Here is a 72089-nt window from a genome sequence, read left to right as displayed (position 1 = left end):
CCACAAAAATTATATTGAAATATAAAATTGATATGAAAAATTGCAAATAAAAGTCCTTGCCTTTAACCCTGTGAAATACAGAGAACCATGTCCCTTTGAAAACAAGACTTTGATATGCAATCATTCTATGAAACTAACTGTGGCTCAAGAGATCTAAGACACTTGATAAGAATGTGAGACTTCACTTGGCTTATGGTTCTGACCAAATATCTGGTGGAAATTTTTCTTGAGGACCTGATTCAGTCCCTGGAAACACATACAGACACATACACACACACACACACACACACACACACACAATCTCACTGTAAAGTAACTGTTACCGGTACTTGTACTGTGTGAAAGAAATTTCCTTTCATCCACCACAGTAGTAAGTAAGTAAGTATCAAAGCATATTCCTGAAATTAACCATTTTAATCACCTATAATGTCCATTAGCAATGCAAATTTCCATCTTAATCTCTGGAATATGAACTAGGAATTATCATTTTTTGATTCATCTTATTTTGCTTTACTTTGTTGTGATCCTAACGTATACTACAATTTGAAATAGCCATACTAAATTTTGTAAGTTCTAGGAGAGAATAGTCCAAAGATTTATTAATAATCTACGATGTTGCCTGGCCCAGGAAGGTATCCATTTTTTCCATGTATTTTACATGAATAAATAAACAATTCATAAATCTAGGCAGGGATTCAAAAAGACCAAGGCAAGACCACTCTGCTCTTCTGATCTCAGCACCCCTTCTCAAAACTAGGAAAGTCACATAGAGTTGTGAGACTGAACTAAAATAACAAACCAATAAATAAGTAACAGAAGACTGACTCAAATTAGAATGTCAAATAACAGCAGACAAAGTTTGATATAAGGACATTCTGCACAATATTTGACAAGTTCACCCCAGATGATACAATCCTACACTGAAGTAGTGTTCTTTCTTGGCTGTTGGCCTTTCTTAGAACCTACGAAACACAGGTAACTCTGAGTTCAGGGAATCTTGACAGAGAAGACAGAATGCCTACAAGCAAGTCTACAGTAGAACTTTCAGTTTTGGCCTTGAGGAGTAAGATGATATTTTCTTCTTTAGTCTGACTTACTGCTTCCTAGAGAGGAAAAGTTGGGCTATATATATTTTTGACTTGCTGACAGTGCATCTATTACAAAAGGAAGTAAAATTATTCTCTACTTAGGGTCGTTATCCTAATTAAGTGAAGTAACATGTCGACTATATTTATTTCTCACCTAAATACTTTTTAGACCTATGTAACTTTTATCTTTCACCTTCACATAGTCATAGGTTCACCATCAACTCACCTACATAAATGTGCATATCTCATCTGCAAATATAAACACAATTATTTAGTTCTAAGCTTTAGATAAGCTCATGCAACAGGTTAAAGGAAATCTGCATATATCACAGATTAAAGGGCCTCTGAAAACTAAGCATTCAAATTACTGTTACTCCCTTGTAATTTCTGTTTCTACATGACTCTGGCCATATATTCAGGTTCTTATTATCTATTTCCTCATTTGTAAAATTCTAAACTTCAAAGCCTACTTTATAAGATAGTTGTAATGATTAAATTCATTAAATTTTGCTATTTTAGTTATTATAATCATGATAGTCTCCAACTCTTCTTGATGCTGCATAACATCATAACCTAAATAATTCCTCTCACTAAAAACTATAAAGATTGCCAAATCTGCTTGAGTAGTAGTATTCAGGAAAATTAGAATGAAAATGAGATAGGGAACAATAGAAATAATACAGGGTTTACAGAACCTGACTGAAATGTAACTGACCCTAGTTCAGTCCCCATCCCTTCGAGCATCATTGGTGTGACAAAAGTCTCTACAGGCAATACCATTAATTAATGGACACATCCATGCAATAAAATTTAATTTAATTATTCATAAATAAGAAATTTTACATTGTTATCATGTGCAGAATGCTCTCTAATCTTCGAAAGGGACAGACTCTATGAACTTGACTGGAAAGGAAATCACTGATAATCAATAAAAATACTTGAGCTTATTTTCAAAAGTGAAAGAAAACTGGGTAAAGACAGATATTAAAGCTCTCAAACCATTTAAAAATACTGACTTATCCAGAACCCATAAAATATATTGAAGAAAATATCAGAAGAACTCTACAATAAATTGATAACAAAGGAGTTTTTCCATGAGATAAACACAGTGGCAAAAATAACAAAAATTAAAATTTTTTAAATGGAACTACATCAAATTAAAAAGTTTGATAGGCCCTAATAAGAACACTCCATACTGAGATAAAATATTTACACACAAAAAATAAGCACAATTTACTTACACAATAAAGTGTTGATATCTAAGATCAATTAAACATTCTCAAAATTCAGCAACAAAAATTTAATAAGCCCTAGCCAAAATGGGGGAAGGAAGTGAACAGACACTTTCCCAAAGAAGGTATATGGCTGTTAGTGGTAGGAAGGATCGTACAGTGAGTAAGGCACTAGCCTTGCACTTGTCTAGCAGAGAATCAATTCCCAGCACCCTATATGGTCCCCTGAGAGATGCTAGGAGTGGTCCCTGAGCACAGAGCCAGGAATAAACCCTGAGCACTGCCAGGTATGCCCCCCCCCCAAAAAAAAACATATGGATGGTCAATATGAAAAAGTGTTCATCAAATCTTATGACTAGAGAAACGCAAATCAAAACAACAATGTGATATTATCTCATGCCTGTGAGAATGGCACATATCAAAAAGTCTGTAAACAGCCAGTATTGGTGGAGTTGTAGTGAGAAAGGAACCCTCATCCATTTTTGGTGGAAATAACATCTGGTTCAACTTCTATGGAAAGCAATGTGGAGATCTCAGAAAAAGTAAGAATAGAATTCGCGTATGACTCAGCAATACTGTTTCTTGGCATCTACACAGCATTGATTCAAGAAGATTTATGCACACCTATGTTCTTCTCCACACTTACAAGACCCAATACGATACCCAGTACAGTACCCAAGATATGAAAACGTTCAATTAGAATTGAATGGATCAAGTATCTCTGGTATATATACACTATGGAGTACTATGTAGCCCTAAGAAAAATAAAATTGAGCAATATGAAGAAACATGAATAGAACTAGAGGATATCATACTAAGCAAAGTCATTCAGAAGAAATAAAATTTGCATCTCTACTGTGTGAGACTTAAAGATAAAAAGGAAGGTAACAATAAAGGACCAAAGGCAACATAATCGGAGAGCTAATAAACACAATTGAGTTTGTGGGGGGTGGAGGGGAAATGGGTTTAAGAGGGAGGAGCATTTGGGTTCTTGGGTGAGGGAGTTCAGTACACTGGTGATAGGTGTGAAATTCACATTATGCACATGAGGAATCTTACTAACAGTATTGTAAACCACAGAATCTCAATTAAAACTTTTAAATACTGATTTAGATTAAATATATATATATATATGCCTCTTGGAGAGCCCAGCAAGATACTGAGAGTATCCCGCCCACACAGTAGAGCCTGGCAAGCTCCCCGTGGCATATTTGATATGCCAAATACAGTAACAAATAACAGGTCTCATTCCCCTGACCATCTCCAATCATTGGGAAAAACGAGTAAGGAGAGTCTGCTAAAATCTCAGGGCTGGGACAAATGGAGATATTACTGGTGCCCACTCGAGTAAATTGATGATCAATTTATGACAGTGATACAGTGATCTCAAAATGAATTAAAAGATAACCTACAGAGAAAGCCACTCCTGCTTGGAATCTCCATTAGAAATAGATTATGCAATTTCTAAAATTTTACTTGTCACAAACCAGCAATATTTCTTTAAAATGTGTGCAATTATTTATGTTTTGCCTTCTCTCAATTTCTACTAAGTACATTCCTATCTAGCTGTTTGGAAATGAAAAACATCATAGTTCAGACTTACATTTTAACACGATTAGTATGCTTATATGCCCTTATTCTTTGCAGTAATAAATCTTCATTTCACTGACATGTTTCTATTCCTTGTACAGTTATAAATATATTTATGGGCAAAGATGTATAAATGTAATTGAGATACCTAACAAGGTTAATTAATATAATTTCAGTCACAAGGTAAAAATCTGAATTGAAAGTATCAAAAATTACTGTAATAGTAGTGATTATATTTATTTAGTTCCTAGATGTGTCAGACATTTTACATATATTACTCTTAACCTCACAAAATACATGCTGATGCATATCATTAATCTTATTTTTTTGAGTACAGGATACAAGAAATCCTATTCACGTAAATGTAATTTCTGAATGGAAACATAACAAGAAAGCGATAAAGCTGATATTTAAAAACACATACATTTTCCTTTTTTTCAGTTGTAAGTAAATTTATTAATTAAAATTAAAATATTCTTGATATTAGACAAGTCAACTCTGAAGTGGATTTGAAACAACAAATGTCAGCAAAGTCAGGAGAATTCTTTTTGCCTCTCCGGGATATATTCCCAGGAGTGGTATTGCTGGGTAAAATGGAAGCTCAATTTCTAATTTTTTGAGAATCGTCCATATTGTTTTCCAAAAGGGCTGAACCAGTCGGCATTCCCTCCAGCAGTGAAGGAGAGTCCCTTTTTCCCCACATCCACGCCAACACCGGTTGCTTTTGTTTTTTGGGATGTGGGCCGGTCTCTGTGGTATGAGATGATATCTCATTGTTGTTTTGATCTGCATCTCCCTGATGATTAGTGATGTTGAACATTTTCTCATGTGCCTCTCAGTCATTCGGATTTCTTCTTTGGGAAAGTTTCTGTTCATTCCATCACCCCATTTTTTGATCGGGTTGGCAGTTTTCTTCTTGTGGAGTTCAACCAGTGCATTGTATATCCTTGTTATCAACCCTTTATCAGATGGGTACTGCATAAATATCCTTTCCCATTCTGTAGATTGTCTTTGTATCTTGGCCACTGTTTCTTTTGAGTTGCAGAAGCTTCTTAGTTTGAGATAGTCCCATTTATTTATCTCTGTTTTCACTTGCTTGACCAGTGGTGAAAACACATACATTTTTATTCCAAGCTTCTAGATTTTCCACTCTACCAAATCACATTCTTAATAGCATTTATTCAGTTTTCTCATTTAAAATTTTATTTAAAATATTTTTGTGTGGTAAAAATACTTAAGATATTTAGAATTGAAATTTTTGTTTGCTTTAAATGTAATTTTCTCATATTATTTCAAAGTCAAAGTATAAAATAGCATTGTAAAATGTTACTTTAGAACTTGAACTTCAATGGCATTCTATTATGACTATCATTTTTTAAAGTCAGTAATTTTAGTATGAGGGCTGTATCAAGTGTGAATTAAGTATACAAAATAAATTATTATAGAGTACATTTTGCAGTAACACTTAAAGTAATGAAAATTAAGAATATAAGGTCCAAACAATAAAGCTGGTTTAGGGGCTGGAGCGATAGCACAGCGGGTAGGGTGTTTGCCTTGCACGAGGCTGACCCGGGTTCGATTCCCAGCTTCCCATATGGTCCCCTGAGCACCGCCAGGAGTGATTCCTGAGTGCAGAGCCAGGAGGAACCACTGAGCATCGCTGGGTGTGACGCCCCACCCCAAAAAAGCTGGTTTACTCTACTTTGAGGAAGTTTGTTGCCATAGAATGAAAATCACTTCTGCAGGAGAGATCATAAAAAAATGTCTTCCTAGTATTGCAAAGGGCATTTCTCCAGCTAATATAATTCATGCAATATCCGACTTTGTTAAAATCTAAAAAAAAGGCCTATTTCTTGTTTTGGAGAGCAAAGTATCTATCAAACAAAATATTTCTCCCTATGGATTAGGATTCAAATACCCTTACCTCTGAAAGCAAACAAATACAATATAATTCAGAAAAGCTAGATTACTTTCAGGTTATTTAGATTAAATAAAGCCATATAGACTGCCTGTTGATAGAAATTTGTGGTCAAAACTCTAGGGTTATATACGAACTTTCCAATGTATTGACACAGCATTTCTACTACAATGAATAGAATGGAAAATTCTGCAACTGAGCTAAGCTATTCAAGAATCAAAGGGTTTTCCTTGATGTTTCCTACTACCATTTTTCGGAACACTTGTCATATTCTATTAAACTGTTCAGGGACACAAAACTGGGCCAGTAAGAATAGTGACAGTTACACTGAGAAAGAAAAGTCAACTACTGGAGCTTCTTATTTGTTCCAGAGAGCCCCAATTTTAGTGGAAATAAGTATAAGGTTTTTTTTAAAGGATTTTTATCACTTCTTGAAGCATTATATTTATATTCAACTTCTTGCTTCTGAAGTTAATTTAAGCAAAACAAAGTAAAAGAATGCACTCTTAAAAATATATGAATACAGCTATACTGCTCTTCAAAAAGAATTTTTTCATTTCATGGTTGATTCTTTTTCTGTCACAGAGAAGACAATGAAATGCATGACAACGTTTTTGTATTTTCTTATTCTGCAACAAGCACAGAGACATATATATTCAAATGCTTTATAAATCATACTTGTGAATATTCACCAACAACAAAATCAAACCTATAAAGCCAACATCTGATCAGAATATTTTTGTAGCAATTATCTTTTATGATTTACAGAAAACCTGACTGTAACAAGTTCCTGAGAAAAAAGACTGACATTTACAACTGAAGTAATCCTGTGTAATTTTAGTACAGACACAATTTTCCAGGGTTCAAAAGATGTCCTTGGAGCATGCCTTTTCTGAGTTGAAAAGTCTGTGGTATTATAAATTGAGGAGAAATTCTATGCCCAACTTGACCACTTTCTATCTGGTGAGCATCAGTGAACACTTAAGTTTCAAGAATTTCAATTTGCTTATTTGAAAAGTGAGAATGATGATAGTCTTCTGAAGTAAAGCAAATGAGAATGCAGAGAAAAGTGTTTCTAAAACACTGATATATGAGGCAAACATTAAAGATAAAAGCATATGACTTTCCTCCTAATAAAATGTGCTGAAAAATTTCTGCTTTGGGACAGATAGTACAGCTGATAGAGTTTTTTTGCTCTGCATGTGACTGACCTGGGTTAAATTCAGAGCATCCTATACGGTCTCACTAGAACTTCCAGGAGATCCATGAGAGGAAGGAAGGAAGGAAGGAAGGAAGGAAGGAAGGAAGGAAGGAAGGAAGGAAGGAAGGAAGGAAGGAAGGAAGGAAGGAAGGAAGGAAGGAAGGAAGGAAGGAAGGAAGGAAGGAAGGAAGGAGAGGAAGGGAGGGAGGGAGGGAGGGAGGGAGGGAGGGAGGGAGGGAGGGAGGGAGGATGTTGGAAGTTGAGACAGTAGAGGAGATGAACATGAGATGGAAGGGAGAAATGTTTAGTTCAGTAATATATCATCACAAGCTATCTGGTAGACAAAGGAGAGAGAACACGTAAAAGCTTGGAGCAGAGCAGAGCTAGGGAAATATAAGCATGGAAAGGATTACCATGGAAGAGCTTATAATATGCCCTTCAGTGTCGGTGCCATGAACTATCAGGAGGCGGAATAGTTAACATGAATATATATCAGTAGTGGTTGCCAATGTTGCCCTAAATTTCAAAGGCCCTGTGCCATAGACTAGGCATTGGACAATAGCTTTTGTCCATCAATTGAAGTCAAAATACATTTTTATGAAATAGAAATAGAAAATATCCTAGAACTAGTATCTAAAATGCAAGGAAAGAAATAATCTATTTGCAGATGTGTATTTCATTATCTTAACAAATCTGTATTGAAAACCAGCTACTCTGTGTTTGGATTAGTAATAAGCATGCAGAGATAAATAAGTCATTGCTTCTGTTTTCTTGAAAGTATTAGCTAAAGGAAATTTTCATAAATAAATAATACAAATGTAATACAAAAATGTGTTTAAGACACATGTGCATGCAATGAGGATATAAAGAACTTCTGCAGAGTTAAGAAAAATCCCCACAGAGGAGAAAATACCCAAAGTGGTTACAAAGAAATAGAGCTTATGGAAAATGAGGCTGTGGTTATGAAGACAGGAAAAGACGTTCACAAAGTCACATAAATCTATATGACTGAAACTTGGTATCATTGGGAGATACCATTAATAAGAAATATCAAAACCAGTACTTTAAAAAAAGAATTTTTATCACTTCTTAAAGCATTATATTTATATTCAACTTCTTGCTTCTGAAGTTAATTTAAGCAAAACAAAGTAAAAGAATGCACTCTTAAAAGTATATGAATACAGCTATACTGCTCAAGGATATTGCTTGTTTAGGCTTTATACTATAGAGAATAAATGATAAAAATAACATAAGCCTAATTTTTATAACATTAACTCTGCAAGAATTGTAAAAGGTGAACTGGGATATGGCAGAGCTAACACATATAATCAGAGATACAGAGAGCAGAAGAACACAAATTATTTGAAAGATCTTTAAGATAAGTGTTTTACAAGTTTGTTATCTTATTTGTTTTAGAAGATAGTAGGCAACTGCTCAGAATGAATCCCAGGTTTCTAATTGGGCATTAATAACAGTGAAATTAAATAAAGGTTGGATTTGGGGGCCTGAAACAATAGTATAGAGGATAGGGCATCTGCCTTGCATGCAAATAACTGGGGTTTAAGCACAGTCACCCCATATGTTTCCCTGTGCCTGTCATAAGCCCTGAGCACTATCAGTGTGTTCCAAAAACAAACAACTGAAACCAAAAAATAAAAGATTGTTTGGGGGCAAAGAAAAATATTGAGGGATATTTTATGTGTCTCTGTATTTTCCAACTGTCAACGAAAGAAGAATCCTGAGCTAAGACAGTCCTAAACAACAGAGACAGAAACCTGAGTATTCTTTTTTTTTTGTATTGCAATGCCTTTTATTTTATTTTTTTTTTAATTTTATCACCATGTGGAAAGTTACAGAGTTCTCAGGTTTATGTCTCATTTATACCGTATTCAAACACCATCCCTTCACCACTGCCCATATTCCACCACCAAAATCCCCGGTATACCCCCCGCCCTCCACCCCAACTGTATAACTGATGAACCTCACTTTATTTTCTCTTCACCTTGATTACGTTCCATATTTCAACACAAAACTCACTATTGTTGTGGGAGTTATATCCCCAAACAAGATAACCCTAATAAGGAGGCATTTGATAATTAGTTTTCCATTCAAAGATTGTATGTTTAGAAACCTGAGTATTCTTAGCATAGAAGGTTCAGCTAAAGTAGTCTCCCTTGAGAGAGCAAAAGGGAATGCCCTGCCACAGAAGCACAGAAGCGGGGTGGGGTGAAGGGGACAGGGTGGGGGTGGTGGGAGGGATGCTGGGACCATTGGTGGTGGAGGATGGGCACTGGTGGAGGGATGGGTACTCGATCATTGTATGACTGAAACGTAAGCATGAAAATTTGTAAGTGTAACTTTATCTCACAGTGATTCACTTTATATATTCAATTTAATAAAAAAAAAAATTTTAAGTAGCCTCCCTTGAAAGACTGCTTCCAGCAACAGGAAATCTATAGGTCAATAAAATGATTTGGGGAGCAAAGGCAGGTAAAAACTAGAAAGTGTGTAAAGGTAGCTAGTAGTTTCTTCTAGGTGCTCTGAAAGTATCTTTACATCCACAACACTAGAATAAATGACATATTGGAAAACCATCTAGGTTGTGATCGCCTGGAGACAATTGACTATAAATCTTTTATTATTTCAACTTTAAGATAGAGTATCAATGGGGGAGAGCGAGAGAGAACTGGGTTTGGGGGTGTGCTATTGCTATAAGGAAAAAAAGAAGAGCAGAGTGAATATTTTATTTGGTATAGGAAATATTGTATTTGGTATGACACAAAAATTACAAATAAATTGGATAAGACTATAATATGAATAAATGATTTAATAAGCAAATAAAAGAAAGAGAGCCGCCAAATTTTGCTTACCAAAATGTACATATAAATGCGCATCTTCCCTTGAGTATAAATTAGAATTGCTCACATTTTAGATAATAGAGTGAAAGTCATAACTTCACAGCAAAAAAATCTGGCAAGTGCGACCTTGACTAAAAGAAGGGCCGGAGCCCCTTGACCAAAAGAGGGGCCAGGGTACAGTAGGTAGGACAATTGCCTCGCATATAACCTGCCAGGGTTCAATCCCAGGCACCCCACAGGGTCCCCTGTATACTGCCAGGAGTCACTCCTGAGCAAAGAACCAGGAGTAAACCCTAAGTATCACCAGATGTGCCCCACCCAAAGTAAACAAAACATCAATGGTGATGCCATATTGATCTTCTGTACTTCATACTGAAAGAGGCAGACTCCGTTTTCCCATTGCCAGTGAGAAAGCCAGTTTCTTCTTTCTTTCCTTCATCAACCTAATACACATTCCATCCCCAAGGCTTTGTCTCAGCATTCCCCGGACTTCCCAGGAACATAAAACTCTGCCCTGGACTCTAGGCTGACTGGGAAACTAAGACAATGGGCAATCCTGGAGTCTAGGCTGAGGGGGAAACAGAGATAATTGGCACTTAGGTCTAGAACATTTGTTTCCCTTTGCCAGTGAAGAAGGAAGCCAACTTCTTCAAGGCAGCTTCTCCTTGCCACCTTTCCCCCAATGGCCTGACACATTTCATTCCCAAAGTCCTGTCCAGCGGTGACAAAGATTTTCAGTACTTTAAAACTCTGTCCTGGAGCCTAGGCTGACAGGGAGAAGGGGCAAAAAATGCCCAGAAATATTTGGACCAGCTAGACATCATTATAATTTTCTGGCACCTTTTGTAAACATTTGCCAAATGATAAGAGATGCCAGGAGCCCTTCAAACAGTCTTCACCAAACTCCCTTACCTTAACCTAGTCTTAGACTAAGTTCTTCCCCACTTGGCGAGCTCCTTTTCTTTTCTTTTCTACTTTCCAATAAACTTTTCTACTTTCCAACTCTGACTCTGAGCATCTTTATTATTCAATATTTTCATTCTTGAAAATGAATGAGAATATTAAAGAACCTGGGAGTCATGAGTGTAGAGACCCACTGCTCATGCTTTTGCCTCATCTGCATCAATATCATGTAGACAGGAAAGATACTTCATCATGAAAGAGGCAGCCTCAGTTTCTCTCTGCCAGCTTCTGCAAGCAACTTCATTTTAGTTGTCCCCATCCTACCATCCTACGTTTTAAATATTCCAAAAAATTACTGGTCACCCCCACAAGCCAACTCAGGAATGCAAGATGTTAATTTTATTTTAGCAACACAATTGGCCCTAAATTGACAAGACATCTCTGAGAAACAAATGGAAATGCTCTCTCTCTCTCTCTCTCTCTCTCTCTCTCTCTCTCTCTCTCTCTCTCTCTCCTTGTCTCTCTATTTATTTTTTTTTGATAAATAACACAAACACCCAGTTTTCCAATAAGAATCACACAAAGCATGCCATCCTTACCTAGTGCTATGCTACATTCCTACTCTGCTGGGGCGTTTCTTTCTCTTCGCATTACAAACAACCCTTTCTATTACCTAACTTTGAGTCTGAGTATGTTTATTATACAATAAATGCATTTCTAACAGTACTGAAGAACCTGGGAACATTGAAGGAACACAGAGACCCACCTTCAAAGCCTGAGGGCTGGAGCAATAGCACAGCAGGTAGGGCATTTGCCTTGCACTCGGCCAACCCAAGTTTGATTCCCAGCATCCTATGTGGTACCCTGACCGCTGCCGGGGTAATTCCTGAGTGCAAAGCCAGGAGTAACCCCTGAGCATCGCCAGGTGTGGTCCAAAAAGAAAAATAATAATAATAAAATGAAAATAAAGCATGAGGAACTAAGTAAAACTTAGGCATTAACTGTAAAGTACCAGTATTGGTTTCCACAGTTTTGACAAAAGTATTATGGCAATATAAGATGTGAACCTTAGGGAAAAAGTGGGTGATGAATTGTAATGGTTCTGGGCAGAAGAAATTATTACAAACGACAGAAAGTTATTCTCACCATTCTGGAGGCTAAAAAATCTGGATTTAAAGTGATGATCCTGTTGATTTTTCCAGGAGGTTGTGAGAATCCAATGCAGTGTCCGTGATTCTGGTGAATTCTGGATATTTCTGGTGTTTCCATAGCTACCCTAAAATTTAACCTTCTCACTCAACCCTTTTTGTGTCTATTAAAGGCATTTGTAGACTGTGATCCTGAGGTCTCCTAACCCATTTTGGCACCAGAGTGGATGCTTGAGCCATGCATTTTGACTGTGAACTGAGCTACAACCTTGTGCATCCCGGGGAGGGATTTTTTTCCCTCTCCACCCCATTTTTCTGAGCGAAAATGGCAGCAGCGGCAACAGCCACGCTGTGAGAGCCACCCTCTAAGACCCCTCCACCAGGAGGTAGGACTTTCTTTAGTGACGTAGCCTGTAGGTGGTCCTGGGAGGGGGGGGGGTGTTCCCGGCGCGCCTTCCGCCCAGAGATAAACCGAGAGCCGTGGCACGAGAAGCAGAGCCTCCGCGCCTATTGACTGTGATCCTGAGGTCTCCTAACCCATTTTGGCACCAGAGCGGATTCTTGCAGCCATCCATTTTGACTGTGAACTGAGCTAAAATATTAGAAACCCAAAACCGCGCGGCCGCGGACTCAAAGTCTTCACTCTTACCAATGAAGAGAAATTATTAGATGATGCCTATTCGGCAGGCCTGATTGTTGGGGAAAATTTCCAATCAATAATAGTGAGTTCTGTATGGAAATATGAAATGTACTCAATATATATAGAGAATAATGGGAATATCATTAGCTACTTAGATGGGGGGTGGGGTGGGAGGGGGGTGTATTGGGGTTCTTGGTGGTGGAACGGGTGCACTGGTGAAGGGATGGTGGTTAATCAGTATTTGACTGTGACTTAAACCTGAAAGCTTTGTATTTTTTTCTTGTTTTCACGGTGGTTCAATAAAATATTTCTTTAAAAAAAAAGAAAATGGAATAAAGATCTCAATATCAGGCCTGAATCCTTAAGATACATGGAGGAAAATGTATCCCTCCATGACATGAAGCTAAAGAATCTTCAAGGATGAAACACAGCTGACCAAACAAGTGGAAGAAAAAAATAAACAAATAGGACTCCATTAAACTAAGAAGCCTCTGCACCTCAGAAGAAATGATGACCAAGATACAAAGACAGCCCACAGACTGGGAACAATTATTTATGTAATACCCATCTGATAAAAGATTAACATCCAAGATATATAAAGGCACTGGCAGAACTTTGCAAGAAAAATATATCTGATCCAATCAGAAAATGGGGAGAAGAAATGGACAGAAACTTCCTCAAAGAAGAAATACAAATGGCCAAAAGGCACATGAAAAAATGCTCCACATCACTAATCATCGGGGACATGCAAATCAAAGCAACAATGAGATATCATCTCATATCACAAAGACTGGCACACATCCAAAAGAACAAGAGCAACCGATGTTGGTGTAGATGCGGGGAGAAAGGGACTCCTCTTTATTGTTGGTGGGAATGCCAACTGGTCCACCCTTTTTGGAAAACAATATGGTCATTCCTCAAAAAGCTAGAAATTGAGCTTCCGTATAACCTAGCAATACCACTTCAGGGAATATATCCTGGGGGCCCGAAAACATAAAGCAGAAATACTGTCTGCACTTCTATGTTTGTTGCAGCACTATTCAAAATATCCAGAATCTAGAAACAACTTCAGTGCCAAGAGAACAGATCATTGCTTAAAGAAACTATGGTACATCTACACAATGTAGTGCTATGTAACTGTTAGGAAAAATGAAGTTATAAAATTCGCTTATGAAAGGATGGACATGGAGATTATCGTGCTTAGTAAAATGAGTCAGAAGGAGAGGCATAGACATATAATTATTGGACTCATTTGTGGGATACCAAAAAAAATAATATGAGACTTAATACCCATGGACAGTAGAAACAAAGGCTAGGAGTATTGGTCTATGGTTGGAAGCCTGCTTCAAGTGCTGGGACAGAAGGCAGGTGGGACAGAGAAGGGACCACTTGACAAAGATAGTTGGAAATGATCGCTCTGGATAAGGACTGCATGCTAAAAGTGGGTGAGGGAGCAAGCATGATAACCTTTCAGTATCTTCTGTTTTGCAAACCATAATGCCCAAAAGGAAAGAGTGAGAGAGACAGAGAGAGAGAGAGAGAGAGAGAGAGAGAGACAGAGAGAGAGAGAGGAAAGTGCCTGATATAGAGACAGGCTGGGGAGGAGAGTGGAGGAGGAATAAGTGGGGACATTGGTGCTAGGAAACATACACTGGTGGGGAATGAGTGTTGGAACACTGTATGACTGACACCCAACCTTGAACAGCTTTGTAACACTGTATCTCATGGTGACTCAATTTAAAAACAAAAGAAGTGATGCAGATTTTAGCATATAAAATGATTAACAAATGCACACATGCTACAATAAATATGGAAATATTGAAAGAGTCCTGAAGTTGGCTTGTGGAAATGAGCCTCAGAAGGATGCTATCTTGTGAGCTATTGTGAAATGGTAGAGAAGTATCTGAAATGTGACAGAATGTTGAAACACTCTGTATGGGTATGTACAGACTGTGACACTTGTGGTGAAATAACCTACCTGATGGAATTTTGAGGTGTGTGTCTGTATGTATTTTGTATATTCATAAGCAACTTGTTTCATCTGTGTGCAGTTCTCTGCAGTCATAAAGCACTTTTCATGTGAACTCATGTATTAGCAAATGCAAAATTTGTATTCTGTTCAAACTGCTCCCTAATGGAACAAATTCATATTTTCAAACAAGCATAACTGGGCTACCTCTATGTGTTCATATATACTATTATCTCCCTGTCTATAAATTTCATCTATAGCTATTATTCATATATGAAAGCTGATCTTTATATATTTCATAAATAAGTGTCATTGTTTTACATACAGCATTAAGAATAAATATACAAGTAAGTGAAAAAAAAATAAAGGCATTTGTATTTAAATTCAGGATCCACCTACTTCCAGGATGATCTCTTACCTTAATTATAATATCATGCCAGAGACATTAGGGACTGGAGTCAAGAGAGAATGACTATTGTTGGAAGTTTGGTTGGAGTGTTTGAAAGATTTTCCTGTTGACATTTAAATCACATAGGATAACCTCCAGAGGAAAAATCAGTCAAGCAATAAATTTCTTAAAGTTTTTATGGGGGAAGGAGCAAACAGATTACCATCCATATTTTTTAAGAAAGTTTTGAAAAAGATCCTTGTTCCTGAGACTTTAGGAGGTGAATGAATAGTCCCCAGAGAAGGTTTGGAGCAAAGTTTTTCACACTTCACTCACATGCCAAATTTACTCATTAATTCCAGTCAAAATAAGAAGGTAGTAGAGAAATTCAATGCAAAGAATCATGATTTAAAAAAAAAAAAACAGAGAACAGTGTGAAAGTTTAGGGGGAGGACAAAGGGAAAATATGGAGCAAGATGCTGAGAAAGAAAAGCCTTGCCTGAAGCTTCTGCCCTTCTGATATTGTTATGTACTGATTGAAGCTACTTGTTATAATTTACAATATTAAATAGCTTACTTCCTTATAGAAGTAAGAAGTAGAAGTGAGATCCATCCTACAAGGAAATGATCATCAACGTTAAGAGAGGGGTTTGGCAGGGTGATACCATTTCACAGAAGCTCTTCAGTGCCACCCTCAAGAACGTCATACGACAACTGGATGGGAAGGAATGGGAGTGAAGATAGACAGTCGGCAACTACACCACCTCCGCTTTGCTGATGACATCGTTCTAATAACACCAAGCACTAGCCAAGCAGCACAAATGCTGGCCGACTTTGACCATGAGTGCGGAAAGGTCGGACTGTAGCTGAATCTCACGAAGACAACGTTCATGAGAAACAGACTAGTTCTTGACGTTCCATTTGCTCACAGCAGAAGGAACATCTCTGAATGCAGCAGTTATGTTTACCTAGGTAGAGAACTCAACATGACAAACAACTTGGCACCTGAGCTGCGCAGGAGGAAGAGAGCATCATGGAACGCCTTCAAGAGCATCAGAAAAAGTTGTTAAGAGGACGAAGAACCTCAGGCTCCGGACACATCTTTTCAACTCCACCATTCTTCCTGCATTAACATATGCCTCAGAGACCTGGGCCCTATGAAAACAGGATGAGAACAATATTTGGGTCTCCCAAAAAAGAATTTAAAGAGCTATGCTTGGAATATCATGTTTCACTCAAGTGAGAGGAGGAATCCGGAGTTCTGACCTCCATCAACGATCAAGAATCAGGGATACTTTTTGATGAGTCATTGGATTCTATTTGCTAATATTTTGTTGAGGATCTTTGTACCTGTGTTCATCAGGGATATGGGTCTGTAACTCTCTTTTTTTGTGGTATCTTTGTCTGCTTTTGGTATCAGGGTGATATTTGCTTCATAGAAACTTTTGGGAAGTGTTTTTGATACTTCAATTTCCTGGAAAAGCTTAAAGAGGATTGGGAGTAAGTCCTCTTTAAAGGTTTGGAAGAATTCACTAGTGAATCCATCTGGGCCAGGACTTTTGTGCTTGGGGAGAATTTTTATTACCATTTCAATTTCTTTGATGGTGATAGGTCTGTTCAGGTATTCCAGGTCTTCTTGGTTCAGCCTTGGGAGGCTATAGGAGTCTAGGAATTTATCTATTTCCTCGAGGTTTTCGTGTTTTGTGACATAAAGATTCTCAAAGTAATCTCTGAGGATCTTTTGAATTTCTGTAGTTTCTGTTGTATTGTCCCCCTTTTCATTTCTGATTTGGTTTATTAGGGTTTTCTCTCTCCCTTTTTTTGTAAGTCTTGCTAGAGGTTTATCGATCTTGTTTATTTTCTCAAAGAACCAGCTCTTGGTTTCATTGATCTTCCATATTGTTTTTTCGGTTTTCATCTTGTTGATTTCTGCTCTGAGTTTTATTGTTTTCATCCTCCTGTTCGGATTTGGCTCCTCTTGTTGGTCATTCTCCAAGCACTTAAGGTGTGAGGTTAGGTTACTTATGCGTGCTCACTCCGCCTTCCTGAGGAATGCTTGTAAAGAAACTGAGCTTCCATATGACCCTGCAATACCACTTCTGGGATTATATCCCGAGGATGCAAAAAAAGCACAGCAGAAATGACATCTGTACCTATATGTTCATTGAAGCACTGTTCACACTAGTCAAAATCTGGAAACAACCCAAGTGCCCTAGAACAGATGATTGGTTAAAGAAACTTTGGTACATCTACACAATGGAATACTATGCAGCTGTTAGGAGAGATAAAGTCATGAAATTTGCTTATAAACAGATAGACATGGAGAGTATCATGCTAAGTGAAATGAGTCAGAAAGAGAAGGATAGACATAGAAAGACTGCACTCATTTGTGGAGTATAGAATAACATCACATGAGATTTACACCCAAAGACAGTAGATACAAGGGCCAGGAGGATTGCCCTATCGCTGGAAGACTGCTTCATGAGTGTAAAGGAGAAGCAGGTGGAATAGAGAAGGGATCACTAAGAAAATGATGGCTGGAGAAATCAGTCGGGATGGGAGATGCATGCTGAAAGTAGATAATGGACCAAACATGATGGCCTCTCAGTGTTTGTGTTGCAAGCCATAATGCCCAAAAGTAGAGAGAGAGTATGGGAATATTATCTGCCATGGAGGCAGGGGGAGGGTGGGAAAGGGGGGTATACCGGGGATATTGGTGGTGGGGAATGTGCACTGGTGGAGGGATGGGTGTTTGATTATTGTGTGATTGTAACCCAAACATGAAAGCTTGTAGCTATCTCATAGTAATTCAATAAAATTAAAAAAAAATAATCAGGGATGCTGTCTCTTTTGCCATGGCGTCAAAAATGAGATGGGCCGGACACGTAATACGATTTGGAGATGACAGATGGACTAGAGATGTTCCCGATTGGATTCCATGGGACATCAAAAGAACGTATGGCCACCCACCTACAAGATGGTCAGACTTCTTCGTCAAGACCCTGAATGAATGGTTTGAGGCTCTTCATGTTTCTGGAGCGAGCAGACGACATTGGGCTACACTAGCACACGACAGGGATGAATAGAGATGTTACTGGCTCAAGCAAATCGATGAGCAACGAGATGACAAGTGATACAAGTGAAATAGCTTACAAAACATCATCCACATATTGTTGGAGCAAGGTAGGAGACTGAAAGTTAGTAAAAGTGAGGTCCTAAAATTTTAAGACCAAACATCTGTGCTGGCTGTGTAAATCCTTATGAGACCCTCGGGTGAATTCCTAACAAATCTGAGATTTGCAATCACCTCTGCTGATAAGGGGTAGCCAAAAATCATGCCCTGACCCTGACCAGGCAAAAAGATAATTTGTTCCTATGTGAGATATGGCTGTAACTGAAGATAAATTGCATTGATGCATGTCTGTAAACCATATCTTGTTTTAAACATAACTAAAATCTGTAGTTCATATTACCTGATCTTAATTGACACTTTTAAAAAAGTAGTTTTAGAGTATAATCATTGGTTATATTTTTAATCATTGGTTGAATGATTAAATTCAACTCATCGTGATACGCAGATCCATCACCACGAACTAAACTTATGTACTACCTCACTTCTGTATCTCAGCTAAGCTATCTCATTGAGACATGACGTACTCTGGCAAAATAATATACTGGGAAAACCAGGATTAAGAGCTAAGAGGGTCAGAGTGACAATACAGCCGGTAGAATGTTTGTGTTGGACATGCCACACCTTAATTATTACACTGGCATCCTACATGGTGCCCAAACCCTGACAGGAGTGATTCCTGAGTACAAAGCCAGGAGTAATCCCTGAGCACCACCAGGTGTTACTTGCATGAAAATAAAAATCCCTAGGGAGAACAATGAACACAGGCAATATATTCCACCAATAAAACACTTCTTTCCATATCATGCTGAATGAATAGAGTTGTAAGGAGAAGGACAGACATAGAATGTGTGGGATTTAAAAAAAATAGAAAACTAATACCCAAGGACAGCAGAAACAAAGGCCGAAGGATTGGTCCCTTATTGGAAGGCTGCGTCAAGTGCTGGGGAAGAAGGCAGTCTGGGATAAAGAAGGGATCTTATGACAAAGATAGTTGGAAATGATCATTATGAATAAGAAACACATGCTGAAAGTAGATAAAGGAACAAATATGATGACCTCTCAGTATCTGTATTGCAAACCCTAAAAAGAGAGAGTGAGTGAGAGAGAGAGAGAGAGAAAGTGCCTGCCGTAGAGAGAGAGAGACTGGCAGGGGGAGGGAGGCAGCGGAGGGAGGAATGGAGGGAAACCTGGACACTGGTGGTGGAAAATGTGCACTGGGGGAGGGATGGGTGTTGGAATATTGTATGACTGAAACCCGACCAGCTTTGTAACTGTGTATCTCAAGGTCATTCAATAAAAAAAAACACTTCTCTCCAAAATATAGAATTCTGAGTTCTGCACATGATTGTAAACAAGAAACGGCAAGAGTACTTCTCTGATGCACTTTCCTTTCTATCACAATGGATTGAGAACTTTACAGTAGTATGATTATCAGATTAATTTTAAATTCCAATCTTTAAAAAGGTGGCTTTTTAAAACTCCAACTGTTAATTGTTCTGGAAAATAAGCTTATGATGGTTTGGGGGAACATAGCTCAGGGCCCTGCAGTGACTGACAGGAACACTAACAGTGGATGCAATCCAGAATGGTGGATTAAAGATGAGACCTTTAAAGCTATCCTGCATCCTAATTAAATAAGGGTTATGAAATATGTAAGTGTCAGACACTGACATTGTCACTTTAGGCAAGGACAAAAGTCATCTCATTTATATTAATATGAAAGAGTTTAAATCTGTCCATTTAATATGAAAGAATTTAGGCAAACTTTCATTAGCTTCTTGGGCTTATAGCTACTGCTAGACTGTAAAAGAAAAATCATTTATTCTATAAACAGAGATTTTAAATGATCCACATTAAATCACCACTTATCAATAAAAATATCTCTATGTTAGAGTAAACACAGTAGCATTTTATCATATTTAAAATCTTTACTCCTTCAGTCAGAAAATAAAGGAATAGATACAGAATAATCTCTCTCATATGTGGGACATAAAGATCACAGTAAGGTTAAAAAAAAAAAGGCCAAAGGCAACACAACAGGAAAACTGAAAAATTGAGAGTAATAGGGAGGTGAGAGTAATAGGGAGGAGTGTGGGGTTCTTTGGGAAGGAGGTGGATACAATAGTGATGGGTGTGATGTTAGAATTATATGCATAAGAAAGCATTATTAATAATATTTTAACTCATAGAATCTTGATTTTTTTTAATTTAAAAAATAAAATCTTTACTCTTGTTCTTCTAGCTATTTTTATTTTTATTTTTTTTTTAATTTTTTATTGTGGAAAGTTACAAAGTTACAAAGTTTTCAGGTTTAAATCTCAGTTATACAATGCTCGAATACCCATCCCTTCACCAGTGCTCATATTCCACCACCAACTATCCCAGTATAGCTCCACCCCGCCCCCTCACACCCCAAACCCCCCCTCGCCCCTAGCCCCCCCACCCTAAGCCCCCCCCCGCCTGTGTAACTAATAAATTTCACTTTACTTTCACTTTGATTGCATACAATATTTCAACAAAACTCACTATTATTGTTTGGAGAGTCTCTCCCCTAAAGTCAGACCTGCTGAAAAGGAAGCATTAGATAATTTGTTTTCCATTGACTTCTAGCTATTTTTAAAACCGTTTACATATTATCAATTCCAGGAATTAATATTAGAAAAAAATATTTTTAATGAGTTGTGGAATATAGAGATAATAGAAAAGATACTTGTATTCTTAAAAAGTGGACATTTGATTTTAGTTTTTTATCCCCCCTAATTCTTTGGGCTAATGTGATCTGCTTATAACTTAAACTTAAGCTTATGCTTAAACTATTCCATTTATTTCCCTTTAATTTTATATATTCTCAACTACAGTGATTTAAAGACGTAAAAATTAAGACTCAAATTTAATTACTAAATAACTTAAATAATTGTTTACTTAAATATCTATTTCAATCATTATATTGTTTACTTATTGTTATCTTTTACTCCTTTTAAATTCAAGTGCTTTTCCTCTGCTCATGGATTAGAATATAGTGTTACAAAGTTTCTTGAAAATTCAGTACTTACTTACATTGCCTAGAAATTCATTGATGGGTCTCAGTAAAAGGAAATCAACAGTGGTCATAAATTTCCAAGAGGACTAAGTCACAATCTGTTTTCTAAACAATTCATCTTAAATGTGGATGTGTTCATTCAATAAACAGTTGTTAACTGTCATTGTGTCCCAGAAATTGTTTAGCATTTGATTTACAGAGTAATAAAACAGGATTCAGGACCCCCTGGGTAGCTGAGACAGAGCACCTGCCTTGCACGTATGAGACCTTGAGTTCAATCGCAGACACTACACACACCCCACCCTTCTCATACACACACACACACACACTAAATGGGACCCCACAGAACTGCCAACTGAGACTATAAACTCCACAACACTGTATGTGAGCACCACAACAAAGTGTGCAACCATCAAAACACTTAAAGAAAAGACACACACACACACACACACACATACACACACACACACACACCATGATTCCTATTCTTAAAAACATCCAGCATGAAGACAAAATACCATGAGAGACACTAACCTCATTTCATTCAATAAACATTCAAACTAGGTTTTCTTAAAACAGCTTGCCTCTATAATCATTACCCAATACTCTGACCATTAGAAAGTCCCCGATCTTTCCAGAATTTTTTCCCCAGTTCTGAGGAGGAAATTCCAACTCCTTGAACATGCAAGACAAACAACTCTACCATTGAGGGATACCCTACCTCTAGAATATTTCCGGAGGCTTAGTGTTGTTATGCCAATATTTTGTCTTGCGTGTGTGTGTTCATGTGCTTAAGGTTGAACCTAAGGTCTCATATATACAAAATAAGTGCTCTAGCACTGAACTATATTTCTGAAAAACTGAGTCTTTTCTTTTAACATCTAATACATAGTAGAAATTCAAAAATTTTGGAATAAATGGATGAGAAGGTAAATTATAGAATGGTGAAAGAAAATGACTTTTTGTTATCATATAATTATAATATACTAATATGTTAGTAATATATTACATATAATGCATTATATCCTCTTATTATAAAATAATAAATAAGTATTCTACAGCCACTTATTCATCTGAAAATATGACTCTTTAGTTAAATATAGGTCAAATTAAATTTGTTTTCATCACTATTCCTAAAACAAGACCAGCATTTTATTCAACTAAAATATCTTGACATATCCTGATAACATTTCAGTATCTGTATTGCAAACCACAATGCCCAAAAGGAGAGGGAGAGAGGGGGGGTGAAAGAGAGAGAGAGAGAGAGAGAGAGAGAGAGAAAGTGCCTGACATAGAGGCAGGCTGGGGTGGTGGGGTGGGAGGTGATGGGAGGGAAACTGGGAATACTTGTGCTTGGAAATGTACACTGTTGGATTATTCTGGTGGATTTATATTTAAATATTAAAAAATATTTTTAAATAAAATGAAACATCTTGGTAACTTTCCTTTAGAAGCAGTAACAGTCATTACATCTATTTTTAGTTTTTTCCATATAATTATCTACAGAAAGACATTTAAATTATTTTATTACTAGTGTATTAGATGTATCCCTTTTTTACATTTTTAAGTTCTTATCTACATTTTAACAATTTTTTTTTTTTGGCTGTAGAGGGTGGTACTCACACTTTACTCCTGATTCTACTCTCAGGGATCACTCCTGGTGGCCTTGCTTCTGCTCTCAGGAATCTCTCCCAATGACTGTATGGGGATGCAGAAGTCAAATCTGGGTCAACCATGTGTAACCCTACCTACTGTACTATCTCTGACCTCAAGGTGATACTCTTCAAAGAGTGTTAAGACTTTCACTCTTCCTCAGGTGCATTTTTGTTTTGTTTTGGGGCCTCAGGGGTTTTCCTTGGCTCTGTGCTCAGAGATCACTCCTGGATGTGCATGAGGCACCATATGGGATGATGGGGATCAAACCCAGGCTGGCCATATGCAAAGCAAGCGCCCTACTCACTGTACTATCCCTCCAGCCCGCCATACTTATCTCTTTTAGATAGACTCCCACAGAATTTGGTGTTCTTCCTGGCAGTTCCATCATAAATAAATTTTTGTGTTTTAGGATATTTTTCTTTCTAGTGATGAAGAGTAGAAGCTATTGGGCAACCTCCTGGATATGCATAGGAAGCACTCAAGTGATTGTATAAAAAATGAAAGGGGCCCACTTTGGTGTTTTAAACCTTTGGCACAGATTATCTAGTTTGTTACAAAAAATTCAATTTTATGCACTTTGTACAGAAATAATTCTACAATTTATGTAACTAAGATTTGTATGCAGTTTCCAGGCCTAATTAGGAGCTGAAGGCCTCCTGCAACTTTTATAAAAGTTGAGCTGAATTCACTGTTCTTAAGAACTTCTTGGTAGGGTCATTTGGTCTGATAATCTCAAATAATTAGCTGCCTCTCCTTCCTCCCTTCTGTATTTTCTTTCCTTTATTATTAATTTTAAGCTGAAGGAACTAGAGTGCTGTACAGTGAGTAAGGAACTGGACCCATGTAATCCCATAAACAGCCAAGATCCAGAGACAATATAAAACAAAGCTTCTGGAAGCGCACACCCGCAAAGCCTGTTATAGTCTAGCCCACCAATGTCCTAACGCAGCACACATGTGCTTGGTTTTAACATACTTATTCTCTGATATATATTCTCTGTTCCTCTTAGAGAGCCCAGCAAGCTCTGCCCACACTGAAGAGCCTGGCAAGCTCCTCGTGGTGTATTCGATATGCCAAATACAGTAAACAATAACAGGTCTCATTCCCTTGACCCTGAAAGAACCTCCAGTCATTGGGAAAGATGAGTAAGGAGACACTGCTAAAATTTCAGGACTGGGATGAGTAAAGATGTTACTGGTGCCCAATCAAGAAAATCGATGAACAACGGGATGACAGTGATGACAGTGACAGTGATCTACATTTTAAAAAACTATTTTTAGAAAATATGAAGAACACTTATAATATGCTATATCAAGTAATGAGAATCCTTATCCCAATATTTGCTGCCTCTGAGTCCCTGATCTGTTATCTCTTCCTGATTTCTGAAAATACTACTTACTTTTTTGACAATCTCTTCAAATAATATAATGCCATGTTTTGACCCAATACTCACTATATAAATACATTTTTCTAAATGCTATTTCTACTAATTTAGAGTTATCTTTATTTTTTTTATTTTAACATGACTTTTGATGGTGCTAATAGTATAAAGTGATGGGGAAAATTTATGAAAAAGATATTAGTGGTTCAACCTAGTTGATATTTATCATTGTATTTATTCATCATACTTGTTCTGTTTTTGTTGCTGTTATTGTTTTGTTTCTAGTTGGAGTAAGAGATTATATCTGATGGTGCTCACTCCTGACTCTGTGTCCAGGAATCATTCCAAGTGGTACTCTGGGGACCATATTATGCTGGGAACTGAACTGTGGTTCGCTGCATATAAGGAAAGCACCTTAGCCCCTGTACAATCTCTTCAGCTCTGTTGTTCTCAGTTTAAACCTAGGGTACCTATGTTGTTTTCTATCCTAAGGGGAAAAAGGCATAGAAAACAACTACTATTGTTGAATTTACAATGTAAATTTCAAGGAACAATTTTTTAAGTAACAAAATGCACAATACATATTAATAAACCTGAAAAATATTCAACCAACAGTCTATTATTCTATACATCAAAAGAAAACCCAGGAAGTGCTCCTCAGAAGTGAAAATAAAGGAGAAAAATGATGACAACAGAATTTGGAAATTAGATAAAACATCAAAAGACAGAAAGGGTTTCAAGGAGAGAAGACAAACTATTCAGAAAGGAGAAAAATTAATAAATCTGACAAGCTATAAATATCTATGGTGTAAGGCAGTCGGTAGCTATATTCAAACAGAACTAACATGAACCTATAATATATTCTTCTTAAAGAAAGAAATTCCTTCAGGCTTCACCTCTTCAGTTAAATGCATGAAGTACTCGTAATGTGAATTAACTAATAACTAGTTATTTATGCAGTCGTTCATCAGAAATAAAACATTCCCCCCGCTGGTTCCCATGCCGAAGGTGTGGCCTAGGTCGTACAGCATCCGTCCAGCCCAGGAGGATACTGTGGGCGTGGCCTATATCTTAGGGGGTGTGGTCTCAAAGGGGCGTGGCCTCCTGCCGAAGCTGTGGCCGCTGTGACTGTAGTTATTATTTTTTGCTTTAGCATAGTAGGTATAGTCCGTTTCTTTGAAAATAACCCTAGCCATCTCAATCACTCTATGCCAAATAGCCCATTAACTAATTCTAACTTCACAAAAACTATCAGTGAATAATAGGCGCTGTGCAAAATAATAGGCGCTTTGTAAAGAGAACATAGCCTTAAGCCTTCACTAGAGACCCCACATCAATCAGGAAGAGGGCCTGAGAGTAAGGGAGAACTCTAGAATAGGAACAAGGTTGCCGTCAGCAATAGCACAACCAGAGCCCCCCTCCTCCCGCAGTGAGAGGGAATAGAATAGACAACCACAAGGTTCCAACTCTATACTTCCACAACAGTATGAAGAAACAGCGAAAATCCCCTCCATGAAGAAAGGAATAAGAAAAGATTCCAGAAGCCTCAACAGGGGCTACTCACATCTACGACCTCTCAAATAAAAAGTTCAGAGAGGAAATCTTGAGGAGAGTCAATGTACTCCAAGCAACCATGGAACAGACATCCAATACATTAAGGGAGGATATAAATGAAGCATTGTAACAGTCCACAAAAAAAAATGCAGGATAAAATGAGAGCAGAAATTTCAAAGCTACGGACAGAAGTCACATAAGTAAAGGAATCGGTAGATGAATTTAAAATCTCAACAGTACCCTCAACAGTAAATGGCTACAGCTGAGGACAGAATCAGCGAGCTTGAGGATGAGCTGCACAAAACTTACAGACAACAACTGTTGGATATCATTGGTTTGTCCTTTCCCCCTTGCCACTAGGAGCTTAGGTTTATCAGTCACACCCATCAAAGTGCTCCCGAGTCACTCCCATTCCTTTGTTTATCTGTAACCATTTCTACCAGTTTATCTGCTCTTCCCTTAATCAAACTCTGTTAATTGGTAAGGTCAGAACTTCCTAGGACACTGAATATTATAACATTGCCTTTCTCTCCTCTTTATGCCTTTTGAATAATTTACTTTAAAGCTATGTCTTTTTTGTATAGACACAAGAAGACAATATTATGTTTTTATAACTTAAGACTTAATTGGCCTCGAATATTATTCCCTTCTGGGCATCTGCTTTCTCCACTTAAGCCTCAGTTGCCCTCAGTTCCTAGCACCCCAAAGTAGGGTCCCCGACGTGGGACGGGAAGGATCCAGGGCAAGCGGTGAGTTATGTGCTACCCTGGCATCGAGATGGGCCTGGCCAAAGTGCCTAATTCTTAACTATAAGTTAAGAGCTTGATCATAGACAAATGCTGTCATGATCCAATAGTAATTATGAGACTGGGACCCTGCCAGGGATAGGAAAGACTGATCTGGCCTGAGCACTGTAGTCTGAGATTGAGATGGCCCCAGGAGAGCAATTCTATAAGCTTTAATGCATCTCTTATTGTGTCCATACAAAATAATTAATATTATGAATTCTTATATGTTTGCTGGCTGAGGAGAAGAGAAACACATTCATGGGACTCTGCCCTTGGGTGGATCCTCCTGCTGAAAGAGAATTAAGTCCTAGGAGAAGCATCCCCTGAGGGAAAAGAACCTTACCCTATTGCTGACCACACCTATGTGTATGCCCCAACCCCCTCATGCTGTGGAGATTTAACTAGGCTGTAAGAGTGGGTTGGGAGCCAGATCCACGGGGCCAGATCCATCGGGGCCAGATCCATCGGGGCCAGATCCACAGATCGAGAGAGAGACCGAGAGCCGGGAGAGAGGCAGAGAGAGAGAGAATGAAGTAGGATGGGGGAGAAAGAAGCAGGAGGAGAATCAGAGGAGAATGGAGATGGACATGAAATAAACCGATCGAGCAACCAGTTTGGCCTTCTTCCTTCCTTCGCCTGCCTTGCCGCCTGCGAGCCCTTTCTTTTCTTTTTGTGTTTTACACAAACAACAAATAATGGCAAAAGACCTCAAAATGGCTATAGAGCGAATCAGAGTCCTTGGGGATGACTTCAAGAGGAACAACATAAGAATCACTGGAGTACCAGAAGCACGGGAAAGTAACCCCAATGCCAATGAAAAAAAAAAAAAAACACAGAAAAGACATCATTGCTAAGAAATTCCCAGAGCTGGAGAAGGCAGGCATCCAGATCCAAGGAGTCTGAAGAGTACCAGCAAAAAAAGACCCGAATAAAAAGACTCCAAGACATATCATAGTCAGAATGATGGATGCTGTGGATAGACACACAATCCTGCAAGTAGCAAGGTCAAAGAAGGAAATCACATAAAAAGGAGCACCCCTCAGATTTACATCAGATTTATCAGAGGAAACCCTCCAAGCCCGAAGAAAATGGTGGGACATAGTGAAAAAACTCACTGAAATGAATGCCTCACCAAGAATACTTTATCCGGCTAAACTCTCACTCAAATTTGAAGGAACCATACACTATTTCTCAGATAAAAAACAGCTCAGGAACTTCATAGACACAAAACCAAACTTGAAATAAGGTCAAAAGGGGCTATTGTAAGACAAGGAAGAACCCCATAGGGACAACAAACCCCACAGAAAGATGACACAAAACCCCATGACAATAATCTCTTTCAATGTTAATGGCCTAACTGCACCTATTAAGAGACACAGAGTGGCAAAATGGATCCAGAAACTTAACCCAACGTTCTGCTTCGTGCAAGAAACACACCTGAACAGCCAGAGCAAACACAGATTCAAAGTCAAAATATGGAAATCAATCCTGCAGGCAAAAAACTCCCTCAAAAAAGCTGGAGTGGCCATACTAGTATCTGACAATATAGATTTCAGGCTGAAAAAATTAGAAGGGACAGTGAAGATCATTTTCTATTTATCAAGGGATATGTACAACAGGAGGAAATCACACTCTTAAACGTATATGTACCTAATGAACGACTGGCGAAATACTTAAAACAACTCCTAATAGACTTGAAAAGGACATCACTAACAGCACAATAGTTGTCGGAGACTTCAACACCGCCTTATCACCTCTGGATAGATAGACAAGAACAAAACTCAGCAAGGAAACACTGACTCTGAAAGAAGAAATGGAAATGAGAGGCCTAATGGGCCTATTCAGGGCTTTACACCCCGAAAAGAAAGAACACACATTCTTTTCCAGTGCACATGGAACATTTTCCAAAATAGATCATGTACTGGGCTACAAAACAGAACTCAATAGAATCAGAAAAATAGAAATTATATCAACCATCTTTTCAAACCACGATGCACTGAAGATAAAAGCCAACCACACACAGACACAGAGAACCAAATCAAACACCTGGAAATTAAACAACACAATGTGGGTCAAGAAGGAAATCAAGCAAGAAATCAAAAGATACCTAGAAACAAATGAGAATGAAGAAATGAGCTACCAAAATATTTGGAACATAGCTAAGGCCGTGTTAAGGGGAAATTTTATAGCTCTGCAAGCATTCCTTAGGAAGGAAGAAAGGGCCTACATAGATAGCTTGACTTCACAGCTCAAGATCTTAGAAAAGGAGCAAAAAAAGGAACCCAAACCAGACCTAAGGGAAGAGATAATAAAAATTAGAGCGGAAATTAATGACAAGGAAACTCAGAAAACAATCCGAAAAGTCAATGAAACCAAGAGCTAGGTCTTTGAGAAAACAAACAAGATTGATAAACCGCTAGCAAGACTCACAAAGAAAGAGAGAGAGAACCCTAATAAATTACTGAATCAAAAATGAAAAGGGGGACATCACAACAGAAACCAATGAGATTCTAAAGATCATCGGAGATTACTTTGAAGGTCTGTATGCCACAAAACAAGAGAACCTGAAAGAAATGGATGAATTCCTGGATTCCTACAATCTCCCAAGACTGAACCAAGAAGACCTGTAATATTTGAATTGACCCATAATATCAAGAAGATTGAAACTGTAATCAAAAATCTCCCCAAGGTCCAGATGGATTCACTGGTGAATTCTTCCAAACATTTAAAGAGGACGTGTTGCCAGTTTTCCTCAAGCTTTTCCAGAAAATTGAAAAAACAGGAACACTCCCAAACAGTTTCTATAAGGCATATATCTCCCTAATACCAAAAGCAAACAAAGACACCACTAAGAAAGAAAATTATAGACCAATATCCCTGATGCACACCAATGCGAAGATCCTCAACAAAATATTACCAAATAGGATCCAACAACTCATCAAAAAGATCATACAGCATGACCAAGTGGGATTCATCTCAGGGATGCAAAGATGCTTTAACATTCGGAAATCAACCAACATAATCCATCATATCAACAAAAGTAAAGATAAAAACCATATGATCATATCAATAGATGCAAAGAAAGCATTTGACAAGATCCAACATCCATTCATGATGAAAAGTCTCACCAAAATGGGTTTTGAAGGAACTTTCTTTAAGATAGTCAGATCCATCTACCACAAACCCATGACAAGCATTATCCTCAATGGGGAAAAACTAAGGGCCTTTCCTCTAAGATCAGACACAAGACAAAGATGCCCACTCTCACCACTTCTATTCAACATAGTACTGGAAGTACTTGCAATAGCTGTTAGGCAAGAAAAAGAGATTAAGGGCATCAGACAGGAAAGGAAGAAATCAAACTCTCCCTATCGCAGATGATATGATAATATATCTAGAGAAGTCTCAAACCTCTACTAAGAAACTCTTAGAAACGATAGGCTTGTACAGTAAAGTTGCAAGCTATAAAATCAATACTCAAAAATCCATGGCCTTCCTATATACAAACAATGAGGCAGAGGAAAGGGACATGAAAAGTGCAATCCCATTCACAATTATGCCCCAGAAAATCAAGTACCTCGGAATCAGCTTAATTAAGGAAGTAAAGGACCTCTACAAAGAAAACTATAACTCGGTATTCCATGAAATAAAAGAGGACATGAGGAAATGGAAACATATCCCCTGCTCATGGATAGGGAGAATCAACATTGTCAAATGGCAATACTCCCCAAAGCATTATACAGATTCAATGTGATCCCTATAAAGATATCCATGAACTTCTTCAAAGAAATGGATCAAGCTATCGTGAAATTCATATGGAACAACAAACACCCACGGATAGCTAAAACAATTCTTGGGAAAAAGACGATGGGAGGCATCACCCTCCCCAACCTCAAACTTTACTACAAAGCGGTAACAAAAAAAAACAGCATGGTACTGGAACAAAGGCAGAGCCGAAGACCAATGGAACAGGGTGGAATATCCCTACACAAAACTCCAAATGTATGATCATCTAATCTTTGATAAGGGAGCAAGAGATGTGAAGTGGAGCAAGGAAAGCCTCTTTAACAAATGGTGCTGGCACAACTGGACAACCACATGCAAAAGAATGGGCTTAGACCTTGACCTGACACCTTGCACAAAAGTCAGATCAAATAGATTAAAGACCTCAACATCAGACCACAATCCATAATGTACATTGAAGACAAAGTTGGCAAAATCCCCCACAATATTGAAGCTAAAGTTATCTTCAAAGACGACACACAACTTATCAATCAAATGGAAACAGAGATAAACAAATGGGACTATATTAAATTAAGAAGCTTATGCACCGCAAAAGATACAGTGATCAGAATACAAAGACAATCTACAGAATGGGATAGGATATTCACCCAATACCCATCAGATAAGGGATTGATATCAAGGCTATATAAGGCACTGGTTGAACTCTCCAAGAAGCAAACATCCAACCCCGTCAGAAAATGGTGTGTGTAAATAAACAGAAATTTTCCCAAAGAAGAGATACAAATGGCCAAAAGGCACATGAAAAAATGCTCTTCATCACTAATAATCAGGGAGATGCAGATCAAAACAACTATGAGATACCACCTCACACCACAGAGACTGGCACATATCCAAAAGAACAAAAGCAACCGCTGTTGGAGGGGATGGGGAGAAAGGAACCCATCTACACTCTTGGTGGGAATGCCGACTGGTTCAGCCCTTCTTGAAAACAATATAGACGATTCTCAAAAAATTAGAAATTGCGCTCTTATTTGACCCAGCAATACCACTTCTGGGAATATATCCCGCAGAAGCAAAAAAGTATAGTCGAAATGACATCTGCACTTATATGTTCATCGCAGCACTGTTTACAATAGCCAGAACCTGGAAAAAACCCGAGTGCCCAAGAACAGATGACTGGTTAAGGAAACTTCGGTACATCTATACAATGGAATACTATACAGCTGTTAGAAAAGATGAAGTCATGAATTTTGCATATAAGTGAATCAACATGGAAAATATCATGCTAAGTGAAATGAGTCAGAAAGAGAGAGACAGACATAGAAAGATTGCGCTCATCTGTGGAATATAAAATAACAGAGTAGGAGACTAACACCCTAGAATAGTAGAAATAAGTACCATGAGGTTGGCTCTGTGGCTTGGAAGCTGGCCTCACATGCTTGAGGAAAAGGCAGTTCAGATAGAGAAGGGAATATCAAGCAAACTCTGATTGAAGGACTTGCTCGGGAGGAGAGATGTGTGCTAAAAGTAGACTATAGATTGAACACAATGGTCACTCAATAACCCTATTACAGACCACAACACCCAAAAGGAAAGATAGATCAAATGGAAATGCCCTGCCACAGAGGTGGGGGGTGGGGGTGGGGGTGGGGGGATGGGATTTGGGGGTGGGAGAGATACTGGGTTCACTGGTGGTAGAGAATGGGCACTGGTGGAGGGATGGGTGCTCAAACATTGTATGAGGGAAACACAAGTATGAAAATGTGTAAATCTGTTACTGTACCCTCATGGTGATTCACTAATTAAAAAAAAATTTAAAAATAAAAATTTTTAAAGAAGAATAAAAAAATTAATTAAAAGAAAAAAGAAATAAAACATTCTTAGTGGTTTTGCATTTGAAAAATATGACTAACTTCCAGATCATTTCAAACTTCAGTTGATCCAAATGAATCACGTTGTCCATGAAGATTTCATCAAGTTCAGTTTCTTTGCAAAATCACCTGTTACATTACTTTCTGAAAAAAAAAAATCTAAAATGAGCCAAATACAAAATGTTGCCAGCAGTTACTACTAGTATTTTGCCTATTTCACTTGAAAAGGTGCATAGTAAGTAAATTCAATAAGGCAAAAACATTTTGCTTTGCTCACTCCTGTATTCATAGTACCTATAACTGCAAACTCTGTGTGGGACGCAGGCATGGAAAGAATTCAAATTAGGATTGTAAATGTCTTCACAAAGCAATTTATAGAACTAGTCCACTACAGAGGTGTGAGTCCAATGATGTATTCCATATTTTCCCTTATTCATTATTTGGCACTTAAGGAATAATATAGTCATAAAGTGAATAATAAATTCATATTAATAGTATATTCATATACCATGATTTAATTTATTTTATTTTTATAAAGTTGTTCACAATAACCTTTCTTTCTTTCTTTCTTTCTTTCCTTCTTTCTTTCTTTCTTTCTTTCTTTCTTTCTTTCTTTCTTTCTTTCTTTCTTTCTTTCCTTCTTTCTTTCCTTCTTTCTTTCTTTCTTTCTTTCTTTCTTTCTTTCTTTCTTTCTTTCTTTCTTTCTTTCTTTCTTTCTTTCTTTCTCTTTTGCTTTTTGGGTCACACCTGGTAATGCATAGAGGTTTCTGCTGGCTCTGCACTCAGGTGTTACTCCTGGTGGTGCTCGGGAGACCATATGGGATGCTGGGACTTGAACCTGGGCTAGCCATATGCAAGGCACACACCCTACCCACTGTGCTATCGCTCCAGCCCCTCATAATAATTTCTTACGTCTAATATTCCAACATCAATCCCACCACCATTACACCTATCCACCACCTTATTTCAAATGTTTCCACCGGAACCCAAAAGCAGGACCAAAATAATTTATTTCATAATGCTTGTTATGAATAATCCACTAAAAATGTTCAAAAAAGGTTTCTTTAAAGGAAAGTGTTGTATTTAACCCTGGAGCCATTAAGCTCTTCTTTAAGAGAATACTAACATGTTGTTAAAGGTTGAATCCTATGTGCATATTTATTTCCCCCTGAGATTGGCTGCCTTGTACTTTAAACCCCACCAAATGTTCAAATGTGGTATGGGTGGTGTGGTACTCTTGGTACATCAGTGGTATTAAGTATGAGATGTTGCATTGTTATACAGCAGATTCATCAAGGGTGAGTTCCGTCTGAAATTGTGGAGAGCAGCCTTGAGCATGGAGGCGATTGAGTTCTGGAGGTTCTCGGCAACCAGGACTCTGTTGTGGTGGGGAGGAAAACTCATCTGCCCCCCTGAACCTGGCAATGAGAGTGGAGGCATCTCTGTGTGTCTTTCTGTGTTGCTCTCTTCTGAGAGCTTTATTTCTGAGTCTCTGGATCATGGCCATTAATGAGGTATTACATGATTTTAACAATGAAACCATCTTTCTAGAGATTGAGAATCAGTTACAAAAATTAATAGATGATAGTTTCAAATTTTAAAAAGTATTTTACAATGTGGTTAAGTTGTAAATTCAAAGGCCACATTATAAAGTTTAAAAGATAAAAATGAAGAAATACAGGAAGTTTCTTATCAAGTGAGCAATGAAAACATTTTATAGAATTGGACAAAAATAAGTAAACTGCTATCTACAAAATCAAAATGACAATGCCCTCAATCAACAAGGCATATCTAATTAAGAGGATTCAGTCGCCTTGCACGCAGCAGAACCAAGTTCTATCCCCGGCATTATATATGGTTCCTAGAGCCATGCCAGGAGTAATCTCCACAGCCAGGTGTGTACCACTGTATCATTGTATCACTGTCATCCTATTGTTCATCGATTTGCTGGAGCAGGAGCCAGTAAAGTCTCCATTTGTCCTAGCCCTGTGATTTTGGCAGCCTCTCTTAACTTGTCCTTCTCAATGGTGCTGCATTGGAGGCTCTTTCGGGGTCAGGGTAATGAGACCCATCATTGTTACTGCTTTTTAGTGTATTGAATACACCACGGGGAGCTTGCCAGGATCTGCCATTCAAGCAGGATACTCTCCATAGCTTACCAGGTTCTCCAAGAGAGAGAACTAGACAATAAGAGGTCATGGGCCACGCACTTCCGGAAGCTTTGTTTTATAGTCTCTGGATCTTGGTCGTTGAAGGAATTACATGGCAACATGATGCGGGGGCAGGGGGATGGGGCAGTTTAATGGGTATGACTGCCTAGCTACTGGAAAATCAGAGATCTGGATGGAGGACACCCAGTCCCGATCCGAGCAGGCTTGGAGATCTCAGCCCCAGGTCCCACACACCTGGATTCCTCTGCCTGTTCCTTCATGTATGAGGCTCATCCCAGCATGTGGAGAATGGCCTTGAGCATGGCTGTGGCTGGGTTCCGGTGGTTTTCGGCTGCTGGGGCTCTGCTTGGAGCTTGGAGGGAAACTCAACCCCCCCCCCAAGGGGCCCTGGTGAAGACAGCCAGGTGCGGGGACAAGAGACTCTGTGTTGCTCTCTTCCAGAAGCTGTGTTTTATAGCCTCTGGATCTTGGGCGTTGATGGGATTCCTTGAACCATGCCAAAAGTGAACTCCACAGCCAGGTGTGACCCAGAACAAAACAAAATAAAAAGAATAAAGCACGGGCTAAAGAGATAAGAGGTAAGGGGCTTACACATAATCCCAGTTTCATCTCAGGCAGTATATATGGTCCCCTGAGTCCTGCCAAGAGTGATTTCTTATTGCAGAGCCAGGAGTATGGCCCAAAACTAAATAATTACACAATAAAAAAACTGCCTAGAAATGAAATGTCAGATATATAAAAGAATGCAACATCAAGTTGAAAAGTCTCACTAGGAAAATATCACTGTATCACTGTCATCCCATTGTTCATTGATTTACTCAAGTAGTACTAGTAACGTCTCCATTCATCCCAGCCCTGAGATTTTAGCAGCCTCTCCTTACTCATCTTTCCCAGTGATTGGAGACTCTTTTAGAGTCAGGAAAATGAGACCTGTTATTGTTACTGTTTTAGGCACATCAATATACCACGGGGAGCCTTCCAGGCTCTGTCATGCGGGCAGGATACTCTCAATAGCTTGCCGGGCTCTCTAGGAGGGGTGTGTGTGTGTGTGTGTGTGTGTGTGTGTGTGTATACCCTCTATCATTTTATGGAAAATTGGTAAGGAGTGTCTTATAATGTGTCGCGGCTGCACTGTCCAGGCATATGTTCACTCATGCGTGAGGCTCGGCCCGAGCATGTGGAAAGCAGCCTGGAGCATGGCAGTGGTTGGGTATTGGAGGTCAGCTGCCAGGGCTGGGTTCTTTGGGGTGGGAGGACTCTCACTCACCCCCCTCTGAGGCGCCCTGAGTTGAAACAGCCTCTGGTGGAGTCCGGTGGCATGGTTATGGGAGCCTCAATTTATGCTCCCTCCTAGGAGAAGCAGCCATAAGTACTGGAGGGTGGTCAATGAGGAGATTAACTGGCGCCAGCAGGCGGTAGCTTTTGGGTGTGACCCCTGGTGACCAGAGGCTGGGGGAAGCAGGCACAGGATCTCTGCTCTTAGAGTCTAAGACCATCAGGAAAATAGAGATTTGAAAATACCTACCACACTGTGCTAAAGATTATCTTTATAGAAGGTATAGGAGCCAGAAGACTCCTGACAGATTAAAGATTGTTTGAAAGAATATTAAAATATAAACCAGAGTCATAGAACAGTGGGTAGGCTGCTTACCTTGCATGTGTCTAAATTAAGATTAAACCCAGGCTCTATCCCCAACATCCCATATGGTCCCCTGAGCCCACCAGGATTCATCCCTGAGTGCAAATCCAGGAATAAGCCCTGAGCACAGCTGAGTGTGTCCCAAAAACCAACATGAATCACTGGGGATTTATTTTCTAATTCCTTTTATTTCTTTATATTCCATATTCCACATTTTAGCAAGATAATCTAATATGTATCTCTTACTTTTTGATTCACTTAGCATGACATACCTTCAGTTCCATCCAAATTGCAGTAAACTACAAGACCACTTCTTGCTTGCATATCTAAGTACCATATATATGTATACAGATAAACACACATGTATATCATAATTTCTTTATTGATTTATGGGTTACTGGGCATTTGATTTGTTTCCAGATCTTGACTGTAAATAATTCTGCAATTTACATAGGCTTGCATATCTCCTTTTGGATTAGAGGTTTTTGTTTCTGTTTTTGTTTTTCTTTTTTGGGTCACACCCAGCAATGCACAGGGGTTATTCCTGGCTCATGCACTCAGGAATTACTCCTGGCAGTGCTCGGGGGACCATATGGATGCTGGGAATTGAACCTGGGTCGGCCACGTACAAGGAAAATACCCTACCAGCTGTGCTATCGCTCCAGCCCCTGGATTAGAGTTTTTGTGTTATTTTGTAGATACCCAAGAGTTGAACTGCATAGTAGTATAGAAAATCTAATTTTAATTAGTGTGAGAAATCCTTAAACCATTTTTAAAAAGAGATAGAACCAAGCTATAGTCCACCAGCATTGAATAGAGTTTCCCTTTTTCCACATTTCTGCTTGTACTGCTTCTGGAATTTTTTTAATGTAAATCCATTCTCACTGATGAGTTGATACCTAATTCCCATTTTACAGATGGGGGGTGCGGAGAAGAAGGAAGAGAGAGGGGAAGAAGAGGAAGCAGAAGGAAGAGAAAGAGGAGCAAGAGGTGAAGTAGGAGAAGAAGGGCCAGAGAGATAGTACAGGAGATAAGGCATTTGACTTGCATGTAACTGACCAAGGTTCAATTTCCAACACAACATATGTTCACCAAGGACTACCAAAGTGATCCCTGAGCATTGCCCAGAGTAAGCTTTCAGCACAGACAGCTAATACAAACCCCACGTAATGTAGAGAAAAAGATAAGAATAAAAAAAGTAAAACTATACTCTTAGACTGACATAAAGCTCAACACCCAGTTGAAGGTGGATATTTATTTTTACATGTTTTAAATTACATGATTTGAACAGCTCATTAAGTAAATGCTGAAACTATAAGTTTTAGCAAACTGATTCGCTAAAACAAGAAGCATTAGAAACCAAAGCAAGCAGGTTGGTTTTCAGAAGGAATAAACTAGAACAGGGTATGACAAATAAATGAAATCAAGCCATTGGCTCAGATATAGGGTCGGCTAGTGAAGGTAAATTGTGGTCAGTTATTTACCATCCTGATACATGGGAGAATTACACTTGGTTTAGGAAAGGACTACATGCATCCCAAAATAGAGTATTACAGCAGAAATTCACAACTCACATGGTTTGAATTTGAACTGTTTCTTTATAGTACCTCAAATAGCCAGGATATAGAGAGCTGAGTGAATTTTCCTATGAGGAGGACTTGATACAAACTCAATAAAGAAGTAGTCAGAGAAAAAGAAGCCAAGAACTATTTGGGAAGTCTGAAAAATGCCATATGTGTGTCTGACTGGGGAATGGACTGGAATGATAAGGGAATCCTTGGGTACTTCTGGGGTTGCTATAGAATCCTTGGTAATTTTATTCTGCCAATAAGACTAATTCACATTTCAAGGGCTAGTTGGGCAGAGACTATAAATGTATAACCAATGTGATGTTCTTCGATGTTGAAAGACAAGAAAGAGAAAAGATGGTGGACCAATGAGATGGACTATGCCTCCAGAAAAAGTCAAGGTTAAAATCCAGAAGAGATGGGCAAGGCTGGCCCTAAAACTGAATTCATCCTTGTTTCAAAGTACTGGGCATTGTTCTTTTACACTTTTTAAGAACTTTTGAAAATTCCTGTTACTTTTATCTCCAGGGGCAAGCATAGATATTTATTTAAGGGTGTGATATACTAAACTTTTTCATCAACTCACAAAATGTGAACCCTTCCCAGAGAGCAAAATAGCACACTCCTATTGTCTTTCATTTCCAAGTGCCAGAGGGGAATAGCTTTTAATAAATACTTTTACACTGCACTTCAGTGGAATTGCTATCGTGTGAAAACAGGCCTGAGGAGAATAACACATTGCCAAATTCCCTCCAGCGAGTGCAAAATAATACTGTAGGTTCTGGCAGAGAAATAAAATGGAAATCTGATTACTTTGTTTTATTCTACGTGGAGATAATGTGTAAGTACATTTAAATACATAATTCAGTGCATTTCGGCTATGGTCCTAGATGATGATTTAATGTCAGCCTTACACTAACCTTGTAACATGAGTGTTGCATTTAGAGCTGACAACTGAGAAAAAAGTTGATGAAATTACACTTTATTTTATTTTCTGCAGAGCTAAGCAGACCTGTTTATTCCATTCCTAATGCCAGCTACTACCATAAATTTGAGGAAACTAAACCTACCCAGAAAAGGCCATACATATTAATAAAGCTGAAAGAATTGTCTGCTTACCATATTGGAATAGATTCAACCAAGAAATAAAAAATAAATAAAATGTGAAGATCACTTCCATAGGTCAAATTAGAGTATTTAAAGTCTAAATAGATTTATTGTAACTTACCTCTTAATTATATAAAAATCTACAATTGTATTAGAGATAAGTAGCTACTTTTGAAGGAAAACCAAATTGTTTTAGAAAAACACAGCACAGAAAATTTGCATAAATTGTTAATAGTTTAGGAGGTCACTAGTAATATATTAGGTAGAAAATTTAAAAACTCTTCCGTAATATTGTGGAAGAGTTTAAATGACTCATACTGGGCAATGATTTTAATGGCAACAATTTCAAGCAGATCATTTTTAAAATTTGTTTTCTTCTGTTTTACATCGTTTAATGCTCTGCTTTAGCAATAAACATAGAGTAGAACAAAAAATTGAAACATGAACTAGTTTCAATCCTAACCCTAATTTTCAGACCAAAGCATATCAGATGGTGCATTATTAGGAGACATCCAGAACTCCGTGAGCCTAGTATGAGAAAATGATTCATAATAACCATGAAAAGTAAAGTTAAATATCTGTATTCAACTGAAGGATAATTACTTCAAAAGTCAGTTTTATAACTGCTGAGTGTGAGGTAGGGCCTGATGAGACTGGGTCTCCTTCTACAGCATAGGATGAAAATAAAAATGGAACTTTTAGAGGGCCAACATAGTACAGCTGTTTTTACTTTTTTTTACCCCTGCTTGGCTTTTCTTCTGTTGACAAAAATCTGAGGATGACCAGAAGATGCAGACAAGTTTGTGGTACAGGAAAGCAGATAGAAGAAATCTGACACTGTAGTTTAGAAAAATGAAATCAGTGTCTGAAAGCCAAACCAACCCAAGGCATAGAGGCTTTTGAAATCTGTGTGTCATTGAGGAGCTCAGAGCACTCTGATACAAAAAAGCAAAGTCTAGAGCATCCAATGCAGAAAAGAAAAGAAGAGAAGAGAAGAGAAGAGAAGAGAAGAGAAGAGAAGAGAAGAGAAGAGAAGAGAAGAGAAGAGAAGAGAAGAGAAGAGAAGAGAAGAGAAGAGAAGAGAAGAGAAGAGAAGAGAAAGAAAAGAAAAGAAGAAAAGAAAAGAAAAGAAAAGAAAAGAAAAGAAAAGAAAAGAAAAGAAAAGAAAAGAAAAGAAAAGAAAAGAAAAGAAAAGAAAAAATAAATTGGTGAAACTATCAATGAGGAGGGGTGAGAGATAGTACAGGGCAGGGTGCTTGCCTTATGGTGCTTGCCTTATGTGCAGCCAACCCAGATTGTATCCCCAGCACCCCATGTAGTCCCTGTAGTCACTATGTCCTGCCAGGAGTGATCCTTGAGTTTAGAACCAGGTGTAAACCCTGAATATATCCCCAAAAATATATATATCAAAGAAGATCTCAAACAGTTTCAAGTTCTCCCACTTAGCAGCACTCTTAGCAGCACCCTTAGCAGCAGAATTTCGGGGAAATTTAGGAAAAGCTATTAAAAATTAACTTTGCATAAGCAAAGCAACATATTTCCCCATTCTGGGTATCTCTTTCCAGTCCTTCTCCAACATTATAACACTTTCTCCATCCTTGTGGCCAGCATATCTCAACTCCTCAGCTTGAGATGTGAACTCTGTTCTCTCTCCCTTGTGGAGAATCCCATATTCTCTCTTGACTGCATTCCTTCCTCTTTCCCCCCACATTTCTCAAATATACTTATCATAGTTAACAATTAATCTCATTCCTGAAATTCTTTGCTACGAGGGCAGATAACAGACCTGAAAATATTCTGGGCAAAATTCAGGACTAAATTTTCCTTCCCTGTGAAGAGCAATCCCTCACTCCAGCCTGAGTTCCATAACACTCCAAGGATTTGGTGGTGGGGACTTATCCTCCTACCTGACATTCCATGAAGATCAAATACAACTCAGACACAATCTGACAACTTCCAGGTGGAGCTGGTGGGGGATATAAGCATCCACGCAGCAAAGGTGCTCATGGCAGACGTTATTAGTCCTGACCCTCCCCCCCACATCTATGGATGACTGAGGCAAGCAAAGAGCAAGGCAGTAGACCCCCTTCTTGAAGCTTCTACTTCTTCTCTCCCCTCATCTGCAGCACTTGGATAAAGTGTTCACACACTTGGCCATGGTGCTCACCAGGAATCATATTCCTTGCACACATGCTCACTGGAGTTACCCTCTTTTAGCTGCAGTTCTCATTCACATTTCTAGCTGGAGAGCTCGAAAGGGGTCTCATACAGGAGTGATGAGTGATCACTGTCAGTGATCTTCAAATTGCAAAAACCGCTTGTAGTTCTGAGGATCATAGACAATGGAGCAACTAGGATTGCTCTGGAGTTCTCTGGCAGTACTAGGGAGCAAACTCATAACTTCATGTTTGCAAAGAAGTCACTGTAGCCACTAAACTAGCTATCTACTCACACTTTTTCACTTCCTTATAGAAACATTCATTAACATGGACATTTTTGTCTATTTATTTTGGGTTTGGGGGCCACACCCAGTGATGTTGGGGTTTATTCCTGGCTCTGGACTAAGGAATCACTCCCGGTGGGCTCAGTGGATCATATGGGGTCCTGGGGATCAAACCCAGGTTGGCCACATGCATGGGAAGTGTCTTACCAGTTGTGCCATTACTCTATTATTTTTAAAATGAAAATATTTTGAATCAAGTCATTGGTCAATATAAAAATATGGGAATCAACCCCAATTTTTATTAGACTTATGTCATTGTGAGTGACAAGGGTGTGCTCTAATTTAATGCCAAGTTTCTTGTCCTAATATTCCAACCACAAATAAAATAGAGGTTTAGTCTTAAAGTAGATTCTTGGACATTATAAAATTGTGAGTGCCAAAACACTCTTTTTGCAGAACACATTGTTTAATTTGGCTAATGGTGTAATTTTAGCAGTATTTATCTACTCATATTTAATTACTAAATTATAACCTATCTTAAACAAAAGGAAGAGTATTTGAAGCAACTCTTTCCAGCTTTGTCCAGGCTTTAGGTTTCTATTTAAATTCACTTAATTCAGATTCGTAATTTATAAACGGCCTTAATTGCTACTGTTGCTACTTCTATTTCTACTCTCCTGCTACTTTTCATGTGGTTTCTACCTCTGTCTCTTTATAATTAGGCAAAACACACTGACTTACACTTGGAAATGTCTCTGTCTGGGTAGGAAATCTATTAGTTTTGGTCCTCCAAATGACTTGCCTCTCACCTCCCAGGGTTGGGCTGTACAAATTTTTAATTACATTTCGGGCTCTCTCTTCAAGCCCAAATTTTCTCAGTCACTTCTGACTTCAAGGATCCAATGCTTTTGTTCATCACAACTTTTTCACTTGCCACTATGTTTTTAAGAAGCACATCTGTATTGTCTACTTAAGATATAATAATTTATAATTTTAAAAAATACATATTTATTCTAATTCTATTGCTAGCACATAACTCTGAAAGTTTTTGGAATTACGGAGCAAAGAGAACTTTGATTACATTCTGTGAAGACCAACTTTAGATGGTCCTTGGGTAATTTCAAATTACCAAATCAGGATGGGACCTGATTACCAGAGGACCCAATCCTGTGCTGAGAAATCTAGAACAGTCTTCAGTCCTATCCCCAGTCCTTCAGTAAGGTACAAGGAGTGACCCGGGAGATTGTGTTCACCCTACAAAGGCCAATGATAATCAATCAGGCTAATGTAACAACTTAGAAAACCAAAAGGATAAGCTGGAAGAGTTTGGGGATGTGTCATGATCAAAGGTTGCATGAAAGTTATTTTACCTCTCCTCATACTTTGCCCATTGCATCTATTTCTTCTGGTGGTTACATGCTTTTAAAATGCAAACTATTTCTCTGAACTCTGTGAGCTACTTCAAAATGAATCAAACCCAAAATAGCTACTGTGAGAACCTCTGGCCTAAAGCCAAATGGTGTCTTCTTCCAATCCCTCAGGTAATGTTGACTTCCTAACTGACATCCCAGGCCTTTTCCAATCAGGAAGCAGATTTCCTTGTTTCCAGATGAATTTCTGCATTCTCCACACTCATTGCCTTCTACTATCTTCTCAAAAGACCATTTCCAAATCTCCATAGCCATGAATAAACCATGAACGTGGCCATGCTATAGCTGCTGGAGAAATAACTACAGAGATTCACCCTCAGTACAGTGGGAACACAACAAAGAAAATGGGGAAGATACACAGAACCTCACCAAGCTCAACCAGTTCAAATAATAAAAAGGAAAGGCTCTATCATTCCCAACTGCAAAAGTTCAGAGAGGGACTTTAGTGACGCCATATTGAGGATGTTTAAAATGCTCAAAGAAACAATGGAACACGTAGTCAGAAGTGCATAAGAAAATATGGGAGTGGAAATGAGAACACTACATTTAGAAATGAAGAAATGAAGAATATCATTGGTTATAAAAAAACACAAAAGGATATAAGAAATTTTGGTCTTTCTTAAAGACTATACTTCCCTCAAATTTTCAGAATAGACTTTTCAATGACATGTCATTTTGGCATGCAAACATTATTTCAAACTGAGGTCAATATGGCCTTGAAAACTCATGAAAAATTTTTACTACTCCCTTCACTGTGAAGAAGAATGAATGTTGGGAATATTACTCACTACTAGAGTTACTATCAGAAATTATCTTTCTCTTGAGAACTCTATATGGCAGAACAAACAGCTCCTAACTGTCTCTGCCAGAATGGTGATCCTCTCCTTATATGTGAGTCCTCACCTCTCTTCTTATTTTTTTATTGAATCGTCATGAGATACACAGTTACAAAGTTGTTCATGATTTGGATTTCAGTCATAAAACGTTCTATCACCCATCCCTTTAGCAGTGTATATTTCCCACCACCAATGTCCAGTTTCCCTCCCTGCAGCCTGCCTCTTATGGCAAGCACTTTTCTTCTTGCTTTTCTCCTCTGTGAAGCCAGCTTTTATCCCATTCCTCATCTCAGGATCTCTAGTTTTACTTATGCTCCAGACACAGAGAATTACATTTTTATTTAATGTTGATTTAATTTAATGCTAATTGAAATGTTCAACCAACATAAGAGGAATCCACAGAGACAGAAGAAAATTTCTTCTCCTCCACAACAGTATTAATTATAATAATTCTGTGCCTCTGTTTCTTCAACTAAAAATGGGAATATATATGATACAGTATGCCCTAAAAACAACGTAATTAGCATATTCAAAATAATTAAATTTGTGTTTAACACTAACAAAACTCTATGTGTGCTTGTACTATTTCTATGATTACTACTACAACAACTAACATATAAAGTAAGCAGATCATTACTTATTAACAACTCCACTTGTACAAATTCATCCCAGAAATAGAAGCAAATCTAAGTTTTGTGAGGCCAGAAACTTACAGAATTTGAGAGATCCTCTTTCAGACAAAGAATTCAGCAATATTAATTCAAAATTAGTGACAATTATATTTTATAGTGATAAAAAATATAAACACAATTGTTACAATTCCTTAAAATCAAGTATTTTCTTTTTTAGGCATCTTTAAATATTTTACCAGAAATGTTCACATAAAAACATTTTCTATTTGGACCATCCCATCTACCCTTGAGCCACCCTCCAGCACCTGCCCCGGTTTTCTCCCTTTCCCAGGTCAGGTCTCTGAACCCAGGACGCCTCTTTCACCGTGTCCATGCCTCAGGCATATCCTCGGACCCTGAGCCACCCCACCTCCCCGAGCACCATCCCATCTGCCCCTGAGCCACCTTCCAGCATCGCTCCAGGTTTTCTCCCTTTCCCAGGTTTCTGCCCCCACGTGGAACCCCACCCATATCACGGTGGTGGGCGTGGCCTCTACCGAACTGGGCGTGGCCTATTTTCCCTTTTCTTGGGACTCAGAAATCACATCTTCATTTCCATCACCTAATTCTGTGGAGAATATCCTGGCCATCTCAAACATATTAGGACAATAGTCAGGTAGCGTCTTCCAATTGCACCATAATACTGGCATCACTAGAAGCTCTACAAGTCCAATATAAAAGAACACATGCTCCAAAGCTTCACTAGAGACCTCACCTAAGCCGCTGAGGAGCACCTGAGAGGAAGAGGGCAATACTGATAGTGAGCTGGAAGGTTCCACCACCACACCACTACAAAAACATGAAGAAACAACAAAAATCCCATCACAAGGAGAAGATGATGAAAAGGGTCCAGGCACCTCAACAAGCATTACCCACAAATATGATCTCTCTGATAAAGAATTCAGAGATGAAATATTGAAGATGTTCAATGAACTCAAAGAAATGGCTCAACAGACATCCAGGAAATTAAAGGAGGACATGAAAGAAAAAAAATGGAACAGACAGCCGAGAAAATACAGAAAGAAATGAGAGCAGAAATAAAAAAGCTACAAAATGAAGTGTCATGAATTAAGAACTCTGTAGATGAAATTAAAATCTCAGTGGGTGCCCTCAATAATAGAATGGCCACAGCCAAAGACAGAATCAGGGAGCTTGAAGATGAGCAGCATGAAGCTTACAGGCAACAACAAGCAATGGGAAAAGACCTCAAAAGAGCTCTTAGGCGAATCAGAGACCTAGGGGATAATTTCAAGAGGAATAACATTAAAATCATTGGAGTCCCAGAAGAACAGGGAGACAACCCCAATGAAAAAGCCACAGTTAAAAATATCATTGCTGAAAAGTTCGCAGTACTGGAGAAGGCAGGCATCCATATCCAAGGAGTTCGAAGATGCCAGCTAAAAGAGACCCTAGTGAAAAGACTCCAATACATATCATAGTCAGAATGATGGATGCCACAGATAGAGACACAATACTGCAAGCAGCAAGGTCAGAAGGAAATCACATACAAAGCCAGGAATACTTTATCCGGCTAAACTCTCACTCAAACTTGAAGGAACGATACATTATTTCATGGATAAACAACAGCTCAGGAACTTCATAGACTAAAAATCAAACTTAAAAGAAGGACTAAAGGGGCTATTGTAAGACAAGAAAAACCCTACAAGCACAACAAACAGAAAGATGACACAAAACCCATGACAATAATCTCCCTCAATGTCAATGGCCCAAGTGCACTATTTTAGAGACACAGAGTGGCAAAATGGATTTGTAAACTAAACCCAACATTCTGCTGCCTACAAGAAACACATCTGAACAATCAGAGCAAACACAGACTCAAAGTCAAAGGATGGAAAACAATCCTGCAAGCAAACAACTCCCTCAAAAAAGCTGGGGTGGCCATACCAGTATCTGGCAACATAAATTTCAGGTTTAAAATGATTAGAAGGGACAGTCAAGGCCAATTTTTACTAGTCAAGGGATATGTACAGCAGGAAGAAATCACACTCCTAAATGTGTACATACCTAATGAGGGACCAGCTAAATACTTAAAACAACTGCTTTTAACTGATTTTAACAAGGACATTGCTAACAACACAATAGTAGTTGGAGACTTCAACACTGCCCTGTCACCTCTAGATAGATCTACAAGAATAAAACTCAGAAAGGAATTACTGGCTTTGAAGGAAGAGATAGAAGAGAGAGGGCTAATGGATCTATACAGGGCTTTGCATCTCAAAAAGAAAGAATACACATTTTTTTCCTAGTGCACATGGAGCATTTTCCAAAATAGACCATGTGCTGGGTCACAAAACATACCTCAATAGAATCAGGAAGATAGAAATTGTATGAACTACCTTTGTAGACCACGATGCACTGAATATAGTAGTCAACCACGCACAGACTGATGGTGAAAATGCCAAATGGCTCAGCCCTTTTGGAAAATAGTATGGATGCTTCTCAAAAAATTAGAACTCGAGCTCCCATTTGGCCCAGCCATACCACTTCTGGGAATTTATCCTGGAGATGCAAAAAAGTATAGTAGAAATGACATCTGCACTTACATGTTCATTGCGCCACTGTTTACAATAGACAGAATCTGGAAAAAACCCGAGTACCCGAGAACAGATGACTAGTTAAAGAAACTTTGGTACATCTACACAATGGAATACTATGCAGCTATTAGAAATGATGAAGTCATGAAATTTGCATATAGGTGGAGCAACATAGAACGTATCACGTTAAGTGAAATGAGTCAGAAAGAGAATGACAGACATAGAAAGCTTGCACTCATTTGTGGAATGTAAAGTGACAGAATGGGAGACTAACACCCAAGAACAGCAGAGATAAGTACCAGGAGGATTACTCCACAGCTTAGAAGCCAGTCTCGCATGCTGGAGGGAAAGGCAGCTCAGATAGTGAAGGGACCACCAAGTAAAGGGTGCTAGGAGGGCCTGCTCAAGATAGGAGAGGCAGGCTGAAAGTAGACTATAGACCAAACATGATGGCCAATTAATACCTCTATTGCAAACCAGAACATCCAAAAGGAGAGAGAGAGCAGAAGGGAATGCCCTGCCACAGAGGCTGGGGGGGGTGAAGGGTGGGGGGAGAGATGCAGGGACCATTGGTGGTGGAAAATGGGCACTGGTGGAAGGATGGGTACTTGATCATTGTATCACTGAAACACAAGCATGAAAGTTTGCAAGTTTGTAAGTAACTGTACACCCACAGTGATTCACTAATAAAAAAAAAACTTAAAAAAATTTTTCTATTTGCATTCTGGTCTTTCTTCAGCAACCCAAAAATACTTCATAATTCTCCTTCACAGATCCAAGCAAGTGAGAGTCCTGGGTCATTAGATGAGTTATAATCATAGGAAGTTCACCTCTACTAAAAAATATTTACTTACCTGCAAAAAAGGATATTAGTTTCATTTTAAGTATTTACATGCTTATATATGCACTAAAATACCTAAAATATGTTTATCAAGGACTTGTCAGTGACAGAATGGCTTACATAGTAAACACAAGGAGACAAAATTAATGTCTATGCTGCAATGTATAACAGTTAAGAGTGAACTCAAGTCAAATGAACCTCAGTCTAAATCAAGAATTCCACTCATCACTGTACTTGGTCTTTATTGAGTTCTCTAACCTCTCTTCTCAAATGCTTAATTGTCTGTAAAATAAAGATAATAACCTCTATGTCATCAAATTTATGAAAAAAATATTAAGTTGATATTTGTATGGTGAATAGAGCACTTGACATGTGGTAAGTGCTAATTAAATATAAAATATATACAAATTTACTTGAGACTATTTAAATAATATTTTTGGTTTTGATTCATACCCGGTGATATTCTGTGCTCTGTGCTTAGGGATCATTCATGATGGGCTAGGGGGGCCTTATGAAGAGCCAGGGATCTAACTCATGCAGCCTATAAGCAAGACAAGTGTACCTACTGTACTATCTCTTCAGTCTCAAGGCTGTTTAAATAAATTTTTACATCCCTATAATACGATGTAATACAAGCAATTCAAAAGCAAAAATAAATTTACATTAAAACTTACAGCTATTGAAAGCTATTGCATAGAACATTCTTTTTACAGGGGAAAAGAGAACCTTACACTACCTAAAGGCAATGTCACTCACTCTAACAATATAAAGAGATAATATTTGTATCTAACATGGGAAATATATATATAAACATTTTACTACACACTGCTCATTCTTACAAAAATTATTAAATAGTTCCACAGTTTCTTTACCCTTCCTCCCAGAGAGAATTTGATGTCTTCCTCCCTCTTTGAGTCTGTGTTCCCTTCTGCTCTGCAACATAATAGGATTAAAGTGACACAGGCCAGTTTATAAAACCAGATCATGAGAAAAAAATTATTTTCTGTTTCCTGGGATACTTACTTTTGAAGCAGCTTTATTCGGAGACAGCGGAGACAGCGGAAGGTACCTGAAGAGGCTACCTTTGGACACTCTGGGTAACAGTTGCACTAAGAACCAAGCAACTACCAGCCATCAACTCCTAGATATTTCCACCAGTGTGCCACTGTTATATATTAGCCTCAGCATTCCAATCTTCCAGCTTACTCCTTAAATTCACAAAGCAGACACAAATTATCAACACTTGGTTCTGTCCAAATTCCTCCCTGACCCCTTGTGTCATATGCATTAGAAATTGACTCTTTGCCATTAAAATTTGTGTTTCTAGTTATGCAATAGTTAATAGGCAATGATATCTGGAATAATGTTTCTATTTTCCCCATTAGCTGAATACTTTTCATGCTATCAATTAATGGCAGTATGTATCATTAACACACCATATTATACTATTTTAAATCAGTTAGTATCCCATGGTGCAAATGAGCTCTTTGTATTAGGTAACATATATGTCTATAAACTGAGTAAGTTCTAGATCCATTATTAGCTGATGGTGATCTCTTCTCTGTCACCATTGAATTAGAGGTCTCCCACAATGGACAAAGTTGTCAGTGCTATTTAAAAAACAAGTCTGGCAAGACACAGAGGATTGTGAAGAAAAGAGCAAAAGAATCAAGGAAAACCAAACTATAATTAAGAACTAATGGAAGTGATTCAATATGATGAGCACACATTAAACAACACTGTAATCTGAAAAGATTGAGCAACAGTTGTCTCTAAGCACTGGAAGGCAAAATGCAATCTTGGACAGAACTGACATGGTTCTGGAAGACCCAAATAGCAAAGAAAATTGTCTCTGCATCTGCATCTCCATGAATTATATGTCCATGTGGATGATGCCCCAGACAGTTTGTGTTGATTCACTCTGAGTTCTTCTTTCCAGGAACTTTGGCCCACAGTCAAGCCAAGAATGGGTCTGAAATTCACTCACTCATGAGTGTGAATATATGTGATTCCATGTGTGTATGCGTTTTCTCATCATGCACTTTTGAATAAATAAAAAATGGCTGAAATCATGCATAAGAAATTTATAAAATAGTTAATAAATGAGCCTTCTGGAGAATCTGGGGAGCAGAATTTAAGGAAGCAGATGGTCTGTGGGAAGGGTGAAGAAACTTAATACCAATCATTTTTACAAAAAGAATACTTATTTAATTTAAATTTAAAATTTTATTTTAAATCAATGATTTCAAGAAAAAGCACAGGATTTATAGCTTTACTTTTTGGCTTCTTTGCAGATAATGTGGTAGAACATTTTTTTTCTTGGCAGGCTTCTGTCTACTGCCTTTCTGAAAACGACAGTACTAGATAGTGGATCATACGTATTCATTTTTAACATGGAATAGTTATAAAATGTCAAACCTTCCACTTTTTTCTTTATATTTTTTGTTCCATAGATTTCCAGGTTTCACAAATAAGATAAATTTCTCTCCTGAGTTTATGTTCCTTGGACATGTTTTAAGTATACAGTAGTCATTTATGAAGAGTATATCTAAAGGTGGACATCAAAACAGTGTTTGCTATAATCATTTTTCTTTTCATGCAATCTCAGAGCAATCTCAGGAAATGCTCTTTCATGATCAAAGCAAATCACCGCCTAGAAAAACATGCACTATTTTCAGTTAGCTTGGCTACCAGCAACTGCCAAACGCATTTGAAGACAGAATGTTTCACACTAGAGAAAGTTAAGTACAGCACTAAAAAGCAGTCATGAGATCACCCAGAGAATCTACACAAAAAAACATGTGGGCAGACTGTACAGATTTATTCAGGGAAAAACCACCATTGCTGTGCAGAGCTTGGCTTTATATATCTCACAACATGCCCTAGAGAATAACCGAGACTCAAAAAAGACAGAAGGAAAATATGCATGACTCCAAACTATCAAAACAGACAGTTGGGCAACTATATTAATCATGACTTAAAAGCCTTATAACAGATTCCATTTCAATGATTTTCCATTTTCCTCCAGTGGAAAGCAAAAGAAATACATATAAGAAAATGGACATTTGCACTTGAACTAACTTTAAAGCACTCACTGCAGACAGATGTCATAGTGTGTCTGTCTCACTGACTAATACAGTGAATAATTATTCCTGATTAAGAAGCCATCATGGGACTTGAGAGTACAGTGGTTGGGACACTTGCCTGGGACACTTGCCTAGCACACAGCCAACCCAGGCTTGAAATCTGGCAACCCATATGGTCTCCTGAGATCCAATAAGAGTGATCCCTGAGCACAGAGCCAAGAGTAAGCCCTTATCACCACCAAATAAGGCCCAAAACAAAGGGGGGGGGAGCCATTGCAAACTATATAGGAAGGAAAAGTTAAAAAGAAAGCTAATATTGTAGCTTATGATTAAGGGAAGCAGGCTATGAAAGAATGATTCTTGCTTTCTGCCTTTCTTACCTAAATTAGTAGGAACTTCATTATCACTAAGAATGTACACATGCAATTATTAGGATATACAAAGGAGAAATGATATCTACTAGATCTACTGCTCTATTTCACAATAGTTGTCTTGCCACTAATCCTATTTTATAATGATTACATCACTGCTACTAATTCTGTTTTATAATAGTGACATCGCTGTTACTAAACCACCTCTCATTTGCTCTGGAGCTTGCCTCTGTTGCTACATGGCAAGAGCAGTGACTTTTGAAGTAGGATGTGGGAAGAAAATATTGAATTTCATTTATTTTATTTTGTAAGTAAAAAAGGAAAATAAGCTTTCTTGGTGTATACTGTTGAATGAACTAATTTCCTATCTCAGTCCTTATGTTGGAGAGTCACATGTTATATATACTCTGCATAGGATCCTAAGGGATGTGTACCCCCTAGTTGGCCCTTTTCTGTGGCTCCTTATCTTTTACACATATGGCAGAGAGATGCACCCACATAATATGATGAACATGCAGTGTGTTTACCAGGTTTCTAATAAACAACATAGTCCCAAAATTATGAAAGGGTTATTTATTTTTCTGTGTATATGTGGTGCTTGGTATCAAATCCAGGGTATCACACAACCAAGGCAGTGCTCTACCACTAAGGTATATTTCAGGTCCTTGGATAGTTGTTGAATCTCTGCAGAGTAACCAAGATTGAAGATAAAACTGAGTCACATACAAGCAGAATAAAAAGTTAAATTTATAATCAATGCCCCTATTCTTAATGAGTCCTTTGCCATATGATAAAAATAGCAATGATCTTGGACAGTTCAGCAGCTGAAAGCTCTATTTTGCAAGTGTAGGGCCACACATTTGACCCTCAGAATTGCCTAGGATCACTGAGCATAATTTTTTCTTTTTTTTAAATTTTATTTTATAGAATCACAGTGAAATACAGTTACAAGCTTTCGTGTTTTTCATGTTTGAGTTACAATCATACAATGTTCAAACACCCATCTCTCCACCAGTGCACATTCCCCACCACCAATCTCCCCAGAATACCCCCCCTTTCCCACCCTCTCTCTGCCTCCATTGCAGACAATTTCTCACATACTCTCTACTTTGGGGCATTATGTCTTGCAATATGATACTGAGAGCCTATCATTTTGGGTCCTTTATCTACTCTCAGCACACATCTCCCATCACATCCTTCCAACTATCATTATCTTAGTGATCCCTTTTCTATTCCAGCTGCCTTCTCCCCCAGCTCATGGGACAGGCTTCAAACTATGGAGTAATCTTCCTGACCCTTGTGTCTACCATCCTTGGGTGTCAGTCTCATGTTACGTTATTTTATACTCCACAAATGAGTGCAGTCCTTCTGTGTCTGTCCCTCTCTGACTCATTTCACTGAACATGATACTCTCCATATCTATCCACTTATAAGAAAATTTTATGACTTCATCTCTCCTAACAGCTGCATCATCTGTTCTCAGTCACTCGGTTGTTTCCAGATTCTGGCTATTGTGAACAGTGCTGCAATGAATATAAAGGTACAGATATCATTTCTACCATGCTTTTTTTGCATCTTCGGGATATATTCCCAGAAGTGGTATTGCAGGGTCATATGGAAGCTCAATTTCTAGTTTTTGAAGGACTGTCCAAATTGTTTTTCAGAAGGGATGGACCAGTTGGCGTTCTCACCAACAGTGAAATAGCATCCCTTTTCCCCCACATCCACGCCAGCACTGGTTGCTTTTGTTCTTTTGAATGTGTGAGCACAGTTTTTTCATACCTGTCCTCCAGCATACAGTTGAGTGTATGAGCCAGGTGAGTTTGAGCAGCACAACTAAGGTGTGAACTTCATGACCAAAAACATGTAAGCACTGTGTCCAAGAGTGTGATCTCCAGAGAGAAACTTAGTGGATAACTGAAGGATGTGAATCCCAATGAGAACTACTACTTGAATAGGCACAAGAAGAAGAAAATGAGTGGAATCCTGGTGAACGCGTAGACCAGCACTGAGCACCATGACTAAGTGTATAAGCATCACAAACAGACAAGTAACCCCCAGAGAGTACTGGAACCCCATTTTCGAGAACAGTTTACTACTATGTATTACCCTCTGGTCATCATACCTAAAACAACAAAAAGAAGAGAGGGGTGGGGGGCAGAGGTGAGAGTGGGCTATGAACTCTGTGATCTATCTCAACAAATGTGGTCTTAGATTAGACCCCGGCACTCAAAATTATCAAATGACTTCAAATTTCTTTCCATGATAGCACTGAACTGTAGCACTGTCATCCCATTGTTGATGTTAAATTTCTTTCCATGATAGCACTGAACTGTAGCACTGTCGTCCCATTGCTTGAGTGGGCACCAGTAACGTCTCCATTGTGAGACTTGTTGTTACTGTTTTTGGCATATCGAATACGTTACGGGTAGCTTGCCAGGCTCTGCCGTGTGGGAGGGATACTCTCGGTAGCTTGCCGGGCTCTCTGATGGATGGAGGAATCAAACCCGGGTTGGCCGCGTACAAGGCAAACACCCTACCCACTGTGCTATCATTCCACTTTCCTTGATAACAAACTTTATATCCTTGAGATTAGTCTGTTACATCTAGAGATAGTTTGTTACAGGGGAAGTGAAGGGTTGAAGTGTCAAGTAATCTAGTTCATGCAAATGGTCATTTTAAATCTCACCAATCTGAGGAGAAGTTAGTCATAAAAATAATGGAAATGGTCTAGAAGTGAGAATAGAATACTTGAAAGGGAAGCACAGGGCAGGTAACTTCCTCTTGACCTCTCTGACCTGGATGGATGGAAGCTTCTCTTGCACCCTCTCTTCTTCACTGATGGTAACAGTACTGAGAGGGCCCAGAGAAGACAGCAGGAAAAGAGCACAAAGTGGGAGAATCAAGGAAAACCAAAGGGACAAAGAGTATCAAGCACCAACAAGAAGAAGCAAATAAAGCATCAGCAAGAGACCAGGAGGACATGGAGAGAAACAACCAGCTAGATACCAGCATGAACCAATGATAATGCACACAGGAAATGGCAAGGAGCCAGCATGAGGCCCGGACATAGGACATATGGGATCCAAAAACACCTTCTAAAAACTGTTAAATAAATTACAGTTTCATAAGAACTGGGAGTTCTGTAAGCTAACTTCACATACAAAATTCAAGGACCTGGCCAGTAGTTGGCTCATTTCACAGTAACAGTTCTACATGTACAGATGCCAATATCAGTTTATAAATATATAAATTGATATATAGATATGGGCATATTTTAGAGTGCATTCTCGTTTTCTCTTATAGATAAATGTGTATAGTAAGAAGTGTTAATGCTAGTCTTCCGAAGAGCATAAGAGGCAAGAAAAAATTGATGGCAGCTACAGATCATGCCAACTCTTAATTTCTACTTGATTTGCTCTAAAATGCTGACTAACCTCATTTCCTAAAGAAACATTCACTTAAGCACATCCACATTAAAGAGATTGTTGTTGTCTTAACCACCTTGTTTGCTAGGTATTTTGGCCCGCCCACCTCCGGAGATATTTTCCTAAAGTGAATAACTTAAATTGATGATGACTAGATTCCAAGTGGAAATGCTGATTCACTTAAATAAGTGAGTAATTTCCATCTTACTTAAGTAGTTTAAATGCAAATGATCCATTTTATGTTTTGTTTTGGTGTCTTCTCTTAGGAGAAATATGCATGTTATTTCACAGTGAACTGTAGTAAAAAAAATCTTAGAATATTAAAAGTCTTCTAGCTGGGAAAACACCTGCAAAAGACTGCCTCTCTGCTCCTTTCCCAATTGTACAGCTGGAAGGGACAGCAGAAATCAGCAGTTGCAGCGTCCTCATTTTACAGATGGCAAACCTGGGGCATAGCAAGATAGAGCTACGTCAGCAAGAGCACACAGTTCATTAGCCACAAAGCCAGTACCAACATCTTTCTGAGTCATGGACCAATCATCCTCCAACTTAAGGAGACTGAAGCAGAAATACCACAGCATCCTCAGCAAGGCATTCCCTCAAAAACTTAATTCAGAAACAATAGCTTTTTTTTAAAGGACTATCTTCCAGGAAAATAAAAATAGGGAGAATACAAAAAAAAGAGAAAAACAATTTTAGGATCAGAGACAGTCTTTACATCGAATTTTTTTTTTAATTTTACTTATTTTATTTATTTTTTGTAATGGATCTCTGTAAGGTGCAGTTACAGACTTACAAACTTTTATCATTACAATAATAACATTTTTTTTGTAATTTTTTTTTATTTTTTTTTTAATTTTATTTATTTTTAATTAGAGAATCACCGTGAGGGTACAGTTACAGATTTATACACTTTTGTGTTTATACTTCCCTCATACAAAGTTCGGGAACCCATCCCTTCACCAGTGCCAATTCTCCACCACCCGTAAACCCAGCGTCCCTCCCACCCTCCCCAATCCCATCTCCCCCCCACCCCACCCTGCCACTGTGGCAAGGCATTCCCTTCTGTTCTCTCTCTCTAATTAGCTGTTGTGGTTTGCAATAAAGGTGTTGAGTGGCCGCTGTGCTCAGTCTCTAGCCCTCATTCAGCCCGCAACTCCCTTCCCCCACATGGCCTTCGACTACAATGTAGTTGGTGATCGCTTCTCTGAGTTGACCTTTCCCCGGAACGTGAGGCCAGCCTCGAAGCCATGGAGTCAACCTCCTGGTACTTATTTCTACAGTTCTTGGGTGATAGTCTCCCACTCTGTTATTCTATATACCCTAGATGAGTGCAATCTTTCTATGTCTGTCTCTCTCTTTCTGACTCATTTCACTCAGCATGAAACTTTTCATGCCCATCCACTTAACTACAAAATTCTTGACCTCCTTTTTTCTAACAGCTGCATAGTATTCCATTGTATAGATGTTCCAAAGTTTCCTCAACCAGTCATCCATTCTGGGGCATTCGGGTTTTTTCCAGATTCTGGCTATTGTAAACAGTGCTGCGATTTACATCGAATTTTTAAGTGACGGCACAATGAACTGTCTCAACAGCTGGGAATTTTGCACATTTTGATTCTTTGTATAGAATTTCAATAATGCTGAGGAATGCTGGAACATAAAGGACACTTAGGACTCTTTGATGTACCATGAAAAATACAGTGTATCCTATTTATATTTAATATAATAAAAATATAATTATAGACTTTTGACTATAGTGCAGTGACAAAATTATTGTTGTTGTGTTGTTGTTGAAAGTCCAGCAATGGAATGAGATAAAAAATGCACTCACAGGAATAAAAAGAAATGAGGAGCCAAAGCAATAATACAGTAGGTACAGTACTCTCCTGTATAAAGCCAATTGGATTTGATCCCCAGAACTCCATATGGTCCCCTGAGCTGGCCAGGAGTGATCCCTGAGCACAGAGCCAGGAGTAAGTCCTGAGCAGTGCCATGCACAGCAAAAAGAAAAAAATCAGGAAAAAAAAAAAGAATTTATTTGGCACCAGTGCTGGTCCAGTGGAGTCACCTCCAAAGGGTGAGATTTGGCCCAAGGTCCAGGTTACATTTATATAGGATGTATCCCCAGGCTGGGGAATGATCTATCCTAGGAACTTGAGGCTGGAGAAGGGAGCGGGCAGAGTGACACACAACAAGAAAACACAGCACACAAATAATCGGAGTGATTTAGTACATAGATTTGTTAAAAGTAGGATCAGGAGTGAGGCTTCCCCTGGTAGAGATAATGAGCAAAATTCAGTACCAGAACCAGACCTGCATTAAAATGAGTATAGTCCTCAAAAAACAAAAAAAAATGAGTACAGAAATCAGGCTTCCCTTCACAATTATTACTGTTGTTGTTGCTGTTATACTTTACCTGTCTCTAGTGTGAAATACTTTATCTTCACATATACATGTTCTTGGAAGCATGAAAATTACAGTTGGGGGTAACAATTTGATGTGTGGTTTTATAAAAGAATTCACTATTGAGAATTACAGGGAGTTTAAGCAAATAAAAAGAAAAAGAGGATGGGGCTGGAGCGATAGCACAGAGCGTAGGGCGTTTGCCTTGCACGCACCCGACCTGGGTTCAATTCCCAACATCCCATATGGTCCCCTGAGCACCGCCAGGAGTAATTCCTGAGTGCATAAGCCAGGAGTAACCCCTGTGCATCACCGGGTGTGACCCAAAAAGCAAATACAAAAAAGAGAGAGAGAGAGAGAGAGAGAGAGAGAGAGAGAGAGAGAATTACAGGTAGTTTATTAGTAAAGTAGGAATCTTGCAGGGAAAGGTAAGCAGGCCTTTACTCCAGAACAGAGTACCCCCAGTGCAAGGCCAAGTCCTGCAGTTTATACAGGTTTGTGTACCCTTTGTTGGATGTGGAGGTGGGGGGGCTTCTCACATGACTTACTCTGGAGTGAGGTTCGATGGAAACCTATGACAGGCATTGTTAGAAATATTGCTGACATGCATTTCTCATTTAATCCTCACTAAGTATTCTGCTCAGCCTCATCTCACAGGTAGAAAGGGAAACTAAAACTGACTAAGACATCCTGGAAGGGCAGTGCTGGATCTCTTTCCCCGTTGTGATAGTTTAAGATGTCCACTACTTAGCATCTGCTAGTGGGCCTCATATTAGTTTAGTCCTACCAGAGAGCAAGGAGTTTGTGAAACAGCGTAATTTTTTAACTGTCACCTTTTAACCTCAAAATAGAAGGGTTTTCTCTCCAATATTTATCTACTAACTCCAAATGATTCCTTTTTCTAGCAATTAATTTAATTTGATTACAAAAGACCTTCTGAAGGCATCCACCAATCTAACATTGTTTGATTTTTAAATATAGACTCATAGAAATTCGGATTTATTAGATTAAGAAACTTGCATTTTTAACAAACCCCTTTGTGATTCTAATATGCTGGGAACCAATGCTGACAAATGATTAGCTAATAATGTTATTTAATTTTACTTTTAGATAAGTTTATCACAAAATTTTTCGCAAGCTAGAAACAAGAAATTCCTAATACATAATTTCTCCTTTTATGTCTCCAAACATATCAAAAATTTTTTAAAAACCTCCCTACATGGGGAGTTGCTTTTCCTTTCTCTTCTACGTCTCAATTTTCTACTTTCAGAAAAAAAGAAACTGTAGAGTTGTACATACTTTCTAGAGAAAAATACATTAATTCACCAATGAGCATTAATGTAGAAATGGAGATTGATTTATTAGAAGACAATAATGGGACAAGAAACAAAATATTGTAGTATGAATGAAATTAAAGAATGATCTAGATTAAGTTCTCTGATCTGGGAAGGCCTGATCACAGAAGCAGTGATCTGAATCCCTTTATTTATGAGAAAGCTGAAGCATACAGGGTACAAAGATGAGAAGGAAGTAGAAGGAATAAAGAAAGAATAATAAAAGGAAGAATTATTCCTTTTAATTAAGAAATAAAAAAATGTGTTCCCTTTCCTCTTGCCAAAATTGAGAACAGTCATTCTAGAATAGTTATCTTCTTCTTCTTCTTTTTTTTCTTTTTTTTCTGGTGTTGAGGCCATACCCAGCAGTACTTGGGGCTGTTCCTGTCTGTGTTTAAGAGCAGCTCCTGACATTGCTCGGGGGACCTGGTGACACTAGGGATCAAACTAGGTTCAGTCATATGCAAGACAAGTGCCTTAACCCTACATAATCCCTCAGGGCTCCTATCTAGCATTATGTCCCCACTAAGAAACCAAAAATCACAGTGTCTAGAGACGTGTACTTCGGACAATGATAAAAGCATTCATTGGAATTATTCCTTGGGCTTTAATGGGATTAGACAATGTCTTACAAAATGCCTTTATAATAAGAACTCATGGACTGACAGAATAGGGCAATGGAGGCTACATACTGCAATCTCCCTTGAATGATACTCACCTAGATCACTACTAACACACACACACACACACACACACACACACACAGCTTGATAATGTGTCACTGCTATTTTTTATGTTTGTAGGATATAATTATGTAGGTTCATTGTACATTGCCTGTTATAAATGTCTTTTTTTCTCTGTAAGACTCTTAAATGTAAGTGGACTATTAAATCACTCTAAGTAAACTCAGCATAAAACCTGATCTCCATCTCTCCACTCATTTGATATATCAATATAGGGACAGACAAAGGGAAATAAATTGAAATTTGAAGAAAAAGAATGGCCCCAGGGAAGAATTCCTGAGAATGGGCCCAGGATATACACCAGCAATATACAAAAGAGAATCTTTTCAAACATTCTGCGAATCCCAGTCCTTATTTTACCATTTTGCACATCTTAAACTAGAACAGAGTGCTGTTGCATCACCCATTAGTTAGAAGAAATATGAAAAGAGAAGTTTTCCCACTTTTCACAGGTATTCTACTTAAACACATCTGATTCTTCAGCTTCCCTACATGTCCTTTCCTTTGATTAAATAAAGTTTCTTCAGAATTCTGTCATATCATATCCTGTCCTCTGTTTTCAATCTTGACTGCTTGAGGACAAGAACCTGAGTGCTACATAATGCTTTGTTTGAAGCTTGCTCTATAGCCTATGCACACCAGACTAGCTTCTCAACTTTTAAGCTATTGTCTAGCTAATAAAAGTCTTCTCACCAGTTGTGTTCCTGTGATTTTGTGCAACAGGAACAAGGAACCATTAAAAATAAACAACCTTGGGGCTGGAGCAATAGCACAGCAGGTAGGGCATTTGCCTTGCATGCGGCTGACCCAGGTTCGATTCCCAACATCCCATATGGTCCCCTGAGCACCACTAGGAGTAATTCCTGAGTGCAAAGCCAGGAGTAACCCCTGTGCAATGCCAGGTGTGACTCAAAAAGCAAAAAATAAAAAATAAAAATTAAAAAAAACCTCAAGTTTTTTGCATTGTGTTGATTTTGTTCCATAGTTCTTTAATCTTAAACATTTATAAGGACCTGCCTATCCGGTAAAGTAGAAAACTGAATTGAGGGCAGGGAGAAGAGAAAGAGGTGCTGACAATGAGTTCTCAGAAAGTAAGCAAACAAAATTGGGATTTAAAGAAGGTGCCACTAGTCCTAAAAATAACCAGTAAGCATTATGGCAGGACTTACTTTGTGAACACAGGAATTGAGGTCTGATAAGACTCAAATTGGCCCCAGCACAAACCCAAAGAAGACTAGATTCCCCCTAGCACCACTGGAGGTAAGTTTAAGCAGGAACAAAGGCTGTGTAAGGACATGAAGATAGAAACCAAAAATTCAAGGGTCCTCCTATGTCTGTCAATATAAAATAACATAATGTGAGACTCCCACCCAAGGACAGTAGACACAAGGGCCAGGAATATTGCCCCATAGTTGGAAGCCTGTCTCATGATTTGAGGGAGAGGTCAGCTAGATTAGAGAAGGGATCACTAAGACAATGATGGTTGGAGGAATCGTTTGTGATGGGAGATGTGCACTAAAAGTAGATAAAGGACCAAACATGATGGCCTCTCAGTATCTAAACTGCAAACCACAATGCCCAAAAATAGAGAGAGAGTATGGGATAAATTGTCTGTCATAGAGGCAGGGGGAGGGCTGGAAAGGGGCGAGAGGGTATACGTGGGGACATTGGTGGTGGAGAATGTGCACTGGTGGAGGGATGGTTGTTTGATCATTGTATGATTGAAACTCAAACATGAAAGCTTGTAACTGTCATGGTGATTCAATTAAAAAAAAAAACTCCATGGCCTTCCCCTTGAAATCTCCATTATAATGAAACCTTATCTGCATAGAAAGCCCCATATCTGGGCATCTGGGGAGGAAACCTATGAAACTAACTCACAAAGACAAGCCAAATGGGGTACTTCCCCATTCTTTCAAGACAGTGGCTGGAGAGGAGACATCCTTTATCTCCACCTGAGATGTGCATTCTCAGCTCTCCTCTCATGACAAGCTTATGCTCTCTCTTTAACATGTTACTCTCATCTCTCTTTCATTCCTCATAATCTCTAAATAAAACTGTTTTACTGCACTATTTGTCTCCTAAAATTCTTTTTTGTGATGGAAGGCAGTGGACCCGGAAAGCCGTGGTAATAGCAGTTCCTCGCTCCAGTTTGGGTTCCATGGCTCCCAACGAAATCAGGTAGCAAGGATCATTCCCCATGCTGTGTAGAACGATGGGAACAAGTGGAACAAATGGTGCAAGTGACAACCTTTTTATGTGGCTGGTGAGACGTGAGGTCCATACTATGCAGGTAACCAATGTGGATAAAGGTGGTAGGTTCTCTTCTTGAGACTGTCACCTCTGCTCTCCCCACTTTACAAAAGTCACCCACAACACTAGAAATGCACAACAGACACGCTAGAAGCTATTGGCTAAAAGGTAGCCCTGACTTAGAAGTGAAGGACAAGCGTCATGAAGAGCAGGACTTTCAAAGATCTATGGCTTTAGCACATATATTATATACATACAAGATCAATCAAGGCCCTCCAGGGTCACACACACACACACACACACACACACACACACACACAACCTTTTATCATTCTGTAGCTACCTAGAAGAATAAAAATAGATGGTCTTACCCAAAATTTCCAGTTATTTCCAGAAATGAACTTCCCATCAGAAAAATCTATGTGGCAGAGCAAACATCTAATAACAAAGTATCTGATTCTCATTGTTTGAATCATTTTTTTATGATAATATGAGATGCCCACTTCCACCCACACCCACCCTGAAATTTCAGTTCCCTATCCCATTTCTCAGCTCACATTCTACTTTATTTACTTGGGAATTTTCACTTCCATGTAGATTCTCTATACATGATAAAAATTGGGGGATTTTTTTTCCTTCCTACTCATCTGTATAGTGTTAATTTTTTGACTACTCAATCATCCCTAAAAGAGTGCAACGGTATAGTGGAATCCTTCCCACCCCTCTTGGCACTAGTTAAATAGATCAGAATTTAAAAAAAAATCTGGTAGCAGTTGTGTAACCTTTTGCATCACACCTCATTTTCATCTGTAAAATGGGGGGAACAATTTTCATCTGTGCAACATTAAAAGTTTAAACATTGAGCTTGCAAAGTTTCTAATATATTTTTTATTTCTTCATATCCTTCTTTATTCTTAATTTCTCACTCTTTAGTGATGTAAAGAAGAAAGGAAGAGGCATTTTTTCCCTGGTAGTATATTTGAGGCATTTGTGAGGTGGTTTCTGAATTTCCTTAAAACATTTGTCTCACTTTCAAAAATCTACAGCAATTTCTAAAGAAAAACAAACATCACTTTGTGAATATAAGAAATTATCTCATTTTATGTTGTGTCAGTACTCCTGCAGAAAAGGTGAATACAGATTTGAATACCCTGCACTCTTATGGAAAAAAATTCATTTATTGAAGAATCATTGCAGTTGGCTTGGAAAAAAATAGAAAGACAGATTCTACACTAAAAAACAGTTAATAAACAGAGTTTCAAGGAGATTGGAAAATTTTAAAACTGCAAAAAATAATAAACAACAGCTCAAGACATAATAGGAAATATGTCATGAGACAGGTCATGATTAATTTCATACTGAATTGCATAGAAAATAATTACATGAATTCAGAAGAGAGAAAAACTACTTCCATTTATATATTTGAAGTACACTTTGAAAATTGGTGTCATGTGGACTAGCATCAACCTGCAGGCCTATTTTATTTGAAATTCTTAGTGTTTTTGTTTTTGTTTTGCGTCATATTTTTAATAATATGCCTACATCAAAAAAAAATGGAGAGAATAACACCTATAGTCCAGGGAAGGCCTTTCCACAGTAAATTGGTTGTCATGGGAATTTGAGGGAAGAAGGAGAACATCCAATTATAGTCATACTTCTATTAGTTCATTCATTTGTGAATAGCATCCCTCTTCTATCAAGGCATTTCTAGTGATGAAATATATTCCCTATCTATCCCACTGTCAAAAAATCTTATTACAGCAACCTTAAAAAGACACGTTATTTCTAGAGCTACCAGTGATAATTAAAGTTATTATGAGAAAAATAAAACTCCTTAGCTAATTACCAGCTTAAAGTTGGTTTCATGGGCTGGCCACTTCATAAAGTGAACAAGCGGGTAATTGAATCCTCAAATCTGCAGGAATCCACAGGGACTAAATGCCAACAAGCAATTTTACATTTAAGACATTTTGGGATCTGGGCCAATGAATAAACAGATACCTTAGATTTGATTCCAGCATATTCCCTGACTGCAAAGCAGCAAAACAAAAATGAAAAGCTTTGTTCACACTTTCTTTTTATTTAACACCACTATATTGGTAGAATATTGAAATGTTCTCATTTAAATATTCAGAAGCCCAGGATGGTTTGTTCTCCAAAAACCTTATCATTTAAACATATGTCTATCCTCGTGGGATTTAATTGGTATTTACTGCTTCAAGTTGCTTTCACATTTTATTTTATTCATTGAAAACATCAAACATTCTGTGAATCAATCTGCATAGCCAAACGATTTTTTATTTGATATTTCAAAGATGGTGTTACACTCCTTTACCAAGCAATGCAGCATATTTTAATATCTTATCTTAATATCACTTTAGTTTCTGACTTTACCTTCTGAATTTTAATTGACATTCAGGAGAATCACTCTTATCCATATGCAATGTTAGAAGCAACGATTTGGAATAGGAGAAGGAGAGAAAAACATGTTCTAGTTTAGTAGCACTGCTTAAGCCACGCATATTCCCACCTAAAATGCTTCAGTAAGGGCTAGAGTGATAGAACAGCAGGTAAGGCATTTGCCTTGCATGTAGTTGACCTGGGCTCAATCTCTCCACCCCATATGGTCCTCCAAGTCTTGCCAGGAGTAAAACCTGGGCACAGAGTTATCCCTGAGCACAGAGTTATTCCTGAGCACCACCAGTGTATCCCTCCTCCTTCCCCCCAAAAAACAGTGGAGATTGCACACTGGAACCTTCATTGAATGATAATCACCTATATCCTTGCTATTACCACTACTTTGTGCAAGCGCGCGCACGCACACAAACACACACACACACACACACACACACACACAAACTCAACCTGATAATGTGTCACTTCTATTTTTTGTATACGTAGTGGGCTGGAGCAATAGCATAGTGCGTAAGGGTTTTGCCTTGCACATGGCCAATCGGGGTTGGATTCCTCCGCCCCTCTTGGAGATCCCAGCAAGCTACTGAGAGTATCCTGCTTTCATGGCAAAGCCTGGCAAGCTACCTATGGTGTATTTGATATGCCAAAAACAGTAACAACAAGTCTCACAATGGAGACGATACTGGTGCCCACTCAAGCAAATCGATTAACAACGGGAGGACAGTGCTACAGTGCTATAGTGTATGATTATGTAGGTTCATTGTATATTTCCCCTCAGTAGTGCATCACTTTTCCTGGAAAACTCCTAAATATGCATAGAGTATTAAATCACCCTAAGTCAACGTTGCATAAATCTGACCATCACCCTTCCCCATTCTTGATATACTGATATAGGAATGGGCTGGAGCAATAGCACAGTGGTAGGGCATTTGCCTTGCACGTGGCTGACCCGAGTTTGATTCTTCCGTCCCTCTCGGAGAGCCCGGCAAGCTACCAAGAGTATCTTGCCCACACGGCAGAGTCTGGCAAGCTACCATGGTGTATTCGATATGTCAAAAACAGTAACAACAAGTCTCACAATGGAGACATTACTAGTGCCTACTCGAGCAAATCTATGAGCGATGAAATGACAATGACAGTGACAATATCAGAATGAAAAGGAGATTAGAAGATGGAGAAAGGTCTCAGAGAATTCCTGAGAATAGGACCCTGGATATGCACAAACTAGTCATGTTTAAAGTTAGCACTGAAGATATCCATAAATCTGTGATAAATTATTTCATTTTCTAAAATTTAGAGAATATATGAATCATTTACCCACTAACCTGAAATTGCAGTCTCTTAGGATTATAATTAAACAGACTGTCAGAGTTCCATCTTTAAATAAAATGTTCTTTTCTATAGACATAATGGGGAAACTACAGAAAGTAAACTGTCCTTTGTTACCAAACAAAATGGATCAATTTCCACCTAGACTTCAAAGAGAAATTAATAGTAATACAACTGCAAGAACTAAAACCCATGGGGGTTGTGTTATACACATGCAGAAAGGCTCCAAAAAGTGTTCTAAAGTATAACTTAGTTCTGCAACTAGAATGCTGTTTAAAATAGATCCTCTTTTTGGGCAAGATTCAACCATTTCAAAGAAACAATGCCTCTTTCCAGACACAAATGTAAGATTAAAAACAATATTGAGTCAAAGGCTCTCAAGGTTAAACAAAAACAGTTAAACACAGTTGCCCTATAGCATATGTGCTCATTCGGTAGAAGGGACATAAACAGGTCTTCTGAAGCTTGCTTTCTCTTTGTCTCTGCAGCACTCTCTTCGCAGTATAGAGTGAAAAACAGAAAATATTAATAGCTAGGTGATAAAGAAGGGCTACCAGTGTAGAATAGTTTTAGAATTCAGAATTTTATGATTTAGAATTTTGTGTGTGACTTTCTTGCTGTGAGATCTATTTCTCCAGTTACTATTCACTCTTCAGTTAGAATCTAACCTTCTTACTCCACTGACCCATGTCCTACCTACATCAACCATGATTTATTGATTAGGAAATCCAGGTAATATTTTTCGACTTTGATTTCATATATTCTTTTGCAACACTTAATGTGGTAACTACCCATTCTCCTAATGACCCCCTCAAGAATCTCACAAACTTTTGTCCTACTAGTTCTCTCTCTTCCTCTTAGTGGATCTTTCTATTCCTTTCCTTTGTGAAACTTCATTTCCTTTGTGCATCTCTCATTGCCATTGACTTCTTGTCTGTATTGTCTCTTCAGGGCCTTGTTCTTTTTCAATGTTTTATTATTTTGTTTTAGCTCTGTACCTGGCCTGCTCAACAATTACTCCCAGTTCTGTGCCCAAGGATTGTTCCTAAAAGTGCTCAGGAGACAGTATTGTGCTAGAAATTGGACCCAGGCCCTCCTGATCCAAAGTATACACTCAGTCTTTTGAGCTATTTCTCTGACTCTTTGATGATTTTAACTACAACTTATTAATTTTTAAAAATTCTGCATGAGTTTTCAAGATGGGGTGAAGGAAAAAGTGAGAATTACTGCTTTATGAGTATAAAATTTCAAATTTACAAAACTAAAAGTTCTAGAGCTCTTTCCCAGCACCATATACACACAATACTACTGAATTCTATACATAAGCTCTGACTTTATGTCTTGTACGTTTTACTAAGTAGACTGATCTAGATTTAGAGAAACCCTAAATCTCAAATTTAGGATAATGTTCATTACAAATTTATAGAATAATTTCATTATTTAAGCAGTATGAGATTTCTTATCTGTCACGTTAAAAATCATTTTTAAAAATCCATTAGAGTTAGCTAATGTGAGTAGGGCTCAAGGTTCTGTTAGTCATTATGTGCGCCACCTCACCATGATGATTGGCTCCACTTATGACATCAAGACAGCGGCCCCCGCTTCCCAGCCAGTGGCCAGATGCAGAAAAAATGAACTTCTCTTCTTTGGTTTTCTTTGAATCAGTAAAAACTTTCTAGCAGTTCCCAAAAGATTCCTTAATTTCTCTGTGGTTAAAATTGAATCACCTTTATTTCCTAAACATATTATTGGCCAAAGGAACAATTATCACTATAATCTGATAGATTATTGAAGCTGAGAGGATTCTCAGAAACCCTTGTTATGAGTAAGGTTACTCTTAGTTTTCCATTCCACATTGAAGGTCACACTAAGTCAGATGTCAACCAGCAAGACAGAAAGGACACAGAATACATTTAGTTGGGTAACCACTGGGTGGAATTATAAAATATACTACACTAATCTCTCTACTGAACTACAGGCTTATGATGACAACTGTTTCTGAACACCTCATCTTCTATCAGACAAGGTGTATGAACCAAAATGGATTATATACTCTCCAATAGAAATAACTTTTATCTAGTCAGAAATCTGAAAGTGGTCTATAATTTCTTCTTTCCCCTATGCAAATAGTTTCCTATCTTGATAATTTGCCCTTCCATTTTATTTGTGATGATACAGCCTCCTAACTCATCTTGGTCCCTTTGCTCCAAGAGAAGTTTATTTATTGCACAAACTTGACCCTATGACTCTCATTCTGCCTTACCTACAAGAGGGGTTCTGAAAGACTCCCTGAAACCAGAAGCAAATAGTTTTAAATGTGTAACAGTGAGAAACTTTCTCATAGATTGCATAATCTCAAAACAAGTACGTGAGCATGCGGTGATAGTGGCAATCTCTCTTGCCTTTCACGTGCGTTCAGTGGACATGTGCCACTTTCCCACCTTAGCTTGCAGCCACAGCCAGCCAAGGCCAACAGATGCATAAATGGAGGAACAGGGCCACCAGGCTTGTTGGTGATCAGTTGCAGTTTATTCCATTCTCCTGCTTGTCTCACTGCTTTAGTATCACGCCTAACCTCCAAACGTTCCAGGTAGAAACTGCACCCAGGTGAGGTAGCACAATCAACATAGGAAAGTCCTTCCTTTCTGATAGAAGACAAATATCTCCTTCATCCAGGAGATCAGTTCAAGGGTGAAATACCACCTAGTGGCATATTTCTCCTTTCCTTAGTCCAATGATCATCTTAGATTTACTTACTTCTAAATAATCTTCCAAGTCATTTTGTATGGACACAGTAAGAGATACATTAAGCTTGCAGGTGGCTCTCCTAGGGACATCTCCCTATAGAAACCAGACTACAGTGCTCAGGGCAGATTAGTTTTTCCAAACTCTAGCAGGGTCCTAGTCCAGTTGTTACTCTTTGGATCATGACAGAATTTGTTCATGACCATGCTCCTAACTTATAGTTAAGTATTATGGCGCTTGACCTGGCCTGTTTCAATGCTAGGGTAGCTCACAGCTTGCCCTGAGTCTACCCAGTCCCTCATCAGGACACTGCTTTTTGGGTGCTAGGAACTAATAGCAACTGAGGCTTAAGTTGAGAAAACAGATGCCCAGGAGTGAATATTATTATTCAAAGTCAATTAACTTTCAAGTTACAAGAGCATCTCATTAACTGTTATCCTATGCCTATACAAAAAGGATATTGCTCTGAAGTAAAAGTATACAAAGAACATAAGGGAAGGAGAAAAGCAATATTTAACTTACAAATACAAAATAAGTGATTTCTGAGGAATTTGACTTTACAAGTCAGAGGTACTGCTTAGGGGAAACAAGTGATTAACAGGTAGAGAAAGCAGAGCACAGAGAAGTTAAAGATGAATACCAAGGAAATGGGAGTGCTTTGGGGGTATTGTAATGGGCATTACTCAGTAAACCTAAGCTCCCTGTGACTGGGAGAAAGACAAACCAATGTTATTTATCCAGCAAAACCACATAATCTTTAAAAACTACTAACATAATGAATTTTTAAAAACCAAGATATTTAGCATAAAATATAATCCTTCATAATCTGTTTCATATATACCTTCACCAGAGTCATCTCTTACATCTTCTTTCTTTTCATTTTATGTTCCACTTAATCTACATGGTTATGCCTAGTAGCTTCTTAGATTACTTGTTTTGCCATAATCCATTTAGGACATTAACAATACATCCTTCAATATCCTATTTGTATATCACTTCCTCAATAAAGCCTTCTTTATTTATGAACTTAGAATACATTATTTCCTTTGTAGCACTATAGCACTGTCCCATTGTTCACTGATTTGCTCGAGCGGGCACCAGTAATGTCTCCATTATGAGACTCGTTGTTACTGTTTTTGGCATATCAAATATGCCACCGGGAGCTTGCCAGGCTCTGCCGTGATACTCTCGGTAGCTTGCTGGGCTCTCCAAGAGGGAAGGAGGAATCAAGCCTGGGTCAGCCACGTGTAAGGCAAATACCCTACTCACTGTGCTATCGCTTCAGTCCTTATTTCCTCTATGTACTTTTATTCAATAAATATTTATCTGTTTATATTTTAAGTTATAATTTTTATCTATTTCTCCCATCAAAGAATAAAAGGTACAAGGAAAAGATGGTATTCTTTCCGTGTCTTGATCTAGACGAAATCTCAATACTCTATAGGGGGTATGAGCTATTTGATGAGAGCTATTTGTTTTCTATGGAAATATGACAAAGTTGTGATAATGAAACAGAATTTCATGCTATGAACCAGTGTGCAAGACCAGTAGGGACAGGATAATTTTATTTGACTTATAACGTATTTTGCAACTTGAAAATATATGTGCCCATATTTATAATGTAACTGAATCAACCAGATATTGAATACTAGTCACAATTGCTCAATTGCTTTCTTTCTCTTAACTAGATTTAAGAAGAATGTTTCTCAAATTATAGTGTGTGCTAGATCTACCTGCGAGGCTTCCTGAAAATAGGGAGACAAGCCTTGAGCCCCATCTCAGACCTACTAGTCCAGAATCTCTGAGACTAGAGAGTCCTAGCATCTGTTTTAAATCATAATACACATCAAAGTCTAATGACTCATGCTCTCAAAACCTGGTAGTCACTTTATAATATAAAATAAAGAAAAAATATTTCTATGATCTCCTAATCTCCTACTTGAGACCTTAGCAGAAGGGTCTGTCACTATTGAAAACCCATTTTAGCCACCACTGTCCTGCTTCCCTTGAAGGTTAAGAGAAACTATAAATGAGATTCAGCCCTATAAGTCATTTGGCCAGTTCCAGTTGAAAAGTCAATACAGAAAATTAATATTCTGCCTTCTATAAATGTTATTTTCACTTTTCTTCTGGGCATAAATAATTTATAAGTCAAATAAAATTATCTGTCCTTAGTGGTTTTGCACAATGGTTGATAACATAATACTCTATTTTCTTTTCAGAATTATTTTCATTGCACTTCCATACAGAAATGACCACACTATTTGCAAAATTTCCCAACAAAGCCTTCATTCTACACCCAGCCCCTGCCTTGGTCAGTCAGTGATTAAAGACAAAATGTAACTTCATTATTCGATAAATCAGAAATCACACAAAAGATAATTCTGGTGTTCAAAGGCTTGAGTGCTGGGACTGGTGTGATGTAGTTTAGCTGGTGGAATGCTGCCTTGCATGCAGCTGCCCCAGGTATAATCTCCTGTACTCTATATGGTCCCCCAAGCCCACCAGGAGTGATTCCTGAGTGTAGAGCTAGGATTAACCCCTGAACAACGCCAGATGTGACCCAAAAAAGAAAGAAAGTAAAAAAGAACTTAGTACTACAGTAAATCACACACAGACACACACACACAGAGACACACACACACACACAGGAGAGTTTCTTTTTCATTCTCTTCTGCTTTCCAATAAACTTTGCTACTTTTAAAAGAAGCAAGGGCTTCAGTGCTTACAGAAACTATAGCTATTTCCGTACCAGGATACAATCTGAAACAATCTATGAAACTGAAAATTTTACAAAAGCATCTCCATCAACATCATGAGCAGCAGAAACATTATCAAAGTAAAGCTCTGCCTGAATTCCACACCCATATCATTTTGAAATGAAACATTAAGGCCTGAAATAAAATAATGTTGTTGTTGTTCTATCCTAAATTCTAGGATAGTTTGCAGCAATAGATAACTGGAATGGGTAGCATTTGATTTTTTTTTTCTTATTTAGTTAAATTTAAGATGTTAATTTGCATACTTTTTCACAAAAGAAGTGTTTGAGTCTATATGAAAGAGTACTTTTGTCTCTGGATTACAATTCGTAATATACAAGATTTTATTCAAACCTAAACTAACGATTGCAATAGAAACTATTTGTAATTTTGGATGCAATGAAAGCACCCTTCCAAAGTTTCCATACTTGTGGGTTTTAATTCATAGGCTCACATTCTATTTAACTTTACAGGAAGTAACTCAATAATTTTTCAGTTAGTGTGCAATTTTGCAAGTTTTTTTTTAAATGCTCAAAAGAGGTAGGAGGAAAGTAGGGGTGCAGTGAGGAGCTTTCAAAAGTGGGACTGTTGAAAAGCATACTGCTACAGGCAGATTTTAAATGGAACACTTATTTTATTTTGATCAATAAATTCAGATAACAGAAAGCATTACCATTTTCAAACACTGCAGATTTTGCTTCATTTTAACTGAATGTGTCTTGTAGAATCTTGCTTTATTCCATAAAACAGAATGACAACTTTTTTTCAAGCAAGACAAGCTAGACCTATCTGAAATCAATCTTTCAGCATAGAAAATACATTGTAAATTATAAGGCAATGTGTATACTAAAGCAAATGTCGTAGTTAATTTTAACAATCTTTTAAAAGCATGTCAGGTTTTTGATAATAACTGAGAGATGAAAATTTCTTACACAGCATGCCAGATCAGCACAGTTTTCAATCTGAGATTTTAGGTCATTGACTCATATGTCATAAGGTACACACAATATTTATGGTTCATATGCTCAAGAAATTAAAACATTCGATCTTGGGCACAAAATAGATGTGAATGAATAAAACAGAAGACCAAAAATATTATAGTTATGATATATGTATACCTTTTCTTTAGTTTTTATTTTAATTTTTTGTCATTCTACATATTTTCATTTATGTTTCAAAAAACTTGTTCATAGGAATCTTCCAATAATCTGATGATATCAACATGTCTTAGAGTTGTCTACAGTTCAGGCCATGTCAGTACTGTTGGCCTAACATTCACTTTTCCCAGAGAATAAAACCACATAATTCCAGATTCTCACTGTAAATTTAAAAATCAGATTTTCTTTAGTATCTCTCAATAACCTGAATTTTTATATATAAATTCACACATACATACATATACCATCAGCTTAAAATAGTTTTTCAAAAGAGAAAGAAAATGGTTTACTAAAATATGTTTTTTTACTTTGGGGGGTTGGGGGGTAGAGGTGAGGCATGTTATGTTTTTGAAAGCCGGAAGCCTCCGTTTTACCTTTGGCAGCTGCTACAAGCAGCTCCATTTTAGCTGACCCCATCGTACATTTTAAACATTACCACAAATTTCTGAGCTCTTTCTGAGATTAGGGAAGTTTACAGTTTCCAAAGACCATAAATTCTGCCCTAGACCTTGGGCTCACAGAAGACTAAGAGATAATGGAGAAATACCAGGGAGTATGGAATATAACCAAAAAGGTCTTAAATAAACCATCCCTATCAGCCTAAGAAAGATGTTCATCTTATTTTACCAACACAAATAGGTCCTAATAATGGGAATCTTCTGACACTTCAATAAGTAAAACAAAGATAGGTTTTCCTATA

Source organism: Sorex araneus, chromosome 1 (assembly GCF_027595985.1).
Source record: "Sorex araneus isolate mSorAra2 chromosome 1, mSorAra2.pri, whole genome shotgun sequence".
Lineage (NCBI taxonomy): Eukaryota > Metazoa > Chordata > Mammalia > Eulipotyphla > Soricidae > Sorex > Sorex araneus.
Note: the sequence above shows the minus strand (reverse complement) of the source record.